Source organism: Aquarana catesbeiana, linkage group LG04, assembly GCF_042186555.1.
Source record: "Aquarana catesbeiana isolate 2022-GZ linkage group LG04, ASM4218655v1, whole genome shotgun sequence".
NCBI lineage: Eukaryota > Metazoa > Chordata > Amphibia > Anura > Ranidae > Aquarana > Aquarana catesbeiana.
Window position 1 is genome coordinate 350,921,221 of NC_133327.1, and position 72,089 is coordinate 350,993,309.

Sequence of the window (72,089 nt, forward strand, 5' to 3'; positions counted from 1 at the left end):
CAATCCATGTACTCACCCTATGGTCCATGCCAATGGACCTTACTTTGTACAGTAAACGTTTATGGGGAACTGTGTCATATGCTTTTGCAAAATCCAGATACACCACGTCTACTAGCCTTCCTTTATCTAGATGGCAACTCACCTCCTCATAGAAGGTTAATAGATTGGTTTGGCAGGAACAATTCTTCATGAATCCATGCTGATTATTGCTAATGATACCATTCTTATTACTAAAATCTTGTATATAGTCCTTTATCATCCCCTCCAAGAGTTTACATACTATGGATGTTAGGCTAACTGGTCTGTAATTCCCAGGGATGTATTTTTGTCCCTCTTTAAATATTGGTGCTACATTGGCTTTTCTCCAATCAGCTGGTACCATTCCAGTCAGTAGACTGGCAGTAAAAATTAGGAACAATGGTGTGGCAATTACTTGACTGAGTTCCCTATGTACCCTCGGTTGCAAGCCATCTGGTCCCGGTGATTTTTCCCAAGTCTAATTTTAATTTTGTCCTCTGTTAACCATGGAGGTGCTTCCTGTGTTGTGTCATGAGGATAAACACTGCAGTTTTGGTTACTGAAGCCCTCCCGATTCCTTCGTGAAGACTGAGGAGAAGAATAAATTCAATACCTTTGCCATCTCCCCATCCTTTGTAACCAGATGTCCCTCCTCATTCTTTATGGGGCCAATATGGTTCGTCATCCCTTTTTTACTGTTTACATACTTAAATCATTTTTTGGGATTTTTTTGCTCTCTCCGCTATGTGTCTTTCATGTTCTATCTTAGCCGTCCTTATTGCACCCTTACATTTCTTGTTGCATTCTTTATAAAGTCTGAATGCTGATGATAATCCCCCAACCTTGTATTTTTTGAAGGCCTTCTCCTTTGCTGTTATATGCATTTTTACATTGGAGTTAAGCCATCCAGGACTTTTGTTCGCTCTTTTAAATTTATTACGCAATGGGATCCACTGGCTAATGCCCTTATTTAATATGCTTTTAAAGCAAACCCATCTCTCCTCAGTGTTCTTTGTTCCTAAGATTTTATCCCAATTTATGCCTTCTAGCAAGGCTCATAGTTTAGGGAAGTTGACTCTTTTGAAATTCAGTGTCTTTGTATTCCCCCTATGTTTCCTATTTGTGTGATTTATACTGAAGCCAATTGACCTGTGATCGTTACCTAAATTGCCCCGTATTTCCACATCCGTGATCAGGTCTGTATTGTTGGTAATCAGTAGAACCAGTAACGCTTTATTTCTAGTTGGTGCGTCTACCATCTGACCCATAAAATTGTCCTGTAAGACATTTAGGAACTGACGAGCCTTAGATGAATGCGCGGTTCCCTCTGCCCAGTCTATGTTTGGATAGTTAAAATCCCCCATTATGATAACACTTCCCATCCTTGCTGCTAATCCAAATTGTGATAGAAGATCTGTCTCCCCTTCCTCCCTCAGTTTAGTGGGCCTACAGCATACTCCCAGTATTATTTTCCCTTTAGCTTCATCCCTTTGGAGCTCTACCCATAAGGATTCCACCTCCTCCCTAGCACCCTTAGTGATGTCATCTCTTACATTCACTAGTACATTATTCTTGATATGTAGGCATACCCCTCCCCCTTTTTTACCCTCTCTATCCTTGCGATAAAGGCTATACCCTTGAAGGTTTGCCAGCCAATCATGAGAGCTGTTGAACCAGGTCTCTGAAATTCCCACAAAATCCAAATCCTCCTACTTTAATTTCAATAAGTGTAAGTTAACATAACATAAGATGTTTTATGCAATAACATTGACAGTCATTTGAACTGAAGGAGCTTCATGGATAAAATTGAAGCATCTTCAACATTACAGAACAAGTCCAGTTGAATGAGATTAACTACCACTGGGTATTCTCACCACCTATTGCTTGATAAGTTTTCTGTTAGTCACTGAATGCTGCTGGATTCAATCTGCTACTTGTCAGTTCTCACGATAGCATAACTCATAGACCCTAAAGTAGAACTTTGGCCTTCCAATAAAAAAATGTGCTGCAGCAGTTATTTATAACTGAATCTGTACTTATAGTCTCCCTGAAAACTCCCACAAATACCTGTTCCGGGGCATTTGGCGCAGATTTTTGTAACTCTACGTATGCTTTAAACTGGTCCAGTGATAACATTCATTGAGTTCTGACCATTGAAGAGATGTGTTAGAGAATAAGCTGCAAAATGATACCTACATGTACTTAATTACTGAAATAAATAAATTCCAGGTAAAAGAGTTGTGTTCATTTTAGTAGAAAAGGTGATTAATTGCAGATAACTTTATGTGGATATTACATTATTATATATTTAGTGTCTCACGTCAGCATTTAAAACTGCAAAAAGAACATGTTGGGTTTGTTAGACACATTGTTCATTTTTGTGAACTGGAATTGTTCCAAGGGCATCTTTTCATCTCTGAAGCAGGTGCAGCTGAAGTTTTACAGAACCTTTGCTATTTTTTTAAAATATAATACATTTAATTAAATAGAATACATAAAACTGCAGCTCCAGGTAATAGACAATTATAACAATTATTTCAATGCAGCATGAAAAATAGCAATTTAGGACTTAAGATGTACAACATGGCAACAAATTGTAAACAAATTTCTTTGTCCCCTCAAGGTTTTTTTTTTTTTGCAGGATAATTAAAACAACGGAGTGTTGAAACAATGGTATAAAAACAAATCATAAAGTATTCTGTATACAAGAAGTACATTTGCATTTCCTTTACAAAGGCCTGTTGTAATCATTGCCAATAAAGATCAAAACAAGAATGTCCATGTGAAACTTATAATCAGGATTACAAAGTAATCTTACTGGAATTACACAGTTGTTTTATACTTTTGGATGCATCAAGGATTTTTACCTGATGGAACAATACTCTACTCATATGCAACTCTATAAATCTTTCAATGAAAGTGGAAGAATATTAGTTTCACCTTACAAAAATCACCCCTCAGTTCAAGTCTACAAATGAGTCTTCAGGGTTGCTTTACCAAAGGCAAATAGACTGTTCCCTTTTCAAGAGAATTAGCTTAGTAAATGTGGGGAAGCTCTACTGACTCCCATCATCCAATCATGTGCAAGGAAAATGTTGTTATTTTAATTTTTCTTGCACACAATTGAGTATTGTTTGCAAAACGAAATTTCACCACTTTGTCTCAGCACAGGGAAAAATTCTCCTACAAAGAGCAACTTACCTTTCAAAGTGAAAGGCCAATTGGCCCTTGCTAAATCAACCCCTTTATGTTGCACCCAAATTTTATGACTAATTGTATTTAGTCATTCTTTACAAAGCTTTAAAACATTTTTTTTTTTTTAGGTTTAAAACCGCATAATGCCTGTCCAAATATTCTTTAAGTAATGAATAGGTAAAAGGGTAGTATTTGAGGCCAACACTTATGGAAATTAAATGAGCCAGGAATCTTATGTTCCAATAGATCTATATGATCCAACAAGGGTTATAATAACAGTAATAATAAACTTAATTTTATATAGCGCTTTTAAAGGTTGCTCCGCAAAGCGCTTTTTAAAGGAAAACACAAAAAATACACAGGATAACATAATAGAAGGGGAAAAAGGGACAATTAAGTGAAAGCTTGTCTAAAGAAAAAATTTTTTAGATTTGATTTGAAAGAGTTTAGAGAAGATGACTCTCTGATTTTTCTTGGGAAGTGAATTCCAGAGTTTTGGAGCATGGAAGGAGAAGGCTCTGTCCCCATTGAGTGTAGGTGAGTAGAGGTGACACACCGTAAACCAGAATTTAAGGAACAGAGGTCACAGGAGGGAGTAAGTTGAAAAAAGTTCAGAGAGATGTAGCACTGACCCCCTGAAGGAGCTGCTGATATTTGATTGGGCCTGTACTCTGCTCTTACACAGCTGTGGTGCAGTTTTAATGTGAAGTGAAACAACAAAAGACAATCCCACAATAACAATGTACCAATGCCGTACCTTTACCTGGGTATCCGTTGCTCCACCTGTAGGGTAATGGACAACACTTCACACCAATTGCAATTAACCAGAATATGATTTTACTGAAACTGGTAGAAAAGATAATTACAATAACTATACTGCCACACTAACGTAATGTGACAGTGTGATAAGTATCCACAATTTGTTAACAATATATAACTCCCCTGCGTGACCCTTGCATGCGTATCTCCAAGTGGGACCAATGCTCAGTGTGACAAGACCTCAACTCTGGGCACCTTCCCACTTCCAGCATACCTAGAAAACCACAGGAATGCAAAGTTATCAGTACAGTGCAATGCAATTACTAGGGAGCTCCCCCTAATTTATGATGCAGTCCGTCTTAATACTCATGGGATGCAAGGCCTTGCAATAAGAGATGCAGTCTTTAGTCTTCTGTCTTCTGCTAGCTATTTGTGTTGTAGTCATTGTAATCCACACAGTTGAACAACAAGAATCATTGCAGGGTGAGTGTTAAAACTGTAATTGCCATGCAGCACACTTACAACTGCCTTTGGTGTAATTGGTTCTGAACTGCACAGTGTCAGTACTCAATGGAGTGCAGGCTTGAGGCCTGTTTAAACTCAGTCCTTTAGATAAGATCTCCTCTGTGGGACTACAGGTCCCAGCAACACTGTGTTTAGAGTCTAACTGTGAAAAAGGTGCGTTAATAACCATGGGCGGCAGCCCTCTCACTCAAACAGGCCTGAAAAGCTGGATGCCTCCGCTCTACAAGATCTCAGTCTATTTGTTGTGGCCATGCCGTCATGCTGCTCAGTTCCCCCAGATGACCGGGAGTCCTCAGTTACCTCCGTCAAGGGCCTCTGGGTTCCTCCCGATCCAACCACACTGCTGCTCCAGCACGCTGTGGTGTAAGACAGAGTCAGTGTTCATTCCGCTCTGCACGATGTAGGCCGCACTCTCTGGAGACCTCCTCACAGATCCTCACAGGCAGGCCACGTGTCCAGAAGAGACCCAAGATGGCCGCCCAGGGTCCTTTTATAACTTACCCAGCATGCAGTTCAGCGCTGAGTGTTCTTGGGTAGGTTACTTGGCATTGTGGGTAGGTCAGTTCTTGTATCATGTAAACAAAGTCACTTCCTGTAACATTTCTCCATGTTCTTGAAAAAGAAAAATAAATGAAGTCCATTTCTTGTTTAAGCCACTAGATGGTGCCAAATACCCATTTATAACACTGTCTATTGTTTTGCATTATATGGCATTAGGAAACAAAGCCAAGCCATGTAGGTGAACAAGAGAATCTTAAAGTCTGTGTGAAACCTGATGGGTAGCCAGTGCAAGGACTCCAGGATAGGGGTGATATGATCACTTGTACCAGACCCACAATCCCCTGATGAAGTCACGTGTGTTGTGACGTCACGCGTAGGGACGGGAAAGGCTTTACATGCTGTGACAGAGATACGAGCTCGCTGCTCGTCGGAGATACGAACACTGTCTTTTATGTATATGTGAGTACCCTTGTTTTTACTTAATAAAGCTGCTGGTTAAAACGATATTACACTATTGGGGTTCCCCGTGTTTTTTATTTCCCTATACCACCGAGGGAATTATCCCCTGAAACTACTACCGTGAGGTTAGTTTGCTACATCCATAGGAGGACCCCCTCAAAGCTACTTGGTCAGAAGTGCTTGCCCTATTGCCTTAAGGAGGACCCTTTGAGAGATCTGTGGTTATATGCGCTTGCCCTATTGCCTTAGGGTAAGGGGCCATCCCCCACATGAGTGTTGAAACACGAAGATGAGCACCGTGTGATTTACTTTAAACACCTCAGAGCATGCTGTTGCATGTTGAGACGCTATTGCACTTTTAATGAATAAGGACTTCCCTTTATTGTCACACCTGGTGCATGCCAATTTATTTAAGTCACATTATTTATTACAGAGTACATGTCATAGAATTTGACAATCCCTGGATATTTCACCTATTGACTTTTAATCATTTTTGCCACTATTGCACCATGTCACTTTATTTGTGCGTTTTATTTTGAGTTACTTGGATTTTATGATACACTATTATTTGATGAGTGGTTACACTTATGTTTATCCATATATGCACATGGTTACAAAGATGAATTGTTTTGTTAATTTGATTTTTATTCATCCATGCTGGGTTATTTATTTTTACCTTTAGACCTTATTAATTTTAGCACCCAGACGATTTATTATTTCACAAGTGAGATTACTTTATGGCTGGTGCCAACACTTTTTCATTTTTTATATCACTGTTTATGTAGTTACTATCACTCTCAGTTACTCATTAAGGAGGCCCAGGATTAGCGCAGCACCACCTATTACTATATTGATGTTCATTTAAGGTCTGGTTTACACCTGTTTCGGTGCATGCAGCTTCTCCTAGTACTGTTTATTGGATTCGATACCTGTTAGCGCGGGAATAATTCTTTTAATTTAGATTTTATAGCCTGCTCTCAAACTTTATGTGTCGGATTCCGATGGAAAAAGTCCGATGGAGCCCACACACGGTCGGAATTTCCGACAACAAGCTCCGATCGCACATATTCCGTCGGAAAGTCCGACCGTGTGTACAGGGCATTAGCTTGGCTTACATACAGTAGCAAACCCTAATCTGATTGGGGTGCTGCTGACAAAAAAATTTCAGGTAGTTTTGGTTGCCTTTTTATCCAGCGGTAATAGGTTTCAATTGAATATTAGGAGTAGAAGCCACAATAGTTCTAAAAGCTATAGGAATAAATCTAAAGCCCTCAACTTTGTACAAACTGGCCAGAGGCAAAACAGTTTTATAATATAGTTTGTAAGCTTTTTTTTTCACAGTACCAGATTGCATTTTCTAATGTGTAATAAAATGTGTAATAAAATGTCAAAACAAAGCACACAAAAACATCCCCCAAACCCATAATATACAATTCCTTTCCCATCCCCAAATCCCCAATTATTCTCAAAATATTTAAAACTTAAGGTACAGTATATGTTTGCATCAGGACAGTATGCAAGTAAATAGAAAGAGAGGAGCCAGGGGAAGGGCAGACAGCAGCAATGGCTTGGGCATGTTCCACAATAACATTTTTCTGCTAAAATTTGCTTTTTTATTTTCTTTATACAGTATTTACAGATTTACTTTTTTATTATTTTCATTTTTTTTTAGTTATTGTTTATGTATTTTTTAAGGCAATTCTTGTACTGGCTAAGCAAACATTGACAGGAATGCAATGCTATAATTAAATGGTTACAAGTGGTCATATCTATAGACTTCCAGGTGTCAAGGGTGTACCACTGGCAGGAGGTGGCCCAATTTGTGCTTGGCCTGCCCTACTGCACTTGTCATATCTAAGAGGGTCTTCAGAGCAGTGGGGAGATCTGTGACTGCAAAGTTATCTTTTAATAAAATGAATAAGACCTAGAATCGAACAACTAAAGTCTCATATAAGCTTTGACATGATAATATCACTTGAAACACCTATCTTTAGTTTATTCAGCCTATTTTCATATAAAAAAGCAGCTGGTAATACTGATATAAATAATATAAGGGTCATTGTTTTGGCACTTTGTGTTTTAGGGTAACAACACTCTGCACGTGTCTCCTACAGTCTCCTGCCTGTCAAGTGCTTTTCCAAAGGAAACTAAAAGCTCGGGTAATTTCCACAGTAGTCACCAAGTCCCCCCCACACCTCAAAGTCAAATCAACGTGCAACCAATTTAAAAATAAGCTGTTGCTAAAAAAAAATAAAAATAAATACTCAGCTCCAGCTTTTGACACTTTAAGAAGTAAGAGAACGAGAATGCAATCCAGTCATTTTGGGGGGCATATTCTTGCATGACTTTGAGCATACAGTTATCCCAGGAAGCAGTGGTAAAGTACAGTGACGGCACCAGTACTAAACAGAAGAAAAATCCAAATCAAATCAATATTTGGTGTGACCACTGATTTGCCTTCAAAACAGGTTCAGAACTTCTAGGTACACTTGCAGACAGTTTTTGAAGGAACTCGGCAGGTAGTTTGTTTCAAACATCTTGGAGAACTAACCGAAGTTCTTCTGTGGATGTAGGCTGTTGAGGTCAGGTCTCTGTGAGGGCCAAGCCATCGCTTCCAGGACTTCTCGTTCTTCTTTACGCTGAAGATAGTGCTTAAGGACAGTAGCCATATGTTTGGGGTCATTGTCCTGCTACAGAATACTTTTGGGGCCAATCACATGCCTCCCTGATGGCATGGCATGATGAATACATATCTACCTGTATATCTCAGCATTGAGGACACCATTTATCCTGACAAAATCTCCAACTCCATTTGCAGAAATGCAGCTCCAAACTTGCAAGGAACCTCAAGTTGGTTGCAGACACTCATTATTGTACCGCTTTCCAGCCCTTCGGCAAACAAACTGCCTTTTGCTACAGAAAAATATTTCAAATTTTGACTCATCAGTCTAAACCAGTGATTGCGAACCTCGGCACCCCAGATGTTTTGGAACTACATTTCCCATGATGCTCATGCACTCTGCAGTGTAGTTGAGCATCATGGGAAATGTAGTTCCAAAACATCTGAGGTGCCAAGGTTCGCCATCACTGGTCTAGAGCACCTGCTGCCATTTTTTTGCATCCCAGTTCCTATATATTTGTGCATAGTTGAGTCGCTTAGCCTTATTTCCATATCACAGGTATGGCTTTTTGGCTGTAATTCTTCCATTAAAACCACTTCTGGCCAGACTTCTCCGGACAGTAGATGGGAGTACCTGGGTCCCACTGTTTTCCACCAGCTCTGTGCTGATGGCACTGTTGGACATCTTCTGATGTCAAAGGGAAGTAAGCGTGATGTGTCTTTCATCTGTTGCATTTTTTGCTGCAAGTTTCCTTGGCCGTCCACTAAGTCTATATGGCGCCTCCATCCATCATCTTCACATCCGATGTCAGTGTGTTACTGATGTCAGACTTGATGAGGATGTACACGTTGGGAGCATGTGTGCGCAGATCACGCCCGCCATCAAGCAGCACACAATATCATGTAATACCGTATTTGCCTTCAGTTGGAGATGCAGGCAAACTTTAAATTACAGCTACTGGTGAACGTCACATAGGGTTATGCAGGACAGAGGTCGCAAACCCTTGGGTTACTTTGCAAGGCTCAGAAGCTTATCAATTTTAATGTATACTTTAGATATGGATTTCATAATTATTTTGTTAAAGTGTCTCCACTGTATATTGTAACGCAGGCCGAGGTCTAATGCAGAAGTCTAAAAGTGACAAATTCCTATACCAATGGTAGTGACATCTATCTATCTATCTATCTATCTATCTATCTATCTATCTATCTATCTATCTATCTATCTATCTATCTATCTATCTATCTATCTGTCTGTCTGTCTGTCTGTCTGTCTGTCTGTCTGTCTGTCTGTCTGTCTGTCTGTCTGTCTATCTATCTATCTATCTATCTATCTATCTATCTATCTATCTATCTATCTATCTATCTAATATCTCCTAAAACACAAAGTTAGTGGTATACATTTTGAGCACAAATTATCTTAATGTAGCTTTTTCATTTAGACTAAAGCACCAGGGTCATGAAGTCACTTTTCCACTATCTGGAAAGCCCTACTTATGACAACAATACAAAACTGCAGGTCAATACCTAAATTAACCTCTGAGACCTCTATTAGTCGCCCACAGTACCTTCTTCATGGAGATCAAGGCTGTATTATAGAAGGGCAAAGTTTTTGTTGAAATTATTTTAATGATTATATCTCTTCTATAATGATTGAAGGAGATTGCTGTAGAAGGTTGCTTTCAATACCAAGATAGTGGCAGTAAGTGTATATAAGATGAAATGAAGCTTTTGTCTTGAACTACATTAGAAATAGTCTTAAACTCCTCCTCACTTATTTAACAAATGGCCTGTCATGATGAAATCTCTAAGCCCTTTTTCAAGAACAATAATTATAGCTTGTTAGGTGAAAGCTCATTTGAAGTCTCAATTTTCTTGAGTATGGAGCCCTTGTTGGGAGAGCCAGGTGTGCGGTAAAGGTTGCAGCTAGTGCCTGTAGTGTGAGGTTGAAACTCAACTGGCATGTTGCAAGTCTTTGATTCTTCTTTTGCTTAAGAGGTAGCAGTTGTCTTGACAGTAGAAATAAAGCTTCATCATAGCACTTTGATGCACATAATGGCTAAAGGAAATTCAAAGCAGTATAGCAAAATGATATGTGTTTAAAATTATGAACAAAGTGTAGACTGTCATCTTTTGGTCCTGTAAAAGCATTTCACAATGATTATGGCATACTAACGCTATATCTATCTATGTATAAAGAGAGAAAGAAAGAGAGAGAGTGAAAAGGACAGAGAGAAAACGATGCTGCAACATGTTTAATTACTTTCACATTGTGAATACATCAGTAACAGAAATAAAGAAATTATTTAGAATTCACTCCTTGAAATGTTGTGCAAATTGCTTTTGTTATTTTTTTTTTGTCTTTACCTTTTGTTATTGTCTTTGTGCTGAAAATTAAAATGAAAAATACGTATATAAAATTCAACTGTTATATATGACTCTATCCTACTTTATTATATGTTCAATTAATCAATGTAACCTTTTGAAGTATTTTTTCTATGTTCTACTCCATGTCTTGTACTCTGATTGGTTAAGCAGTTTATTTGTTTAATGGAAACTTTTCCTATAAGTGAATGAATGTAATGGGCATGGTTCTCAGAATCCCAGTGTCCAGTGCTCTGTGGAATTTCAGTTAAGATTTTTTAAAGGTTTGGTTAAAGCTTAAGTTCAGACATGGCTTTTTTGCGTAGTAACATTTGTCCACTAATGTAAGTAATAGCATGTACCATACCTGCCCAATCTCTGTGGAAGCCGGAAATCAGTATAGTAGGCACTGCTACTACATTGATTACTGCTGGCTCTTGGGCGTTGTGCTGAGCAGCTGCCCTACTGCATAGTGAACACAGGGGGTTGGTTGTTCATTCAGCACAGGCAACTTTCACAGAATTCCTGTCTCCACCTCATCCAATCAGAGTAGGCTTTGAGAGGGAGACCCAGAAGCTAATGGCAATCACTGTACTAGTGGTGCCTACTATAATATTTTCCAGCTTCCATAGAGATTGGCCAGGTATGGGACATGCATATTTACATTGGTCCAAGCTGGACAAATGTTACTATTAGAGATGAGCCGAACACCCCCCAGTTCGGTTCACGCCAGAACCTGCGAACGGACCAAAAAATCACATGAACATTAGAACCCCATTGAAGTCTATGGGACTCGAACGTTCAAAATCAAAAGTGGTAATTTTAAAGGCTAATTTGCATGATATTGTCCTAAAAAGGGTTTGGGGACTTGGGTCCTGCCCCAGGGGACATGTATCAATGCAAAAAAAAGTTTTAAAAACGGCCGTTTTTTCAGGAGCAGTGATTTTAATGATGCTTAAAGTGAAAAAAAAAGTGAAATATTCCTTTAAATATCGTACCTGGGGGGTGTCTATAGTATGCCTGTAAAGTGGCGTGTGTTTCCCATGCTTAGAACAGTCCCTGCACAAAATGACATTTTTAAAGGAATAAAAGTCATTTAAAACTGCTTACGGCTTTAATGTAATGTCCGGTCCCGGTAATATGGATAAAAATCAGTGAGACAAAAGGCATGGTTACTCCCCCCCCCAGTCCATTACCAGGCCCTTTGGGTCTTGTATGGATATTAAGCGGAACCCCGCACCCAAATTAAAAAAGGAAAGGCATGGGGCCCCAGGCCCTCTGAACAGCAGTACACAGGCGGTGCAAACAAGACAGAGACTGTAGGTTTGTTGTTAAGTAGAATCTGTTTGTAATTTTGAACTGGTACATTTTTAAAGTGTAGCTCCAGCCAAAAAAGCTATTTTTAAGCTTCTTGGAAAACATAGGGAAGGGTTATCACCCCTGTGACATTTGTTTTGCTGTCTGTGCACCTCTTCAGAAGATTTTACCTCACTTTCTGTCCCAATGACAAATGTTTTTTGACAATTTGGGGTTTTTAGTGAAACAAGGATTGGTGATAAAGCATCAGTGGAAAGGAGACACGTTTTTCCCATATTAACTCTTACAGGGGAGAATTTCCCTTCCTAGGGGTAGATTTCATCTCACTTCCTGTTGTCTCCTTCCGTTTGCAAGTAGGAGTCGTTTGTAAGTTGGATGTTTGAAAGTAGGGGCCTGCCCTATATACTCTGCAGAAATTGGGGCCTTAGGTGTTGGTGTTGCCACAACACTGTAAGCCCTCACAGTTACTCTTGGTGGGTGCAGGAACGGGCTCTGCTGTGAAATATTAGATCAAGAATTGTAATTACATGCCCCTGTTGAACAGGGTCAGAAAAATTGGGCCTTTGGTGGTGGTGGTGCTGGTGCCACAACACTGTAAGTCCTTACAGTTACTCTTGGTGGGCGCAGAAAGTGGCCCTGCTGTGAAATATTAGATCAAGAATTGTAATTACATGTCCATGTTGAACAGGGGCAGAAAAATTGGGCCTTAGGCACTGGTGCCACAACACTGCAACCCCTCACAGATACTCTAGTTGGAGCGCAGGAATGAGCCCTCCTGTAAAATATTGCATCAAAAATTGTAATTACATGCCCCTGCTAAACAGGGGCTGAAAAATTGGGCCTAAGCCACTGGTGGCGGCGCCCAGAACCAAAAATATTCTTACAAGCTATCAGCATGATCATTGAGGAGGAAGAGGATAGTCACTCAACATAACAGGATAGTCACTCAGCATCAGCATAGGCAGTCCTGAAGGGATCTGACATTTCAAAAAAAATATTCGGTTACATCAGTATCAGGTGCTTGGTAGCTGGTGGTGATCCAAGACTGATTCATTTTTATGAAGGTCAGTCAATCGACTGAGTCAGTGGACAGGCGCACCCTGTGATCGGTTACAAAACCTCCAGCAGCACTGAATGTGCATTCCGAAAGAACGCTGGATGCAGGACAGGCCAGTAGCTCAATTGCATACTGTGCAAGCTCTGGCCAGTGATCCATCCTCAAGACCCAGTAACTCAGAGGATTTTCGGTGGGAAAGGTGTCTAAGTCAGATCTTGCCCCTAGGTATTCCTGCACCATGTAAAACATACGCTGGTGATGGTTGCTGGAACTGACCATACCTTTGGGCTGCGGACTAAAAAATTGTCTGAACGCATCGGTCAGACGGCCACCTTCTCCACCACTCCTTCTTTGACTGACCGAAGCCTCAGCAACACATTGTCCAGGAACAGGAGTTTGTAACCTCCCAGTCTCTGGGAACGCGTTACACAGACCTTTCTGCAAGGCCTCCCGAAGATGTTTCATCCTCTGCTCTCTCTGCAACGGAAATATAAGGTCTGCTAGCTTACCCTTGTAACGTGGATCAAGGAGGGTTGCCAGCCAGTATTGATCACTCTCCTTGATACCACGAATACGAGGATCCTTCTGCAGGCATTGCAGGATCAGGGAAGCCATGCAGCGTAGGTTTGCTGAGGCATTCAGTCCAGAGTCCTCTGGGTCACTAAGGAAGACATGATCCGCAGCCACGTACAAGTCCATGGGTTTCTTGGGACTGTAAATGATTCCTTAAAGACTGCTGCTGATGCTGAGTGCCAGGCTCCACCTCCATGCTGACACAATCCTCCTCTTCCTCCTCCGCCTCCTCTTCCTGTGTGATCGGCGGGCACGCAGGAACACTGTCTGGATAAAGGGGGCCTTGAGAGCTAAGGATGTCCTCCTCTTCCTGCCTCTGTTCTGCCTCAAGTGCCCTGTCCATTATTCCATGCAGCGTGTGCTCCAACAGGTGGACAAGGGGGACAGTGTCACTGATGCATGCACTGTCACTGCTCACCATCCTCGTGGCCTCCTCAAATGGTGACAGGACAGTGCATGCATCCCTGATCATGGCCCACTGGCGTGGGAAAAAAAAACAAGCTCTCCGGACCCTGTCCTGGTGCCATAGTCACACAGGTACTCATTGATGGCCCTCTGCTGCGTGTGCAGCCACTGCAGCATGGCCAACGTTGAGTTCCACCTGGTGGGCATGTCACAGATTAGGCAGTTCTTGGGCAGGTTAAATTCCTTTTGTAGGTCAGCCAGCCAAGCACTGCCATTATATGACCAGCGGACATGCACACAGACTTTCCTGGCCTGCATCAGGACATCCTGTAAGCCCGGTACCTGCCCAAGAACCGCTGCAGCACCAAGTTAAGGACATGAGCCAAACAGGGCACATGGGTCATTTGTCCCTGTCGGAGGGCGGAGAGGAGATTGGTGCCATTGTCACAAACCACCATTCCTGCCTTAAGTTGGGCTGACAGAACCTCTGCCCCAGTGTGGCTTCTGTCCCCCAAGCACACCAGCTCAAGCCCCTTGAACACCTACGGAGCACCGCTGGTTCCGAGGACAAAGCACAGGAAGAGGCCATGGAGAAAGAAGAAGAGGAGGGGGTGGAGGAGAGAGGTGTGTCAGAATCACCAGTAGTAGCATTTTGGAGGCGTGGTGGCTTAACAACCTCCAACACTACTGCACCTTGTTCTGCATCCTTCCCAGCTGCCAGCAGAGTCACCCAATGCGCTGTGAAACTTAGGTAATGTCCCTTTCCATGCCTGCTGGACCAGGAGTCAGCCGTAATATTCACCTTACCGCTGACTGCCCTGTCCAGCGAGGCATGGACATTGCCTTTCACATGCCGGTAGAGAGCCGGAATCGCCTTCCGTGAGAAAAAGTAGCGTTTGGGTACCTGCCACTGAGGAACCGCACATTCCACAAACTCACGGAAGGGGGCAGAGTCTACCAACTGAAAAGGTAGCAGTTGAAGTGCTAGCAATTTTGCAAAGCTAGCATTCAACCGCTGGGCATGTGGATGGCTGGGAGCGAACTTCTTTCGGCGGTGCAGTAGCTGGGGCACGGAAATTTGCCTGGTACAATCTGACGTCGGTGTACCGATATCAGATTGCCCACAAGTACTTGGCTGTGACACACCTAATTCTACACCTTCATTCCTCTCAGTACAGGTCTCAGAGAGGACTGAAGGTATAGTGGGGTTGGAGATCTCAGCTGATGAGGAGCAAGGAGAGGTCCTCTTTGTTCTTCGGTGTGGGTCTTTTAGGTACGCTTGCCAACAAACTGCATGGCAGGTCAACATATGTCTGGTCAAGCATGTGGTGCCCAAGCGGGAGATGATACGCTTGAGACATATGTTGCAAATAGCAGCGGTGCGATCTGATGCACTCGTCTCAAAAAAGGCCCACACCAAAGAACTTTTGGAATAACACGCAGAGACAGCAGCGCCCTGCACATGCGGAGCTTTGGGGTGTGATGCAGTCAGTGTGCTGCCCTTAAGCTGGCCCCTGGAGGGCATCCTTCCTCGTTGGTGATGTGCCCTCTCCTCCTCCTCTCTCCTATCAGGCACCCACGTGGAGTCAGTGACCTCATCATCCCCTCCCTCCTTATCACTGGAGCAAACCTGGCAGCATACTGCAGCAGGGGCAACATGACTGCCAGATTGCTGTCCTTCTTGGGCTCCCCCTCTGTCTGGGCTCGCGTTACTGCCTTCCTCTAGCTAAGTACCATCATTGGAGCCTTCAAAACGCTGGGCATCCTCCTGGAGCATGTACCCAACACTGTGGTCAAACAGTTCGGGAGACTCCTCAGGAGGACATGGTGGGGCTAGGGAAGGAGTGACCGATTCCATTGAGCCGAGGGAAGAGGCCGGGTTGGCAGCTGCTTTGGCAGACAAAGTACCCTGAGCATGAGTGAGAGAGGATGAGGAGGATGAGGACGGCTTGGTCATCCACTCGACCAAGTCTTCCGCATGTCTTCCATGACCAGCACTGTTGCCTCTAAACACAGAGCCTGCTTGCCCTCTTTTTTTATTGGTTTGTGACTGTCTGCCTCTCTTTGCTGGCCTTCCAGACATACTAATGGCCTGCAGTGAGATGTAGCTGCACTAAGCTGGGATATATATATGGATATATATATATATATATATATATATATATATATATATATATATATACAGTGGGGACGGAAGGTATTCAGACGCCCTTAAACTTTTCACTCTTTGTTATATTGCAGCCATTTGCTAAAATCATTTAAGTTCATTTTTTTTCCTCATTAATGTACACACAGCACCCCATATTGACAGAAAAACACAGAATTGTTGACATTTTTGCAGATTTTAAACAAAAGAAAAACTGAAATATCACATGGTCCTAAGTATTCAGACCCTTTGCTGTGACATTCATATATTAACTCAGGTGCTTTCCATTTCTTCTGATCATCCTTGAGATGGTTCTACACCTTCATTTGAGTCCAGCTGTGTTTGATTATACTGTTCGGACTTGATTAGGAAAGCCACACACCTGTCTATATAAGACCTTACAGCTCACAGTGCATGTCAGAGCAAATGAGAATCATGAGGTCAAAGGAACTACCTGAAGAGCTCAGAGACAGAATTGTGGCAAGCACGGATCTGGCCAAGGTTACAAAAAATTTCTGCTGCACTTAAGGTTCCTAAGAGCACAGTGGCCTCCATAATCCTTAAATGGAAGACATTTGGGACGACCAGAACCCTTCCTAGAGCTGGCCATCCGGTCAAACTGAGCTATCAGGGAGGAAGAGCCTTGGTGAGAGAGGTAAAGAAGAACCCAGAGATCACTGTGGCTGACCTCCTGAGATGCAGTCGGGAGATGGGAGAAAGTTGTAGAAAGTCAACCATCACTGCAGCCCTCCACCAGTCAGGGCTCTATGGCAGAGTGGCCCAACGGAAGCCTCTCTTCAGTGCAAGACACATCAAAGCCTGCATGGAGTTTGCTAAAAAACACCTGAAGGATGCCAAGATGGTGAGAAATAAGATTCTCTGGTCTGATTAGACCAAGATATAACTTTTTGGCCTTAATTCTAAGCGGTATGTGTGGAGAAAACCAGGCACTGCTCATCACCTGTCCAATACAGTCCCAACAGTGAAGCATGGTGGTGGCAGCATCATGCTGTGGGGGTGTTTTTCAGCTGCAGGGACAGGACGACTGGTTGCAATCGAGGGAAAGATGAATGCGGCCAAGTACAGGGATATCCAGGATGAAAACCTTCTTCAGAGTGCTCAGGACCTCAGACTGGGCCGAAGGTTTACCTTCCAACAAGACAATGACCCTAAGCACACAGCTAAAATAACGAAGGAGTGGCTTCACAACAACTCCGTGACTGTTCTTGAATGGCCCAGCCAGAGCCCTGACTTAAACCCAATTGAGCATCTCTGGAGAGACCTAAACGTGGCTGTCCACCAATGTTTACCATCCAACCTGACAGAACTGGAGAGGATCTGCAAGGAGCAATGGCAGAGGATCCCCAAATCCAGGTGTGAAAAACTTGTTGCATCTTTCCCAAAAAGACTCATGGCTGTATTAGATCAAAAGGGTGCTTCTACTAAATACTGAGCAAAGGGTCTGAATACTTAGGACCATGTGATATTTCAGTTTTTCTTTTTCAATATATCTGCAAAAATTTCAACAATTCTGTTTTTCTGTCAATATGGGGTGCTGTGTGTACATTCATGAGGAAAAAAATGAACTTAGATGTTTTTAACAAATGGCTGGAATATAACAAAGATTGAAAAAAGGGGGTCTGAATACTTTCCGTCCCCACTGTGTATATATATATATATATATATATATATATATATATATATATATATATATATATCCTGATACTGCAGCTAGCAAAATCAACTGCCTGCCTGTAGTATTATTAGTATGAGAACACCACCAATCTGCTACAGGTAGCTTTAGCTGAACACTGTGCTGAGGTCGCACGACACTAACTTGTAGCTATAGCAGAACACTGTGCAGAGGACGCACTACACTAACGTTTAAATAATGTAGCTGCCTGCGGTAGTGATAGGATCAGGAAAACACCACCAACCTTCTACAGGTAGCTTTAGCAGAACACTGAGCAGAGGACGCACTACACTAACGTTTAAATAATGTAGCTGCCTGCGGTAGTGATAGGATCAGGAAAACACCACCAACCTTCTACAGGTAGCTTTAGCTGAAGACTGTGCAGAGGACGCACTACACTAACGTTTAAATAATGTAGCTGCCTGCAGTAGTGATAGGATCAGGAAAACACCACCAACCTTCTACAGGTAGCTTTAGCTAAACACTGTGCAGGGGACGCACTACACTAACGTTTAAAAAATGTAGCTGCCTGCGGTAGTGATAGGATCAGGAAAACACCACCAACCTTCTACAGGTAGCTTTAGCTGAACACAGTGCAGAGGACGCACTACACTAATGTTTAAATAATGTAGCTGCCTGCGGTAGTGATAGGATCAGGAAAACACCACCAACCTTCTACAGGTAGCTTTAGCTGAACACTCTGCAGAGGATGCACTACACTAAGCTTAAAAATAATGTAGCAGAGGTCGCACTACACTAACTTGTAAATAATGTAGCTGCCTGCGGTAGTGATAGGATCAGGAAAACACCACCAACCTTCTACAGGTAGCTTTAGCTGAACACTGTGCAGAGGTCGCACTACACTAACGTGTAAATAATGTAGTTGCCTGCGGTAGTGATAGGATCAGGAAAACACCAACAACCTTCTACAGATAGCTTTAGCTGAACACTCTGCAGAGGATGCACTACACTAACGTTTAAATAATGTAGCTGCCTGTGGTAGTAATAGCATCAGGAAACACCATCGACCTTCTACAGGTAGGTTTAGCTGAACACTCTGCAGAGGACGCACTACACTAACGTTTAAATAATGTAGCTGCCTGTGGTAGTGATAGGATCAGGAAAACACCACCAACCTTCTACAGGTAGCTTTAGCTGAACACTGTGCAGAGGACGCACTACACTAACTTGTAAATAATGTAGCTGCCTGCGGTAGTGATAGGATCAGGAAAACACCACGAACCTTCTACAGGTAGCTTTAGCTGAACACTGTGCAGATGTTGCACTACACTAACGTGTAAATAATGTAGCTGCCTGCGGTAGTGATTGGATCAGAAAAACACCACCGATCTTCTACAGGTAGCTTTAGCTGAACACTGTGCAGAGGTCGCACTACACTAACTTGTAGCTTTAGCTGAACACTGTGCAGAGGACGCACTACACTAACGTTTAAATAATGTAGCTGCCTGCGGTAGTGATAGGATCAGGAAAACAACATCAACCTTCTACAGGTAGCTTTAGCTTGAACACTGTGCAGAGGTCGCACTGCACTAACTTGTACCTTTAGCTGAACACTGTGCAGAGGTCGCACTACACTAACTTGTAGCTTTAGCTGAACACTGTGCAGAGGTCACACTACACTCATTTGTAGCTTTAGCCGAACACTGTGCAGAGGTCGCACTACACTAACTTGTAGCTTTAGCTGAACACTGTGCAGAGGTCACACTACACTAACTTGTAAATAATGTAGCTGCCTGCGGTAGTGATAGGATCAGGAAAACACCATCAACTTTCTACAGGTAGCTTTAGCTTGAACACTGTGCAGAGGTCGCACTACACAAACTTGTAGCTTTAGCTGAAAACTGTGCAGAGGTCGCACTACACTAACTTGTAGCTTTAGCTGAACACTGTGCAGAGGTCGCACTACACTAACTTGTAAATAACGTAGCTGCCTGAGGCAGTGATAGGATCAGGAAAACACCACCAACCTTCTACAGGTAGCTTTAGCTGAACACTGTGCAGAGGTCGCACTACATTAACGTGTAAATAATGTAGCTGCCTGCGGTAGTGATAGGATAGGAAAAACACCACCAATCTTCTACAGGTAGCTTTAGCTGAACACTGTGCAGAGATCGCACTACACTAACTTGCAGCTTTAGCTGAACACTGTGCAGAGGTCGCACTACACTAACTTGTAGCTTTAGCTGAACACTGTGCAGAGGACGCACTACACTTACGTTTAAATAATGTAGCTGCCTGCGGTAGTGATAGGATCAGAAAAACACCACCAACCTTCTACAGGTAGCTTTAGCTGAACACTCTGCAGAGGATGCACTACACTAACATTAAAAATAATGTAGCTGCCTGCGGTAGTGATAGCATCAGGAAACACCACCAACCTTCTACAGGTAGCTTTAGCTGAACACTCTGCAGAGGACGCACTACACTAACGTTTAAATAATGTAGCTGCCTGTGGTAGTGATAGGATCAGGAAAACACCACCAACCTTCTACAGGTAGCTTTAGCTGAACACTGTGCAGAGGACGCACTACACTAACTTGTAAATAATGTAGCTGCCTGCGGTAGTGATAGGATCAGGAAAACACCACCAACCTTCTACAGGTAGCTTTAGCTGAACACTGTGCAGAGGTCGCACTACACTAACGTGTAAATAATGTAGCTTCCTGCGGTAGTGATTGGATCAGAAAAACACCACCAATCTTCTACAGGTAGCTTTAGCTGAACACTGTGCAGAGGTCGCACTACACTAACTTGTAGCTTTAGCTGAACACTGTGCAGAGGACGCACTACACTAACGTTTAAATAATGTAGCTGCCTGCGGTAGTGATAGGATCAGGAAAACAACATCAACCTTCTACAGGTAGCTTTAGCTTGAACACTGTGCAGAGGTCGCACTGCACTAACTTGTACCTTTAGCTGAACACTGTGCAGAGGTCGCACTACACTAACTTGTAGCTTTAGCTGAACACTGTGCAGAGGTCACACTACACTCATTTGTAGCTTTAGCCGAACACTGCAGAGGTCGCACTACACTAACTTGTAGCTTTAGCTGAACACTGTGCAGAGGTCACACTACACTAACTTGTAAATAATGTAGCTGCCTGCGGTAGTGATAGGATCAGGAAAACACCATCAACTTTCTACAGGTAGCTTTAGCTTGAACACTGTGCAGAGGTTGCACTACACAAACTTGTAGCTTTAGCTGAACACTGTGCAGAGGTCGCACTACACTAACTTGTAGCTTTAGCTGAACACTGTGCAGAGGTCGCACTACACTAACTTGTAAATAACGTAGCTGCCTGCGGCAGTGATAGGATCAGGAAAACACCACCAACCTTCTACAGGTAGCTTTAGCTGAACACTGTGCAGAGGTTGCACTACACTAACGTGTAAATAATGTAGCTGCCTGCGGTAGTGATAGGATAGGAAAAACACCACCAATCTTCTACAGGTAGCTTTAGCTGAACACTGTGCAGAGATCGCACTACACTAACTTGTAGCTTTAGCTGAACACTGTGCAGAGGTCGCACTACACTAACTTGTAGCTTTAGCTGAACACTGTGCAGAGGACGCACTACACTTACGTTTAAATAATGTAGCTGCCTGCGGTAGTGATAGGATCAGAAAAACACCACCAACCTTCTACAGGTAGCTTTAGCTGAACACTCTGCAGAGGATGCACTACACTAACGTTAAAAATAATGTAGCTACCTGCGGTAGTGATAGCATCAGGAAACACCACCAACCTTCTACAGGTAGCTTTAGCTGAACACTCTGCAAAGGACACACTACACTAACGTTTAAATAATGTAGCTGCCTGTGGTAGTGATAGGATCAGGAAAACACCACCAACCTTCTACAGGTAGCTTTAGCTGAACACTGTGCAGAGGACGCTCTACACTAACTTGTAAATAATGTAGCTGCCTGCGGTAGTGATAGGATCAGGAAAACATTACCAACCTTCTACAGGTAGCTTTAGCTGAACACTGTGCAGAGGTCGCACTACACTAACGTGTAAATAATGTAGCTGCCTGCGGTAGTGATAGGATCAGAAAAACACCACCAATCTTCTACAGGTAGCTTTAGCTGAACACTGTGCAGAGGTCGCACTACACTAACTTGTAGCTTTATCTTAACACTGTGCAGAGGACACACTACACTAACGTTTAAATAATGTAGCTGCCTGCTGTAGTGATAGGATCAGGAAAACAACATCAACTTTCTACAGGTAGATTTAGCTTGAACACTGTGCAGAGGTCGCACTACACTAACTTGTAGCTTTAGCTGAACACTGTGCAGGGGTCGCACTACACTAACTTGTAGCTTTAGCTGAACACTGTGCAGAGGTCACACTACACTAACTTGTAGCTTTAGCTGAACATTGTACAGAGGTTGCACTACACTAACTTGTAAATAATGTAGCTGCCTGTGATAGTGATAGGATCAGGAAAACACCACCAACCTTCTACTACAGGTAGCTTTAGCTGAACACTGTGCAGAGGTCGCACTACACTAACGTGTAAATAATGTAGCTGCCTGCGGCAGTGATAGGATCCTGAAAACACCACCAACCTTCTACAGATAGCTTTAGCTGAACACTCTGCAGAGGATGCACTACACTAACGTTTAAATAATGTAGCTGCCTGCGGTAGTAATAGCATCAGGAAACACCACCAACCTTCTACAGGTAGCTTTAGCTGAACACTGTGCAGAGGACGCACTACACTAACTTGTAAATAATGTAGCTGCCTGCGGTAGTGATAGGATCAGGAAAACACCACCAACCTTCCACAGGTAGCTTTAGCTGAACACTGTGCAGAGGTTGCACTACACTAACGTGTAAATAATGTAGCTGCCTGCGGTAGTTATGGGATCAGAAAAACACCACCAACATTCTACAGGTAGCTTTAGCTGAACACTGTGCAGAGATCGCACTACACTAACGTGTAAATAATGTAGCTGCCTGCGGTAGTGATAGGATCAGAAAAACACCACCAATCTTCTACAGGTAGCTTTAGCTGAACACTGTGCAGAGGTCACACTACACTAACTTGTAGCTTTAGCTGAACACTGTACAGAGGTCGCACTACACTAACTTGTAGCTTTAGCTGAACACTGTGCAGAGGTTGCACTACACTAACTTGTAAATAATGTAGCTACCTGCGGTAGTGATAGGATCAGGAAAACACCAATAACCTTCTAAGGGTAGCTTTAGCTTGAACACTGTGCAGAGGTCGCACTACACTAACTTGTAAATAATGTAGCTGCCTGCGGTAGTGATAGGATCAGGAAAACACCACCAACCTTCTACAGGTAGCTTTAGCTGAACACTGTGCAGAGGTCGCACTACACTAACGTGTAAATAATGTAGCTGCCTGCGGTAGTGATAGGATAGGAAAAACACCACCAATCCTCTACAGGTAGCTTTAGCTGAACACTGTGCAGAGATCGCACTACACTAACTTGTAGCTTTAGCTGAACACTGTGCAGAGGTCGCACTACACTAACTTGTAGCTTTAGCTGAACACTGTGCAGAGGTCACACTACACTAACTTGTAGCTTTAGCTGAACACTGTGCAGAGGTCACACTACACTAACTTGTAAATAATGTAGCTGCCTGCGGTAGTGATAGGATCAGGAAAACACCACCAACCTTCTACTACAGGTAGCTTTAGCTGAACACTGTGCAGAGGTCGCACTACACTAACGTGTAAATAATGTAGCTGCCTGCGGTAGTGATAGGATCCTGAAAACACCACCAACCTTCTACAGATAGCTTTAGCTGAACACTCTGCAGAGGATGCACTACACTAACATTTAAATAATGTAGCTGCCTGCGGTAGTAATAGCATCAGGAAACACCACCAACCTTCTACAGGTAGCTTTAGCTGAACACTCTGCAGAGGATGCACTACACTAATGTTTAAATAATGTAGCTGCCTGTGGTAGTGATAGGATCAGGAAAACACCACCAACCTTCTAAAGGTAGCTTTAGCTGAACACTGTGCAGAGGACGCACTACACTAACTTGTAAATAATGTAGCTGCCTGCGGTAGTGATAGGATCAGGAAAACACCACCAACCTTCTACAGGTAGCTTTAGCTGAACACTGCAGAGGTCGCACTACACTAACGTGTAAATAATGTAGCTGCCTGCGGTAGTTATGGGATCAGAAAAACACCACCAACCTTCTACAGGTAGCTTTAGCTGAACACTGTGCAGAGGTCGCACTACACTAACGTGTAAATAATGTAGCTGCCTGCGGTAGTGATAGGATCAGAAAAACACCACCAATCTTCTACAGGTAGCTTTAGCTGAACACTGTGCAGAGGTCACACTACACTAACTTGTAGCTTTAGCTGAACACTGTGCAGAGGTCGCACTACACTAACTTGTAGCTTTAGCTGAACACTGTGCAGAGGTTGCACTACACTAACTTGTAAATAATGTAGCTGCCTGCGGTAGTGATAGGATCAGGAAAACACCAATAACCTTCTACGGGTAGCTTTAGCTTGAACACTGTGCAGAGGTCGCACTACACTAACTTGTAGCTTTAGCTGAACACTGTGCAGAGGTCGCACTACACTAACTTGTAAATAATGTAGCTGCCTGCGGTAGTGATAGGATCAGGAAAACACCACCAACCTTCTACAGGTAGCTTTAGCTGAACACTGTTCAGAGGTCGCACTACACTAACGTGTAAATAATGTAGCTGCCTGCGGTAGTGTTAGGATAGGAAAAACACCACCAATCTTCTACAGGTAGCTTTAGCTGAACACTGTGCAGAGATCGCACTACACTAACTTGTAGCTTTAGCTGAACACTGTGCAGAGGTCGCACTACACTAACTTGTAGCTTTAGCTGAACACTGTGCAGAGGTCACACTACACTAACTTGTAGCTTTAGCTGAACACTGTGCAGAGGTCGCACTACACTAACTTGTAAATAATGTAGCTGCCTGCGGTAGTGATAGGATCAGGAAAACACCACCAACCTTCTACTACAGGTAGCTTTAGCTGAACACTGTGCAGAGGTCACACTACACTAATGTGTAAATAATGTAGCTGTCTGCGGTAGTGATAGGATCCTGAAAACACCACCAACCTTCTACAGATAGCTTTAGCTGAACACTCTGCAGAGGATGCACTACACTAACGTTTAAATAATGTAGCTGCCTGTGGTAGTGATAAGATCAGGAAAACACCACCAACCTTCTACAGGTAGCTTTAGCTGAACACTGTACAGTGTTCAGCTAAAGCTACCTGTAGAAGATTGGTTGTGTTTTTCTGATTCTATCACTACCGCAGGCAGCTACATTATTTACACGTTAGTGTAGTGCGACCTCTGCACAGTGTTCAGCTAAAGCTACAAGTTAGTGTAGTGCGACCTCTGTACAGTGTTCAAGCTAAAGCTAGCTGTAGAAGGTTGGTGGTGTTTTCCTGATCCTATCACTACCGCAGGCAGCTACATTATTTACACGTTAGTGTAGTGCGTCCTCTGCACAGTGTTCAGCTAAAGCTACAAATTAGTGTAGTGCGACCTCTGCACAGTGTTCAGCTAAAGCTACAAGTTAGTGTAGTGCGATCTCTGCACAGTGTTCAGCTAAGCTACCTGTAGAAGATTAGTGGTGTTTTTCCTATCCTATCACTACCGCAGGCAGCTACATTATTTACACGTTAGTGTAGTGCGACCTCTGCACAGTGTTCAGCTAAAGCTACCTGTAGAAGGTTGGTGGTGTTTTCTTGATCCTATCACTACTGCAGGCAGCTACATTATTTACACGTTAGTGTAGTGCGACCTCTGCACAGTGTTCAGCTAAAGCTACCTGTAGAAGGTTGGTGGTGTTTTCCTGATCCTATCACTACCGCAGGCAGCTACATTATTTACAAGTTAGTGTAGTGCGACCTCTGCACAGGGTTCAGCTAAAGCTACAAGTTAGTGTAGTGCGATCTCTGCACAGTGTTCAAGCTAAAGCTACCTGTAGAAGGTTGATGGTGTTTTCCTGATCCTATCACTACTGCAGGCAGCTACATTATTTACAAGTTAGTGTAGTGCGACCTCTGCACAGTGTTCAGCTAAAGCTACAAGTTAGTGTAGTGTGACCTCTGCACAGTGTTCAGCTAAAGTTACAAGTTAGTGTAGTGCGACCTCTGCAGTGTTCAAGCTAAAGCTACCTGTAGAAGGTTGATGTTGTTTTCCTGATCCTATCACTACCACAGGCAGCTACATTATTTAAACGTTAGTGTAGTGTGTCCTCTGCACAGTGTTCAGCTAAAGCTACAAGTTAGTGTAGTGTGTCCTCTGCACAGTGTTCAGCTAAAGCTACCTGTAGAAGATTGGTGGTGTTTTTCTGATCCTATCACTACCGCAGGCAGCTACATTATTTACACGTTAGTGTAGTGCGACCTCTGCACAGTGTTCAGCTAAAGCTACCTGTAGAATGTTGGTGGTGTTTTCCTGATCCTATCACTACCGCAGGCAGCTACATTATTTACAAGTTAGTGTAGTGCGTCCTCTAACGTGTAAATAATGTAGCTGCCTGCGGTAGTGATAGGATCAGAAAAACACCACCAATCTTCTACAATTAGCTTTAGCTGAACACTGTGCAGAGGTCGCACTACACTAACTTGTAGCTTTAGCTGAACACTGTGCAGAGGTCGCACTACACTAAATTGTAGCTTTAGCTGAACATTGTGCAAAGGTCACACTACACTAACTTGTAAATAATGTAGCTGCCTTCGGTAGTGATAGGATCAGAAAAACACCACCAATCTTCTACAGGTAGCTTTAGCTGAATACTTTGCAGAGGACGCACTACACTAACTGTAAATACTGTAGCTGCCTGACTGTGGTACTAATAGGATCAGAAGAGCACAAGCAATTTTCTTCAGGTAGCTGTAAATACTGTAACAACACCTGTCTGCCTGTCGGTAGGAAGAGAATAACAAGAACAGATCTAGCTACACTGAATACAGTGTATATACATATATACACACACAACACCTGGGATGCATATATATATATATACACACAATACACTGTAAGTACAGCTAACTTACTGACTGTCCTGCCTAATCTATCTAACTTAAATCAAATGACACTGTCTCTCTGTCTCTGTCTCTCAACGCCGGAACACACTACACAGGGCTGACGTGCAGGTGGCCTTATATAGTGTGGGGCGTGTACTAAACCCCCTGAGCCATAATTGGCCAAAGCCACCCTGGCTTTGGCCAATTACAGCTCTCTGTACAGATGGCGCTGTGATTGGCCAAGCATGCGGGTCATAGTTCATGCTTGGCCAATCATCATTGCGATGCCGCAGTGAAATATGGGCCGTGACGCGCCACTCAAATTTGGCGCGTACGGCCCACATCGTTCGCAATTCGGCGAACCACTGTACAGACGATGTTCGAGTTGAACATGGGTACAACTCGAACACGAAGCTCATCCCTAGTCACTATGCAAACAAGCCACTCTTGGAATTCAGCATTCAAACTAAAACTATGAACTCTTAAGAAAATGTGCTACTTCACATAAGATCAGACACCCCCCCATCTCCACCCCACACTTTCCAGAGACTTAAATTAGAAAATAGCCACTCTGCAAATTAATTTGTCCCTCAGGTAATCAACAAACTAAATAACACTTGTATTCTCCAAAGTTTAAATAATCTGACACTATGATCTATCAATTCTTTATTAAGTAAGTATAAACGCACACACAAAACAGACCTACAATAGTATAGCACAATTTTCCTGCTACAAATCCACTTACTTAAAGACTTTCAATTAAAGCATAACATTTACATAAGCAAACACTACACTACATGCCGCATGCACCATCCGAACTCTGCTTGATGAAGTTTGGTATTGGCTGACTTCATCAGGGGCTGCACACTTTTTTTTTCGGAAAGAGTAAGGGAAGGTATTTTTTTGCAATTTGTGTCTCATTAAGGCGATCTCCATTCACTTCCTATCCTGTAGACACAAAAGTCAGTGAGAGGTTATCTTTCTAATGTGAGGGAAATACTGTCCTAGGCAGTTGTGATGGGAATGGGTGTCCCCTCTATTCATGTTCTGAAAGCAATTCAAAATTTTGGATTTACTCTTACTTATATTCCCATTATATATTATAATTATAACATTTGTGATCAGGACAATTAAGTAGAGAAGACAATTAAAGAGAGCGAATGTCCCTAATGAGCACATAGATAGAAATTAAAACCTGAAAGTTATTTTAATCCCTTACCATTCTAGTCAAATTTAAAAAAAATGTTTTGCCTTTAGTTATACTTTTAAAGTAGGACTTTAGCCTATAGAAATAAAATTGGCAGACAGGCAGGAATTTTTTAATGCATTAGCGACATGCTTTGTCTCTTCTGCATTAAGGCTAATTACCTGCCTGTCTGCCCTTGTACAGTGAGCCATGCACGCACAGCTCACTGGACAAATTCGGCAACGCCAAATCTAACTGAACTCCACTGCCTGACCAATGGCAGGCTCTAGGATGCCATATCACTGTAGCAGAGGTGAGTATTGTTCCACTTTAAGCTTAATTATTCTTTCAGTTTCAGATAAATACATTTTAGGTGCATCAAAACAAAATGTATTGAAAGGATTACAGTTCATTTTGTTTAGAACACAGCCATAGTCAGAGCTAGAGCTCTTACATCAGCAAAGCTGATGTTATGTGCTGATTGGGGAGCTCTGGCTCTGTAAAGAGACCGCTGCTTTCACACAGAGCGCAAAGGCCCTCCTCTGCAGCATGTTGGCAGGAGACAGGCCTTTCTACTCGGGCTGTGGCTGTTTTCTAAAGAAAACAAATTGTGAGACTTTGCACACCTTTTGTTTTGATACACCTGGAATGTATTTACACACCCCATTCCCAAGGTGCCACCTGGTAGAGAGGAGGGATATCAGTGCACAGACGTGGAAAACATGCACTCCATTACATTCACTGGAGGACAAGTGAAGCATCAGGAGTCTTATCCCTTATCTCTCATTAAAGAGAACCTGTTGCCAAAAAATTGCATCACATAGGGGACCTTAGTTTAGTAAAAAAAAAAAAAAAAAAGGAAAATGTGTTAAAAATTAATGTCACACTTTAAACCCGCCCCCCCCCAATTTTTAGAGTCCTCCCCACCCCACATACACAGATGTACAAATGTAAATACATGCATCAGGGGAGGCTACATGTGAAAATTGCACTACAGATATTTATATAGTTACATATCGCAGTGCACGTCAGAGTAAAATCAATAATTCATTCTAGACCCATTATTCATAGTTAAATCTGAACTGATGACCTTTAGGGGCTTTTTTTTAAAGTGCTGCCAATAGAAAATATGGGGTACTGAAGTTTGGCGCTCTTTCACGGTGCATGCAATTATAAGGTTTGACAAATTGGGTAACTATTTACTTGGCACAATTTACCAAAAAAATTGAATCATTTATTGTGTTTGTTTTCCCTACAATTTAACTTTAGTGTTTTTTTGCTGAAATTTTGTGTTTCCCAAACCGTTGCACTAATATGTGACAAAATTGGATTACCACTGGCTAGGATGTCTGCTTTCAGAAAACATACACTGATCCGCCATAACCACTGATATGTTAAGTGAATAACCTTGACTATATTGTTACAATGGCATCTGAATGTAAATAAAATATATTAGGCAGCAAGGGAATATGTTGCTCATGAGGTTGCTCCTCAGGTGATGACTAATTGCTAGGAACTGCTGGCTGCTGAGAGACACCCACTGGTGGACACCAGAACTACACCCTACAGTTCTGGGAGCCACAGTGCCACCAGCAAGTGAACCCATTACTAACACCTTCTGTGCCATCAGGAGACAACTGTACCACCTGAAACCCCCCAGTAAGAGTCTGGCTAAGAATCTTTGATAGCATCATAACCTCAATCCTTCTTTATGGCAGTGAAGTCTGGGGTCCTGTGACCAGGGCACCCATCATAAATTTGGGGGCCCAAAGTGAGCAAAGCAGCTTGTTGTGTATGGGGCTGCATAGTTGCAAACCAGTCAGGGTGGCCCTGCTGACCTGTGTCCACAGCCAAAAGTGTCTACAATGGGCATGATCAAAGAAGGGGGTACCATCCAGTTATGTCACAAGAGTTGCCGCCATCCCTGACGTAAGGAGAAAAAAGGAATAACCCCTCAGGAAATGGTGGGACTTTAAAGGCAACGGAGTAATAAAAGCAATTTTATTGGTACAAATATACATAAATATACATTTAGGAAAAATATACTACAATCACATTAAATAATCAATAAACAATAAAATCAGGAATATACTAATATGAGGACCGAATGTGTATTCGTGTAGTCTTCCACCTGAGCCTACGCGTTTCGGGACTGCCTAAGGAGTCCCTTCATCAAGGGCAAATTGTAGGAGGATTTTACACCAAGTATATTCAGGAAAGGAGGCTGACTGTCAGAGTAAATCTCGGGGGTAAGTACGCACAAGCACCAACACCAGACACGATCCTGCATTTTAGGAAGCTGGTATCTTTTACAACTCTTGGAGCTGCTCGTGCTTTTAAAGGACCTCCGTTCCCCCACTCGCACATTGGGGGCATCTACTTACATCTAATTACTATATCCCTCACAAACCAGCACTAGGATAAATCCCCCCTCTGGCTCTTCGCTTTTTGGACCCCTCCGGGATAGTGTTGTCACTCTTGAGTTTCCTCTCTTGGGGTGGCACATTGGGACCAGTGTGGATAAGGCGGGGCCAGACATACGCATGTTTCCTATTCTGGATTCTTGTGGCGTCTTGTGCGTACTTACCCCCGAGATTTACTCTGACAGTCAGCCTCCTTTCCTGAATATACTTGGTGTAAAATCCTCTTATAATTTGCCCTTGATGAAGGGACTCCTTAGGCAGTTCCGAAACGCGTAGGCTCAGGTGGAAGACTACACGAATACACATTCGGTCCTCATATCAGTATATTCCTGATTTTATTGTTTATTGATTATTTAATGTGATTGTAGTATATTTTTCCTAAATGTATATTTATGTATATTTGTACCAATAAAATTGCTTTTATTACTCCGTTGCCTTTAAAGTCCCACCATTTCCTGAGGGGTTATTCCTTTTTTCTCCTTACAATGGGCATGAGAGCATTAGAACTGGAGAAGAGAGCAAAGGAAGAAGGTGTCCTGGTATGAGGAATCACATTTTCTTTTACATCATGTAGATTATTATTATTATACAGGTTTTATATAGCGCCAACAGTTTGTGCAGCGTTTAACAAAATAAAGGCAGGCATTACAGTTATAATAGGTGATCTGGGAGTAAAGATGGCGCTGCCCTATTATACACAAATTAATTAGTGGTGGGTATGAATTTCATAAACTGCAAGCTGTGTTCAATGGAGTATATACATATAGGAGCTACAACCACTGTGTGCCTTAATATGGTCAAAACCAGAACAATGACCATATATGTGAAAAACCGAAAGGTAAGTGAAAACTCATTTAAGATGAAACTCCTATCAGCCCAGTGAAAAAGGTGCCTCATGTTATTCAAAATTTCATAAATAATGTGAGAGTGAAACGTGATTCTATAAAAATATTAAATTAAATTAAAATTATCCCCAGAGTTCTAAAGTATTGTGACAATATGGCGCCCTCTAGGGGGCAAAAACTTCCTTTTAAGTAAAAAACATATGTATAATAAATATAAAGTGTCAGTGCCAAAAACCTATATATAGCTCCCAGAGATATTAATCAGTATGTCAGTGGTATGATCTCTATTGAAATTCCAATAAATACAATAAATAACAGATCACATGAAAATCATAAATGGAAAAATATTTTCAGTCTATTGCATATATCAGCAGGTAATAGTAACCCTCTTAAAATATGTTATCCATTTAAAACCAGAGAGTTGCTCTAGCCGGATGGTGTAAAGAGCAAAGTTCAATATATATGCAGTTTTTCAACCTCAGGAATATAAAGCAGTGACTTCTGTGTATATTTCAAACGGTGACTTGAAGGGCTCGCCCCCCCAGTGCTCCCCCACTCACCAGAGACAATCACCCCCACAGGGGTACCGAGCGACAGAGTGGGTGCCTTGGGATGGGTATTAATCGATTCGATCCTGCTGCTGTTCCTCTATTCTGTGTGACCCCTTCAATGGTTCCAGGATAAGCTGTGTGTTCCAAATAGACCAGGCTCCTCCACCGCTTCCCACCTTGTATCTGTTAAACTCTCCACAGTGCCCAGAGAAAGAAAAACAGGGGGCTTCCTTCATGAAGTATGTCCAGTTTATTGGTGCACACAAACAATACAAAAGTCCATACGTGTAAGCTAAAATGATGATAAATGTATTGGCAGGCACCGCTGTATGCAAGGATGGGACCAGGAACGAGATATGAGCGTGCGTCCCACTTTGCGTTCCAGCCTGCACTTCCGGGTATGACGTGTGAGCGTGACTCCGCATTACGCGTTTCGTCATAGGACGTTTCCAAAGATGGTGTCGACGCCTCATGCTTCACACAGTATTATAGTCGTACGGCTCACACCTCTCCTCCCCTAATTATGGTAATATCGCTCAGGGGGTGGGGATGTGATAGAGCCGCTAAACTATCCATGTACACAGCAGTGTTAGACATACAGCCTTTACAATACTAGACGATTTCTAACCTATTACACTCTCTTAATTACTAATTTCTACTCCAAGTATTCACTATTGGTGCAGCCACATGTTTAAGGTCTATTGCACCCAGAACTTGTTATTAATTAGTAGACATTATGTCTAGACTTCTAGTTATGTGATAACATTGGAGATAAAATTACACATATCTTATATGTAATAGAAAAAGATAGTAATAAAATAATTATAAATATGAAATTTAATAGGTTAGATACAAATTAGAAATTAATTAAAAATTAAAATGAAAAAATAAATAAAAATGTTGCAATTTATTATGAAAAATATGCGTATAAAAATTAAAAATATATTAAAAATATATATATGGAAATTTAAAAATTTTTTATTATTAAAAATGTATTAAAAATATTCAGTAACATTTTAAGTTTTAAATTGTGTGTGTGAATAATTCCCATATACCCATAGCAGACTAAGGGGGAATGTATTATTGTATTCGAGGGTAGGATAAATTAGTAAGATAGTAGTGTTTCTGATATCATGTACAGTTACACATCCTCTTTACCAGTAGAGGCAAAATTTTGTACAAATGAGAGGGGCCTCACAGGTTAATACCAGGTGGTCACTTTATGCAATATAATAATAAATTATAATAAATTATAATAACACCTCTTGTATCAAGGAGGTAGGTAAGTGACCATATGGGAGGTCTGGATTAACCTCCCACTGTGTAAACCATATTAACCAGCTTAGAAGCCTCAAATGGGTAATTAATAAAAAATAGGAAACGAGAAATAGGGAATAAGAAATAGGAAAACCCCAGGGGGGTACTGGATGTGAGATGAAGGGTCAAAAGAATAGAAGGAGACCATATACTTAGGGTTGACAGTCAATCACCTAGATTGGTGCCTCTACAATGGAAAGATAACAATTTCCTCATTATAAAACCCAGAGAGAGAGAAAGCTGGGCTCAGGAACAGAAGGTATTTGGAACATCCGTTATCAATGTGTATATAGCTTAATTAAACCCCTCCGTCTGTATCTTGTGGCTATTTAGGGGTTGGCTATATAGCAATTTAAATTTATGTCCAAGTTAAGTCCTTTCGGAGCAAGGGAACCTAGCCGGTAAATCCAGCTGGTTTCATTCCTGGAGATTGAGGTTTCTCTATTCCCTCCACGCCAATGTTCCTGTACTGAGTCGATCCCATAAAAGGTAAGTACACTGGGATCCCTATGGTGGACCTCGTCGAAATGTCTGGATAAACTATGATTGGGGAACCCCTTTCTGATATTTTTAATATGTTCCCTGATCCGGACAAAGAGGGGACGTGTGGTTCTCCCCACATATTGGAGATGGCAGGGACATTCCACAATGTACGTGACATGTGTGCTTCGGCAAGTGATTAGTTGATTGATCTGGTACTCTTTATGGTCAGTACACGATTTGAATGCAGTCTTCTTTCTTGGTTGCCTTTTAGCTACTTTACATGGTAGACATCTCTGACACCTAAAAAATCCTTTCAATTCTGGACAGATTTTGATTAAATTTGGGGGATCTATAACATTTTTCACTAGATGGTTTCTTAGGTTGGGTGCCTTCCTGTATATAAATTTTGGTTTAGCAGGTAGAAGTTTTGATAAGGTAAGATCTTCCTTAAGTATTGGCCAGTACTTTTTTATTATTTTTTCAAAATCTCTGAATTGACTGTTGAACCCTGTAATGAATGCTATGTCAGATTCCTTCTCAGCGTTTTTGTTCTTGTGGAGAAGCAGGGAGGTTCTATCTAGCTTCATAATGTTTGCTTTTAATTTTAGAAGTCTTTCCTTATCATATCCCTTTTCCTGGAATTTTTCAATTAAGATGTCGGCCTGTTTGTTAAAATCCTCAGCTAAAGCACAGTTGCGTCGTATACGTAATAGCTGTCCTTTAGGGACATTGGATTTCCATCGCGGGTGGTGACAACTGGAGGTGGGGATGTACCCGTTCCGGTCTGTCGGTTTAAAAAATGTACGTGTTGATAGCTTATCCCCTGTTTTAAAAATGTCTAAGTCTAGATAGTCAATTGTCTCAAAACTCCACTTCCCAGTAAACGTGATACCATATTTGTTGGTGTTTAGGTTCTCAAGGAATTTTGTAAGACTATCCGATGTTCCGTCCCATAAAATAATCAGGTCATCTATATACCTTTTATACATCTTAATCTGGGGTATATTTTTACTGTAAATATATTTTTCCTCCCACAGGTCCATGAATAAATTAGCTACGCTGGGAGCATAGCGTGCTCCCATTGCGACACCCTTCGTTTATACATAATATTTTTTGTCGTACCAAAAATAGTTACATTCCATGGCCATTTTTAAACCCTCTAGAATATAGCCAATCTGTTCCTGCTTCATACTTGTATTTCTGTGCAAGGCTCTTTCCACACCCCGTAAACAGTCCTTCTGTTCAATACTGGTGTACAGGGAATTGACATCTACTGCCACCAGCAACCATTGTTCTGCTCCCTTTATCTCTTGCAGTTCTTGTATCAGTTGCATACTGTCTTGTAAGTATGATTTCCCCTCTTTCACTAGGGGTTTGAGAAATTTGTCCAGGTACTCTCCCAGCCTAGAGAAGATGGAGTTAATCCCACTGACAATGGGCCTACCTGGTGGTTTTTCCAACCTTTTATGAATTTTAGGTGTGTGGTATATCACAGGTGTTTTGGTTGAATTAGATATCAAATATTCTGCCTCTTTACAATTTAGAATGCTTTTAGTTTTCCCTTTCTCCACATAGGTTTTGAGCTTCTTTTCATATTTCTTCTTCGGGTTCCCTTTAAGCTTTTTGTACATATTTTCTATATTCAGAAGGTTATTCATCTCGTCCTGATAGTCCTTTTTATTTAGAATAACCAGGCCTCCCCCTTTATCAGCGGGCCTGATTACTACCTCATGTTTTTTGCCTATACCTTTGATGGTATTCCAGATGTTATTAGATCTCTTTTTACTGTTCCCCATTAATTTGATGACTTCTTCCACCATTTTTTTAAAAGCATTGATACATTGGTTCCCTGGGGTTTTCGGATTAAATATTGAGTTATTTTTGAGGTTCGTTTGTACAAATTCTGAATCTACTCTTGTTATTTCTCCTGGGTTCATAGCGAAGTGTTTTTTTATGTTCAACTTTCTTAAAGTTTCTTATATATAAGAAACAGAGAGATAGATTTGGGTGTCATCAGCATATAAATGGTAGTGGAAGCCATGGGAGGCTATCAGCTGACCCAGGGAAGACGTGTATATTGAGAATAGTAGAGGTCCAAGGACAGAACCTTGGGGGGCCCCAATGGTAAGAGGAGTGGGAGAGGAGGAAGTGGAGTTGTAAGTGACACTTAAGGTGCGATGAGATAGGTAAGATTCAAACCAACGGAGAGTGCAGCCATGGAGACCAAGCACATTGAGTTTTTTGAGGAGGAGGGGGTGGTTAACTATATCAAAGGCAGTGGAAAGGTTCAAGAGTAAGAGTATGGAATAATGACCGTTGGTTTTGGCTGTTAGTAAGCCATTTGTGAGTTTTAGGAGGGCAGTTTCTTTGGAGTGCTGTGGGCGAAATCCAGACTGAAGGGGATCAAGAAGGTTATTCTCAATGAGGTGGTTGTAGAATAAACTTTCAAGGAGTTTGGAGGCAAAAGGGAGTAAAGAGATGGGTCTTAGATTGTTAAGATTGGTGGGGTCTAGTGAGGCTTTTTTTGGTATGGGAGTGACTAGCGCATGTTTTAGAGGGTTGGGGAAGATACCAGTAGAGAGTGAGAGGTTAAAGATATGAGTTAAAGAGTGTAGGATAGAGTCAGATGGTGACCGTAGTATTTGAGAAGGAACAGGGTCCAGGGGGCAGGAGGTTAGGTAGGCTTTAGAAAAAAGTTTAGTGACTTCCTCTATAGTACCTGGGTTAAAAGAGGGAAGTATTGATTGTGCAGGAGGACAAGGAGTGTAAAGTGATGGAGATATCTGTAGAGCAGAGATCTCAAAACAAATTGTCTCAATCTTATTTTTGAAGTGATTAGCAGTCTCCTGGGCAGTGAGTAAGTTAGTGGGTGGAGTTAATGGAGGTCGAAGTAGAGTGGTAAAGGTAGAAAAGAGTTGATGGGGACGGCGTGAGAGGGTGTTAATGAGAGTGATAAAGTAGGTCTGTTTGGCAGTGTGGAGGCAGTAATGGTATTTTTGGAGGGCAGATTTATATTGGCTGAAATCTTGCTGTGACTTGGGGGGTTATTTACGAAAGGCCAATCCACTTTGCACTACAAGTGCACTGCACCCCTCAGATTTACAGCGACTGGAAGTGCAGTCGCTGTAAATCTGAGGGGTAGATCTGAAATGAGGGGAAGCACTGCTGATTTTATTATCCAATCATGTGCAAGCTAAAATGCTGTTTTTTATTTTCCTTGCATGTCCCCCTCAGATTTACAGTGACTGCACTTCCATAAATAACCCCCTTAGTCTTACACCACAGATGCTCAAGAGAGCAGCTACATTTTTTTGAGGCTTCTGGTACTGCTATTGTCTGTCTGCCAGGGTTGTAGAGGTCGGGGCCTGATTCTGTGGGGGGGGGGGGGGGGTAGCCAGGGTGGATGACAGTGAACTGTTGTAGACAGAAGTGGCCAAGTTGGGGCAGGATAAGGATGAGATTTTGTCATAGAGACAATATGTAGCAGAAAAAAGAAGAGAAGGTTTAAGATGGCGAAGCTTTCTACGGGTAATAGTTTGGTAGTTGGAAGGCAAGGAGGAGGCAGACAAGGAGAGAGTGAAACTAATAAGGTGGTGATCAGAGAGAGGAAAAGGAATATTGGAGAGGTTGTGCGGAGTGCATAGGTAGGAGAATATGAGGTCAAGGCAGTTGCCAACAGAGTGAGTAGAAGCGTGTGTCCATTGTTTTAGGTCAAAAGAGGAGGTTAGGCTCAGCAGCTTAGTAGTAGCGGGAGTGTTAAGGTTAACAAGGATGTTGAGGTCACCAAGAATGATTGTTGGAATTTCAGAAGAGAGAAAGTAGGGTAGTCAGGCAGAATAGTCGTCAGGGAAGTTTGATACTGGTCCAGGGGGGAGATAGATCACAGCAATTCTCAATGAAACTGGAGAAAATAGATGAATACAGTGAGCTTCAAACGAGGAGAGGGATAGAGAGGGGGGTGGATGAAGAACCTGAAAAGTGCTGTGAGGGGATAGGAGGATTCCAACACCGCCTCCTTTCCGTCCACTAGGCCTGGGAGAGTGAGTCCAGAGGAGGCCACCATAGGAGAGAGTAGCAGGAGAAGGAAGGTCAGATTCTTGAATCCAGGCCTCAGTAATTGTAAGTAGGTTCAGGAAATTTGTGATAAATAGGTCATGAATGGTGGTGAGTTTGTTACAAACAGAGCAGGCATTCCAAAGGGCACAGGAGAAGGGGAGGCTGGTTCTAGGCTGCAGAGGAATAGAAATGAGATTGTGTGGATTGCGGCTGCTATCAGAGCATGGGGGGTGCTGGGTATGTTGGCCGAAGGTAAATGATGGCGGTCCAGAATCTGGGGAAATATCTCCAGAAGTTAGGAGAAGCAGAAGGGTGGGAGAGGTGATATGGGAGTGTGACTTATGTGGGGGGACATGTGTCCTGCAGGTTTTATTGGTATATGGGTTCAGAATTAGCAGGAGCTGATATGTGCAGTAATAAGGTGAAGACAGGAGTGAGGGTGATATATATATAAGCTGTGGGGTGGAGAAGATGGGTGAAGGAGAGAGAATTTAAGGAGAGAGGATGCAACTGTGAGAAGGAAAAGTAGGGCGTGCATGATACAGAGTGGTGAGATTGAGAGGAAGCCTGGATGAGAGATGAAAAAGTTTGATGGAGAATCAGGTCACCTGTAGTCTGTTTAGTGCTCTGCAGAAGTCTGTTGTGGATTTTCGCTTTGTGCATTCGCTGAAGTGCTTAGCCGAAGTGTATTACTTAATCCAATATGAATACTTTATCCAAGATGATAGTTGCCAATGCAATCCCTGCCTGTGCAAACCCCTGGCTGTGCATTCCCTAGAGAAGGCCTACATTTATACAGAGTTTGGGTGGGGGTATTGCCAATTAATTAGTCAGGGTTGCGTAGGAAGAACACATGGCTAATGAACTTCTCACACCAATGGCTGACTACAAGACACAGCAAGAGAGCAGAAGGGTCACGGTCACAAAGATAAGAACAGCTCATAATTTAGGTATAGACAATAAGAAAGCAAAATAAACATCACAGTGATATGGACAGAGGTAAAGAATTTGAAGGCAGCATAGATCACCAAAAGCAAATTAAAGGTGGAAGATAGTGCTCAGCCGAAGTGTAATACTTAATCCAATATGAATAATTTATCCAAGATGATAGTTGCTAATGCAATCCCTGCCTGTGCAAACCCCTGGCTATGTAGATGTGTTGTTGAGCGTAGCGACGCAGGGGGTGGAACCGGCGGCAAATTCAAAATGTATAAAGCACAAACACACTGACACATTGTAATCCTATTGGATTACATTACAAAATATAATAAATATTAAAAAATTGACCTCAGATTGCCCCCCAGTGCTTTGTCCAGTGCCCCTGCCTGCAGTTTTACTGTACTTTGTGTCTGGAAACTGCAGAGCGACCATGGCATCCAAAAAGCGCGCTTCAACATCAAAAGCGACATATGACCTGCTGGAAAACAGCGACAGCGAGACAGAATCGCTTGCAGATGTGAGTGATAGCGAATCATGGGGAAGTTCGTCATCAGGCACGGAAAGCGATTTCAGCGATGATCCTGCGACTTTGCCCAGCGATGTGCGGACTTGGTGCTCGATTGATTGCGGTACAGAGCACGCAGCGCCCCCAAGATTCCCGTTTACCGGAGCGCCTGGTATAAAAGTGGAGGTTGAAGATGACAGCCCCTTGGGATACCTCCAACTCTTTTTGACTGATGAGGTCATAGAAATAATTGTTACAGAGACCAATCGGTACCAGGAACAACAAGCTGCTATACCGCAGAGGTTTTCAAGGAGCAGAAAATGGGAACCAGTGACCAAGGAGGACATCTGGAAGTTTCTGGGCCTAATTATTCTCCAGGGAGTGGTGGGCAAACCCCTGCAAAAGTGGTACTGGACAACCAACAAAATATTAGCCACTCCTTTTTTTGGCACCATAATGTCGGAATACAAATTTTCACTCATAATGAAATATCTGCATTTTCAAAATAATGACGAATTTGATGAGACTTCTCATCCAGCTCCAAAACTGAAAAAAATTTGGGACTTATATCAAATTATTCAGAAAAATTTCCAGCAGACCTATATACCAGACAGAGACGTCAGTATCGACGAAAGTCTTATGGCCTACAAAGGAAGACTTAGCTGGATACAGTACATCGCGTCTAAGAGAGCGCGATTCGGCATAAAATCATTTATGCTCTGTGAAGCCAGCACTGGTTATATATGGAATTCGGTCCTTTACACCGGGAAAGGGACGAAATTCAACGACAGATTCAGTCAATATGGAATGGCAACCGCTTCTGTTCTCACTTTGATTGAGCCATTGTTGAATCAGGGGTACTGTGTAACCACAGATAATTTTTATACTTCTCCAGAACTCTATGAGTTCCTTCTACAACACAAGACAGATGCTTACGGGACTGTTAGAGCTAACCGGCGTGACATGCCGCCAACCTTTGCCAAAAAAAAGCTCACTGCAGGAGAAATAGTTGCCTGGCAAAAAGGCAAAATGATGGCACTAAGATGGCGAGATAAAAAAGATGTGTGCCTAATGAGTACCATTCACAACACCTCTACTGTCATGGTACGTACAAAAGTTGGAAAAGATGTTATGAAACCTCAAGTCGTAATGGACTACAACAACACAATGGGAGGTGTTGACAGAGCTGACCAGGCCATGACTTTTTACCCTGCTATGAGAAAGCAACAAAAAAAATATTATAAAAAAATCTTCAGGCATCTTCTTGAACAGTGCCTGTGGAACGCTTTCATTCTTCTAAAAAAAAAGAGTGACAGGCCTGTGATTCATGCAGACTTCGTTTGGAAAGTTGCAGAACTCATATTTCTGAAGCACCAAACACCAACCACTGTAAATAGATCTGGACGTCGTGCTGCTGGCGTTGTGAACCCGGAACGTCTGACAGGTCGACACTTTGTGGACCACATTCCACCAACAGAAAAGAAGGCAGCACCCACAAGGATGTGTGTGGTTTGCTGCTCTAAACGTGACGACACAGGAAGGAAAGTCAGAAAAGAAACCCGGTTCTACTGTCCTGACTGTGACGTCGGACTTTGCGCTGTACCCTGTTTTAAAATTTACCATACCCGAGACGTTTACTAAAAGCAATATGACTACTAATATTGCACTCTTGTTTGGACAAAAAAATGTCAGTGTTTTTGATTTATATTATTTACTAAAATTTATTGAATAAAAAGTATTATTACTATTATATTATTATTTGTTATTATTTATAGTTATTTATTATATTATAATTTATGATTTTGTGTTTCAAACTTTATCATACCCAGGATGTCTACTAGACTCTTGTTTGGACAGATTTCAGTGAGTTATTCCTAAGAATTACAGGCCTACAATATAAAACGCCAAATTTCCATGCAAAATAATGGTACCGCTTTCAGCACCTAAAATCTGAAATAATCATACCGCCAGGGAGGTTAAAAGATTGATTTTTTTAAATCTTATTTGATGTTCAATATATGGATCCTCACTTGTAAATAAAATACATTCTGCAAAAACAGTAATATAGTTGATGCCATTTATGATCTCTGTAAAAATCACAGGTAGAGTTTAACCCTTACTGCTTAAGATTCAGAAACCACAACCACCCTAAAGTCTTCATATGGCATTACATTTTGTGTATATTAAAAGAGAAATATGGGATTTTTTTTTTTTTTTTTTTAGAAACATACTTATCTAGGTGGATGCAGCATCGGTCCAATAATGCATCTATTCCATGCTGGCTTTAGAAGCGAGTGATCAAACACTGCTGATCGCTCGGCTCTCAGAGCTCCCTAAGCAGAGAGCTGGTGACTATCAGTCACCACTGTCTGCTCTGCCCCCCCATGGTCACTGGAGTGCTGAGCAGTGGAGGGGCAGGAGTGGCTGTCTCTGGTTCTCAGCAGCTCCCTTAGAGGCTGAGCCAGCTGCCAGTCCAGAGTTGTGGGCAGATCCCAACCATATTGTTGCGATATTTGGACCGGCCCGGCTCTGCGACATCAGCCAACAGCGGGCTTCAGACCCCTGTCTGCTGAAAGCGGGTCACAGGAGTGCAGAACGTTTTCTTTAAGTGTATATGAATTATAATATGGCAACATGTTTTACAGTACTATGGAGCTTATTTAATAAATTGCGCAAGAAGCAAGGTGCAAAGTGCAGAACCCATAGAAAGCAGAATCCATCTTGTACTGGTCTAATCTAGGTAAAATGAATTCTCATTAACCACTTGCCGACCGCCTCACGCATATATACGTGAGCAGAGCGGCACGGGCAGGCAAAATCACGTACCTGGTACGTGATTGCCTTCCCGCGGGCGGGGGGTCCGATCGGACCCCCCCCCGGTGCCATCGGCGGTCGGCGTTTGGCTGGGAGAGTTGAGAGACGAGGGGGAGACCATCCGATCGTGGCCCCCCCCTCGCGATCGCTCCCAGCCAATGAGAAACATCCCCTGCCTCTGTATAGTACACAGAGGCAGAGGATGTGATGTCATCTCTCCTCGGCTGGCCAGTTTCCGTTCCAGCACCGAGGAGAGAAGACATGTAAGTGCACCAACACTCACACAACACAGTAGAACATGCCAGGCACACTAAACACCCCCGATCGCCCCCCGATCCCCCCCAATCACCCCCCCCCCTGTCACAAACTGACACCAAGCAGGTTTTTTTGTTTTGTTTTGTTTTTTTCCTGATTACTGCATGGTGTCAGTTTGTGACAGTTAGCAGTGGTAGGACAGTTAGTATTAGCCCCCTGTAGGTCTAGGGTACCCCCCTAACCCCCCCTAATAAAGTTTTAACCCCTTGATCACCCCCTGTCACCAGTGTCGCTAAGCGATCATTTTTCTGATCGCTGTATTAGTGTCGCTGGTGACGCTAGTTAGGAACGTAAATATTTAGGTTCGCTGTCAGCGTTTTATAGCGACAGGGACCCCCATATACTACCGAATAAATGTTTTAACCCCTTGATTGCCCCCTAGTTAACCCTTTCACCACTGATCACCGTATAACCGTTACGGGTGACGCAGGTTAGTTCGTTTATTTTTTTTAGTGTCAGGGCACCCGCCGTTTATTACCGAATAAAGGTTTAGCCCCCTGATCGCCCGGCGGTGATATGCGTCGCCCCAGGCAGCGTCAGATTAGCGCCAGTACCGCGAACACCCACGCACGCACCGTACACGCACCGTACACCTCCCTTAGTGGTATAGTATCTGAACACATCAATATCTGATCCGATCAGATCTATACTAGCGTCCCCAGCAGTTTAGGGTTCCCAAAAACGCAGTGTTAGCGGGATCAGCCCAGATACCTGCTAGCACCTGCGTTTTGCCCCTCCGCCCAGCCCACCCAAGTGCAGTATCGATCGATCACTGTCACTTACAAAACACTAAACGCATAACTGCAGCGTTCGCAGAGTCAGGCCTGATCCCTGCGATCGCTAACAGTTTTTTTGGTAGCATTTTGGTGAACTGGCAAGCACCAGCCCCAAGCAGCGTCAGATTAGCGCCAGTACCACTAACACCCACGCACGCACCGTACACCTCCCTTAGTGGTATAGTATCTGATCGGATCAATATCTGATCCGATCAGATCTATACTAGCGTCCCCAGCAGTTTAGGGTTCCCAAAAACGCAGTGTTAGTGGGATCAGCCCAGATACCTGCTAGCACCTGCGTTTTGCCCCTCCGCCCGGCCCAGCCCAGCCCACCCAAGTGCAGTATCGATCGATCACTGTCACTTTTTTTTGTAGCGTTTTGGTGAACTGGCAAGCGCCAGCGGCCTAGTACACCCCGGTCGTAGTCATACCAGCACTGCAGTAACACTTGGTGACGTGGCGAGTCCCATAAGTGCAGTTCAAGCTGGTGAGGTGGCAAGCACAAGTAGTGTCCCGCTGCCACCAAAAAGACAAACATAGGCCTGTCATGCCCATAATGCCCTTCCTGCTGCATTCGCCAATCCTAATTGGGAACCCACCACTTCTGCAGCGCCCGTACTTCCCCCATTCACATCCCCAACCAAATGCAGTCGGCTGCATGAGAGGCATTTATATGTCCTCCCGAGTACCCCTACCCAACGAACCCCCCCAAAAAAGATGTGTCTGCAGCAAGCGCGTATATAGACGTGACACCCGCTATTATTGTCCCTCCTGTCCTGATAATCCTGGTCTTTGCATTGGTGAATGTTTTGAACGCTACCATTCACTAGTTGAGTATTAGCGTAGGGTACAGCATTGCACAGACTAGGCACACTTTCACAGGGTCTCCCAAGATGCCATCGCATTTTGAGAGACCCGAACCTGGAACCGGTTACAGTTATAAAAGTTACAGTTACAAAAAAAAAGTGTAAAAAAAAAAAAAAAAACACAAACAAAAATAAAAAAAAATAGTTGTCGTTTTATTGTTCTCTCTCTCTCTATTCTCTCTCTGGTGTTCTGCTCTTTTTTTACTGTATTCTATTCTGCAATGTTTTATTGTTATTATGTTTTATCATGTTTGCTTTTCAGGTATGCAATTTTTTATACTTAACCGTTTACTGTGCTTTATTGTTAACCATTTTTTTGTCTTCAGGTACGCCATTCACGACTTTGAGTGGTTATACCAGAATGATGCCTGCAGGTTTAGGTATCATCTTGGTATCATTCTTTTCAGCCAGCGGTCGGCTTTCATGTAAAAGCAATCCTAGTGGCTAATTAGCCTCTAGACTGCTTTTACAAGCAGTGGGAGGGAATGCCCCCCCCCCCCACCGTCTTCCGTGTTTTTCTCTGGCTCTCCTGTCTCAACAGGGAACCTGAGAATGCAGCCGGTGATTCAGCCAGCTGACCATAGAGCTGATCAGAGACCAGAGTGGCTCCAAACATCTCTATGGCCTAAGAAACCGGAAGCTACGAGCATTTTAGGACTTAGATTTCGCCGGATGTAAACAGCGCCATTGGGAAATTGGGAAAGCATTTTATCACACCGATCTTGGTGTGGTCAGATGCTTTGAGGGCAGAGGAGAAATCTAGGGTCTAATAGACCCCAATTTTTTCAAAAAAGAGTACCTGTCACTACCTATTGCTATCATAGGGGATATTTACATTCCCTGAGATAACAATAAAAATGATTTAAAAAAAAATATGAAAGGAACAGTTTAAAAATAAGATAAAAAAGCAAAAAAATAATAAAGAAAAAAAAAAAAAAAAAAAAAAAAAAGCACCCCTGTCCCCCCTGCTCTCGCGCTAAGGCGAACGCAAGCGTCGGTCTGGCGTCAAATGTAAACAGCAATTGCACCATGCATGTGAGGTATCACCGCGAAGGTCAGATCGAGGGCAGTAATTTTAGCAGTAGACCTCCTCTGTAAATCTAAAGTGGTAACCTGTAAAGGCTTTTAAAGGCTTTTAAAAATGTATTAATTTTGTTGCCACTGCACGTTTGTGCGCAATTGTAAAGCATGTCATGTTTGGTATCCATGTACTCGGCCTAAGATCATCTTTTTTATTTCATCAAACATTTGGGCAATATAGTGTGTTTTAGTGCATTAAAATTTAAAAAAGTGTGTTTTTTCCACAAAAAATGCGTTTGAAAAATCGCTGCGCAATTACTGTGTGAAAAAAAAAAATGAAACACCCACCATTTTAATCTGTAGGGCATTTGCTTTAAAATAATATATAATGTTTGGGGGTTCAAAGTAATTTTCTTGCAAAAAAAAATAATTTTTTCATGTAATCAAAAAGTGTCAGAAAGGGCTTTGTCTTCAAGTGGTTAGAAGAGTGGGTGATGTGTGACATAAGCTTCTAAATGTTGTGCATAAAATGCCAGGACAGTTCAAACCCCCCCAAATGACCCCATTTTGGAAAGTAGACACCCCAAGCTATTTGCTGAGAGGCATGTCGAGTCCATGGAATATTTTATATTGTGACACAAGTTGCGGGAAAGAGACAAATTTTTTTTTTTTTTTTTTTTTTTTGCACAAAGTTGTCACTAAATGTTATATTGCTCAAACACGCCATGGGGATTTGTGAAATTACACCCCAAAATAAATTCTGTTGCTTCTCCTGAGTACGGGGATACCACATGTGTGGGACTTTTTGGGAGCCTAGCCGCGTACGGGACCCCGAAAACCAAGAACCGCCTTCAGGCTTTCTAAGGCCGTAAATTTTTGATTTCACTCTTCAATGCCTATCACAGTTTCGGAGGCCATGGAAAGCCCAGGTGGCACAAAACCCCCCCAAATGACCCCATTTTGGAAAGTAGACACCCCAAGCTATTTGCTGAGAGGTATAGTGAGTATTTTGCAGACCTCACTTTTTGTCACAAGGTTTTGAAAATTGAAAAAAGAAAAAAAAAAAATTTTTTTTCTGGTCTTTCTTCATTTTCAAAAACAAATGAGAGCTGCAAAATACTCACCATGCCTCTCAGCAAATAGCTTGGGGTGTCTACTTTCCAAAATGGGGTCATTTGGGGGGGGGTTGTGCCATCTTGGCATTTTATGGCCTTCAAAACTGTGATAGGTAGTGAGGAGTGAAATCAAAAATTTATGCCCTTAGAAATCCTGAAGGTGGTGCTGGGTTTTCGGGGCCCCGTACGTGGCTAGGCTCCCAAAAAGTGCCACACATGTGGTATCCCCGTACTCAGGAGAAGCAGCTGAATGTATTTTGGGGTGCAATTCCACATATGCCCATGGCCTATGTGAGCAATATATCATTTAGTGACAACTTTTTGTAAATTTTTTTTTTTTTTTTTTTTTTTTGTCATTATTCAATCACTTGGGACAAAAAAAATAAATATTCAATGGGCTCAACATGCCTCTCAGCAATTTCCTTGGGGTGTCTACTTTCCAAAATGGGGTCATTTGGGGGGGGTTTGTACTGCCCTGCCATTTTAGCACCTCAAGAAATGACATAGGCAGTCATAAACTAAAAGCTGTGTAAATTCCAGAAAATGTACCCTAGTTTGTAGACGCTATAACTTTTGCGCAAACCAATAAATATACGCTTATTGACATTTTTTTTACCAAAGACATGTGGCCGAATACATTTTGGCCTAAATGTATGACTAAAATTTAGTTTATTGGATTTTTTTTATAACAAAAAGTAGAAAATATCATTTTTTTTCAAAATTTTCAGTCTTTTTCCGTTTATAGCGCAAAAAATAAAAACGGCAGAGGTGATCAAATACCATCAAAAGAAAGCTCTATTTGTGGGAAGAAAAGGACGCAAATTTCGTTTGGGTAGAGCATTGCATGATCGCGCAATTAGCAGTTAAAGCGACGCAGTGCCGAATTGTAAAAAGTGCTCTGGTCAGGAAGGGGGTAAATCCTTCCGGGGCTGAAGTGGTTAATTGATTATCACAATTTGCTCTTAAAGTGAAAAAAAAAAAAAGAAAAAAATGATAAATGAAAAACAATGTGATCTGTAGGATTAATAACGATCAGCAGTAGAGAGCATTTGAGCCTAGTTCGACAACTGTCTGATCTCCCTGTCAGTAGCAATCCACCCTGGTGTTCTGAGCAGAGCAAAGCCAGCCCTCCCCTTCCATGTTGATTGACAGGCTGTGGGAAGAGATCTGCTCCATCCTTCCCGTTCAGCTGTGAGAAAGTGGTATGTTCCTGCTGCTCTGTGTGTCTATGTAGAAGATGTGATGGGGCCTCCACTTTGTCATTTATGGAGTACTTGTGGAGAGCAAGAGGGGGAGACCAAATGACACAGAAAGAGACAGAGAGAGGGATACAGGAAGAGAAAGACAAAGACAAAAGGAGAGAGCCGGAGAATGACAGAAAGAGACGGCGAAAGACAGATAAAGAGAAAGAGAGAGAGAGAGAAAGAGAGAGAAAGAGAGAGAGAGTGGGAGAGACAGACAGAAAGAAACAGAGAAAGAGAGAGACAGAAAGAGAGAGAGAGACAGACAGAAAGAGAGAGGGGGAAAGAGACAAAGAGCAGAGAGAGAGAGAGAGAGAACGAGACCGAAAGAGAGACAGAAAGCAGAGGGATAGAGAGAGAAAAAGAAAAAAGAGAGAGAGACAGAGAGAGAGAGAGAGAGAGAGAAAGGGAGAAAGGGGGAGAGAGAGAGAGAGAGAGAGAGTGAGAGAATGTGTGTGAGAGAGAGAGAGGGAGAGAGAGACAGAGAGATAGGGTTGCCATCTGGACAGTCCGGGTTTATAATCGTGTGTCTGGGCTTAGAATCTTTGATAGCCTCATAACCTCAATCCTTCTTTATGGCAGTGAAGTCTGGGGTCCTGTCACCAGGGCACCCATCAGAAATTTTGGGACCCCTTACACAGCTTTAGGCCTGGGCCCACTCAGGTCTGACCACCAACATTTCCCAGGGCCCTCCCACTGGCCATCCCACCGCATTTGACAGCTCCATATATTCAGTAAAGAGACATCCCCATATAATCAACAAAGAGACAGCCCAATTAGGATGAGACATCCCCATATATTCAGTAGACAGCCCAATCTAGCAAAGAGACATCCCTATATAGCAAAGAGACAGCCCAATCCAGAAAAGAGACATCTCTATCCATCAAAGAGACAGCCTCATATATTCAGCAAAGACACATCCTAATCCAGCAAAGAGACACCCCCATATAAGCAAAGAGACATCACAATCCAGCAAAGAAACATCCCCATATAGCAATGAGACATCCCCATATAGCAAAGAGACAGCCCAATCCAGCAAAGAGACATCCAGCAAAGGGACGTCCTTACCCAAAGAAACAGCCCAATCCAACAAAGAGACAGTCACAGCCCAATCCAACAAAGAGTCAGTCACAGCACAGGCCCACATTCAGGAACATTGTCAATTATTTTCCCAAAAATGTGATGTCTAACAATTTGTCTAGAATTCACAGTGAGCAGCCAGTCAGGCAGGCTACATGCAGCACAGCTCTTCCATATGGCTGAGCTGTGACTGGGGACCAAACCAACATCCGGGCTACAGGGAGTGGCGTAGTGCAGATCATATCACTCTGCCTTCCCCTCTCTCCGGCTGCAGCCGAAACTAAGTAAGCTGCGCCAGCTTACTCCACGGCCACCCTGCTAAAACAATAGTATAAAGAGAGTGCTTCTCCCTCATTGTCTCTGGGGGAGGTGCTGGAAAACCGTCCCAACACAGCACGCAAGAAAAAATGCCCTGGCTGTTACTATACAGTAAGTTGACAACTCATTGGTTTGGGGACCCTGGTTCATATTAACGAGTTGTACTTGCTCATAAATAGCAGCAACAACTTGTTGGTTTGGGCCTAGGATGCCTGGGCCCCCTACATGTGTATGGGCTGCCCCCCCCTGATGGCAACCCTGCCTGTCACCTACCCAGACCAATCCAAATAGAACTCCAGCCACAACAGACATATTTTATCTGGAATTCTGCAAGGACCTCCTCCAAGTCTAACTAACTAGGATGGTACAGACAGATCTACAAGCCCAGGGAAAGTAAACTGTGCCAGCAATGTGACCAGGCTGTCCTGGAGGATGAGGACCACTTCCTGCTATGGTGCCCCAAGTACTTATCAGTGAAGGACACTCACTTCCAGAGATTCTCCGCTCTCATCCTGGACTTCAATTCTATAGAAAAGTAGAGGAAACTTCACATTCTACTGGGAGAAGAGGAGCCAATGGTGAAAATAGCTGCACAATATGTGATAACAGACTGAGAGAGACATAAAAAACGAAAAATCCTTTACACGGACTCACCCCATTCCCCTTTATAATACCCCCCCCCCCATTCCCATACAAACTCAACTGCTTTGGCAATGCTAAAATATATTTGGTTCTACCAATAAAACTCATTTGAATTTAAATTTGAGAGAGAGAGAGAGAGAGAGAGAGAGAGAGAGAGAGAGAGAGAGAGAGAGAGAGAGAGAGAGACAGAGAGAGAGACAGAGAGAGACAGAAAGAGAGAGAGATAGAGAGATAGAGAGATAGAGACAGAAAGAGACAGACAGAGAAAGAGAGAGAGACAGACAGATGGAATGAGAGAGAGAGAAAGAGAGTGTGAGAGCAAGAGAAAGAGAGAGTGTGAGAGCAAGAGAAAGAGAGAGTGCAAGAGCGAGAGACAGGGAGAGTGAGAGAGAAAGAGAGAGGCAGAAAGAGAGAGTTAAAGACAAAAAGAGAGGCAGAGAGAGAGACAGGGGAGAGACAAAAAAAGAGAGACAAAAAGAGAGAGAGAGAGAGAGAGAGAGACAGAAATAGAGGGAGAGAGAGACAGAAAGAGGGTGACAAAAGAGACAGAGAGAGAGACAGAAAGAGACCGAATGAAACTGAAAGAGAGACAAAGAGAGAGACAGAAAGAGACAGAGAGAGGCAGAAAAATACAGAAAGAGACAGAGTGAGAGACAGAGAGATAGATAGAGAGAGAGAGAGAGCGAGAGAGAGAGAGACGTAAAGCGATAGAGATGGAGAGAGAGAGATATAGACAGAAAGAGACAGAAAGCGAAAGAGACAGAAAGCAAGGGAGACAGAAAGAGACAGTGAGAGACATAAAGAGAGAGGCAGAGAGAGAGGCAGAGAGAGAGAGAGCAAATGAGACAGAGAGAAAATCTGTGTATAGGTGGGAGGGGCATAGTGTGATGTAAGGTCTCCCCCCTAAACTTCAGTGCTATGCCATGCCTACAGATTTATGAGGACTACAACCGAGTGGAGATTTTTCACAGGTACACACAATGCTATTTAGGTTATAACAGTATTATCTTCTTAATTGTGCAAAATGGTGTTGTTTGGAGTCTTTGATTTTACAATTACTTTAAGGGCCTTATTAACATTTAGGGCCAAAATGAAAACAAAATGTCCACCAGAAGATTGTTGCACTGCCATTGGTAAGGAGAAAATGTGGAAGCTCTCAAGAAGGGTATTTCACCCCTCTCAGACCCTGGGACTTATTTATGGATGGGGAGAGGTTGTTGAGGACAGTGTTTTCCTCTGTGACACCAAGGCCTCGGGGGTTTTTGCTGCACACAGTTTGTGGCAAATGGAGTCTTTTGTGCTCAAATTTCTAGTAAGGAATACAGAATACAGTAATCAAAGACAGGGCCACCTATTGGGTGGCCACCTTATTAGATGCCCTATACAAGAGTAAAATGACTGATTTGCTTGACCGATCAGCTACCACCACTCCAAAGGGTGCCCAAAATAAAGCTCTTTAAGAAGGTAGTGTGTAGCAACCTCTTTGTCACATTTCTTCTTTTCAGAGTTTATTTAAACTACAGATGCCAGACCAAGCTGCAAGGAACACTCACAGGCAGCCCCTGAACCACATGATTATTGAGTAAATTGGGTCCACAACTGATGTGAACTCTGGACTAGCTCACTTTCAATAAATTAACCAGACTTGGAATACCAATGACTACAAAACCCCTACTCCTGATCAGTGGCGACTGGTCCAGAAAGGACGCAGGGGCAGCCCCTCTATCCATGTGCCCAGCCCCTAATCTACATGAAGGGCGCCGGACGCATGTTTTTTCTTTTTCTTTTCTTAAAAAGCACATGATTAGAGCCAGATGCTTTAATTGGCTTCAAAACACAGTGGGCAGAGCACTGGCCATGATCTAGATGGGGTAAGTGTAGGGCTGGTGGACTGATGATCGAGTGAGCGACCGACCGACCTGCCTACTGATTGCGGGGGGGGGGAGGGGGTTGCTGTGGTGCTAGGTTTTGCCGCCCCCCAAATAAATGGAGCACCCACCACCACTTCTCCTGATACTGCAGAATAAACTTTTCATCCTCCTTCCCAAATAAAATGATAATTGCCACTATTACTAGCTCCTTCCAACCCTCTTGGTTTATTCCAGTGCTCCATCACTGTAAAGGTGCTGCACAATGTTTCTGCAGCTGGACTTCAGCTTCCACATTTCTAATATTTTCTGCAGAGTAAATCTTGTGTTGCGCCTGAAAGTTTGCACTCTGTTTAGGTACTCTGACACTGTAAAGGTGCTCCACAAGGTTTTTGCAACTGCACCTCAGCTGCCAAATAGGTAATGTTTGCTGTAGCGTAAATCTTGCATTTTGCATTGAAGTTTTTAAGCCTAATCTTGTGCTCTGGCAATGTAAAGGTACACATAAGCTTTTTGCAGGTAGACCTCAGCTGTCAAATTTTTCATGTTTGCTTCAGGGTAAATTTTGCTTCACAAAGTTTGAAAAATATTGTGGCTATTGTATCGCAGATAATACATGTGATTGTTTATTTCAAGACAAAACCTGCCCTGTTTTTGCTTCTTATATGGTGGCCCTACCAAGCTGCTTACCTATTGTTCAGCCATTGTATAATATTTGTGACTATTGTCTCTCAAATAATATACTCTAATTACTACAGTATTTCAAAGTAAAACTTGCTTAGTTTTACATTGAGGTCTATATTATGGCACATTGCTTTTTCACCACCCATTTTCAGCACCCTATTCATAATAAGTTCATATGCTAAGATGCTTGGTACACGTGACACTCACTGGTTTTTCACCCCACAACATTTCAGCCATATATGTGCAACCTGAAAGAAAAAATCTTAATGAGCTACACCTCCATATAAAGATGTGGGGGGAATTACTTCCAATCAAACCCACAGCTGTGGCACCCGTCTACGTTCAGTTAAGAACTATAACTCCTCTAGACTAAAGGCAACATATAATAAAAGAAGGACAAAAGATTCCTCAAGAGATTCATCAATGAGGAGTAAAATGGGTTTATGAAAAGATACAATTTGCTTTATTAAATAAACATGCATAAAACCATAATAACCTTCACTATCATAATAAAATTATTGACAACGTTGTCAGTAACAGACTTGCAGCCACCATGCTCATGCCTACATGCTCACACATACACACACACAATCACACATCAAGTACCCTATAAGCAGTAGTGTATTTAGGTTTTGTGCTGCCCTAGGCCTGACTAAACTCGTGCACCCTCTAATTTAGATATGACCCACCCCTTCCTATCAAGGCCACACCCCTTGCTGTTTAAGACCCACCCTGAAATTTTCGAGTGGGGACACTAGTTCTAAGCGGCCTGGGGGGGCAATAGATTCCGTTAATTTGCATAGATTTCCTCTCACTTCCTGTTTGGCTATGGGGCAGGAAATTAAGGGAAATCTCTGCAATAGGACAGGGAAAAAATAAACTGTCAGGGGCTATAACCCTCCCTTATTCTATCCAAATAAAAAAAAAATAGTTGCCTATAGTTCTACTTTAAGCACAAATGTGTGAAAATTTTATGGTGAGGACTAAGAAGATATAACCATGCCAATGGTGCAGCAGAAAACATATAGCACAGTGAGGAAGGTTTGTGGTCCTGGATGATAGGGCAGTCAAAATTAGAAGTGGCGCCCCCCCCACAATTTTATCCTGGTGCCACAAAAATCCATCTTGGTTTCTCAGTGAGGACACTTCTGATCCAGAGCACAGGGTTGAGGCTTGCTTGATTAAGGTCTTTAAGTCAGGTTGAATAAGCAAAAAATTCTGGGTGGATAGAATCGTACTTGGCTCTGTCGTTTCAGGGGTGTCCGGAAAGATTCGGGAGAGTGCATCTGCTTTCCCATTCTTGGAACCTGGCCGGTATGTAAGATGGAAATTGAACCTGGAGAAGAACAGAGCCCAACGGGCTTGCCGGGGTCTTAAACGTTTGGCTGTCCTGAGGTACTCCAGGTTCTTCTGGTCTGTAAAAATCATAATGGGATGAGCGGCACCCTCCAATAAGTACCTCCATTCTTCTAAGGCAGATTTAATGGCCAGAAGTTCTCTATCTCCCACATCATAATTTCTTTCTGGTGGGCTCATCTTTCGAGAGAAAAAGGCTACGGGGTGAAGAAGAGCCTTAGGCCCCTGCCGTTGGGACAGGATTGCCCCTGTAGCTACTTCAGAGGCGTCCACTTCCAACACATAAGGCAGGGTCGGATCTGGGTGCCGTAGGATTGGTGCGGAAGTGAACAGATTCTTTAATTTGTCAAAGGCTGTCTGGGCTTCTGGAGACCACTGGAACCGGACCTTCTGGTGGGTCAACTGAGTGATGGGTGCTATGGTGGTGGAGAAATCCTTCACAAACCTCCTGTAGAAGTTGGAGAACCCCACGAAATGCTGAACACCTTTCTTGTCCGAAGGAACTGGCCAGTCTAGTATTGCTTCCACCTTCTTTGGGTCCATTGCAATTCCTTCTGTGGAGATGATGAGACCCAGGAATTGAATAGATGTTTTTTTCAAATTCACATTTGTCTGCCTTGACATATAGTCCATGTTTTCTCAAGGTTGAGAGCACCTTTTTTACGTGAATTCGATGAAGCTCCAAAGAGGCAGAAAAGATGAGACTATCATCCAGGTATACGATTACAAAGTAATCAAGGAACTCCCGAAAAATGTCATTCACTAGATGCTGGAACATGGCTGGGGCGTTGCATAACCCTAATGGCATCACAAGGTATTCGAAGTTGCCAAACCGCGTCCGAAATGCTGTTTTCCACTCATCACCCTGGCGTATGCGTACAAGGTTATAAGTGACCCTCAGATCCAATTTAGTGAAAATCCAGGCGGTTTGGAACCTTTGAAAGAGTTCAGGAATGAGAGGCAGTGGGTATCTGTTCTTTACAGTGATTTTATTGATTTCTCTGTAATCTACACATGGCTGCAATGTGCCATCCTTCTTCTCCACGAAGAATATACCCGCCCCAGCAGGAGAAGAAGAGGGTCGGATAAACCCCTTTTCAAGGTTCTCGTGAATATATACTCGTAGGGTCTCCATCTCATTTTCAGATAGGGGGAAGATTCGTCCAAACGGGATCTCGGCCCCCGGGAGCAGTTCAATTGGACAGTCATAAGGCCGGTGAGGTGGGAGGACATCGGCCTTTTTCTTGTCGAAGATGTCTATAAACTCATGATAAGCTGGAGGAACATGCTGGAGATTACTGAGAGCAGGTTGCACTGCCAGACAGCTAACAGGCTTACTGGAGCTGGGAGTAAAGCAATGCTGCAGACAGTATACTGAAGAAAGAGAGATTTCCTTCTTGGCCCAGTTGATTTGCGGGTTATGTGCCTGCAGCCATGGAATTCCCAGGATGATGGGAAACATGGGGGAACATAGGACGTCAAAGCGGACAAATTCTTGATGGCCAGAATCTGTAGTAGTGAAGATGGGCATGGTTTCCTGGGTGACAAGTCCAGAACTGGGCAGGGAACCATCAGCCAAAAGAACCTCAAGTCTTTGCTTTTTTCCATAGAGGGGCACACCAAGTTTTTTAGCCATAAGTCCATAAAACAGCTACATGCCCCGGAATCAATGATTGCTTGTAGCCGGATCTCCCTTTCTGCCACTTGTAAGGAGATGGGAAGAACAAGGTAAGAATGGCAGGATCCAGAGACTTGGAGATATGTGGAACTTGGTGGGTAGACCTTACTGGGTCTTATTGGGCAGCTGCGTAAAAAATGTCCGGCCCCTCCGCAGTATAGGCAGAGATTGGCCTACTGGCGGCGTTTTCTCTCCTCAAGCGTAAAGGAGGAATGGGCCAGGCCAACTTGCTTTGGTTCCCTTTCTGGGATTGCAGGGCAAACAGACGTGGGTGCAACAGCAGGAGAAAACTTGGGTAGCATCCGTGTAGGCTGGAAGGTTTGAGCACGTTCCGACTGCCGCTCCCGCAGACGCCTGTCAAGCTGAATGGTTAGGTGATCAAGTCCGTCAAGAGTGTCGGGAATAGCAGCTCGAGCCAGTTCATCCTTAAGGACCTCAGACAGTCCTTGGCGGTACTGGAACCTGAGGGCTGCCTCATTCCAGCTTGTGTCGGTTGACCACCTGCGGAAATCCATGGTATAATCTTCCACTGGGCGTTTTCCTTGCCGTAGGGCAACTAAGGCAGATTCAGCGGAGGCCACATGCTGAGGGTCATCATACAACAGAGTCATGGCCTCAAAGAAAGTGTCCATAGTATTCAAAGCAGAGTCTTTTTGTTCCAGCAGGTTATGAGCCCAGGCTTGCGGTTCCTCAGATAATAAAGAAGTGATAAATCCTACTTTCACAAACTCGGAAGCAAAAGTTCTAGGTTGGAGGGCCAGGTACAGTAGGCAGGCATTCTTGAAGGACCTGAACTTTTTCCGGTCACCGGAGAATCGTTCGGGTGTAGGTACCCGTGGTTCAGGAGGAGGCAAGGACACTGGAGCCGTGTTAGAGGAGGAAGAAATGGAGTCCACAAAGGCTGGAGCAACAAGCAAATGCTGCAGCCGATCCTCCAACCGGAAGTAGCCATCCTGGAGCTTCTGAATGGCTTGCGTAAGGGTGGTGACTTGTTGACACATCATCTTGAGCGGGGAAGCACCTCCGTCGGCCTCGGTCATGGCTGGTTTGTACTGTCACGTACCTGGTTGGAGGCCGAAATGCTGAGAGGGCTCCCCTTGCGGCTGAGTGCAGTACACCCCTGAAGTTGGGTACAGAGGGTGTAGTGCCCAGAGAAGCACAGGTTGCCAGATGGATTCCAGGGAGAAGAGCTGGTGGGCACCAAAAGGACACCGGGTAATACAGGAAACACAGCTGGGCTAAAGTCTATAAGAATCCTCGGTAATACTTGGCAAGGTGTGCACCAGGAACAGTAGTGGAAGCCAGGCCAGGGGTCAAACACAGTAGATTCGGCAAAAGGAAGAGGCAGGTTGCAGAAACAGGGACAAGCCAAAGGTCTGGTATCAGGAAGCATACAGGAACAGGTATGCCCCGTACACACGGTCGGATTTTCCGATGGACATTGTCCGATCGAAGCGTGTTGTCGGAAATTCCGACCGTGTGTGGGCTCCATCGGACATTTTCCATCGGATTTTCCGACACACAAAGTTGGTGGAGCAGGAGATAAAATTTTCCGACAACAAAATCCGATCGCGTCAATTTCGACCGTGTGTGGCCTGTTCCGACGCACAAAGTGCCATGCATGCTCAGAAGAAATTCCGACACGGGACAGCTCGTTCTGGTAAACTAATGGGGCGTACACACGGTCGGACTTTTCAGCTACAAAAGTCCGACAGCCTGTCCGACAGACTTTCGACGGACTTTCGACGGACTTTCTAACGAACAGACTTGCCTACACACGATCACACAAAAGTCCGTCGGACTAAAATAAGGAAGTTGATAGCCAGTAGCCAATAGCTGCCCTAGCGTGGGTTTTTGTCCGTCAGACTAGCATACAGACGAGCGGATTTTTCGACCGGACTCGAGTCTGTCGGAAAGATTTGAAGCATGTTTCAAATCTAAAGTCCGTCGGATTTGAGGCTGAAAAAGTCCGTTGAAAGTCCGGAGAAGCCCACACACGATCGGATTACCAGCCAGCTTTAGTCCGTCAGCGTCCGTTGGACTTTTGTAGACGAAAAGTCCGACCGTGTGTACGCGGCATTAGCGTTCGCAATTGATACAGCATTTTTGTCACGCTGCAATGTTAAAAATGGTTTAATACAGCGCACTCTCTTCTTCTTTATAATGTGACAAGAATTAAGTCATTTTGCTGCTTATATTCACACACACTTCTCACAAACTTTTATTTGTGTTTTTTTAGTGGGATTCCTGAATATATTGTTATTAGTTGTCACATCTGACAGTTTTATATTTTTTAATTTTTTTTTATTTTGGATTTTAAGCCTTTTTTTTTCTTTAATGTTTGTATTTTTTCCAAGGCTGATCTTTGTTCAATGTTATTTTTATTTTTACTCCCGAATATTTTTGTGTGTGTTTTGTGTGTCAAGTTACCCCAACACCATTGATATCTTTTATTATTTAATCTCCAGGAGATTGTTTGTTGTTGGTGTCCCTTGTTCATTTCACATTGTATATTTGAAATGTACCTGAATCCTCACAAACAAACTGTCATTTTTGAAGTAAAACACATAGGAGAGTATAATTCAAAACAAAAATCCTTTATTAAGGGATCAGAACCAAACAAAGAGGAAGGCAACACTGGATCAACATGAGAAATTAGCGAAGCCTGGGACCCCCACGGCAGACATCAATTCTTCAACATCAAAATTGGTGGCCTGAGGAGTCCATATGTAAGGGAGTGCAGTCTGGTCCGGGATTCACAGAGACTCGGATAGCAGCAGATGACATCTGTGTCCCCAGGCTGTGGTACCACAAGAGGCTGCATTTTTTGGCCGACCAGACTGAACCCAGGGCAATCACTGTCTGGTCTTCCTTCCACACTTCCTTCTGGGCTGTGGCTGTGCAGTTGGAGATGTGGCAGGAGGAGGAGTAGGACCTGGAGGAGGAGGAGGAGGAGGACCTGCAGGAGGAGGAGGACTGGGAGGACCTGGAGGAGGACTGGGAGGACCTGGAGGAGAGGGAGGAGGAGGACCTGCAGGAGGAGGAGGAGGACCATCCCAAAGAAGGGCCTCACACATTACTTTTTGGCCCTCCTCCATCCTCTGCATTTTATATGCTATGAAGGCAGCAATGTTCTCCTGCATGGTGTGGGGTGCTCCCAGGACCTCTGTAGCCCTCCAAAAGAATGCTATAGCCGCCTCCTCTAGGGTACTCGTCCTACTGCCACTTTCTCTTTTCAGGGGGGGTGGAGGGACCTTGATATCAGCCAGCCGGCTCGGCCCGGCCACCTCCTGGCTGAGACTTCCCTGTGTATGAAAAAGGGACATAGTTTTAGTTTTTGCTTCATCAATCACAATCCTAAATTAGTACTCCCAACTAACATCTAGTTAACATCATTGATTGGACAAGCAGAAATATTTAGAGGAATGCTATACCTGGCTCAATCTGGGCTCCTCCACATGTGGCCTGGAAGGCCCAGGTTGGGCGTCAGAAGCCTCAGCCGGGGGGGAAGGAAGCGTGGAAGGAAGACTGGAGAGGGATGGCCTGGGTTCAGTCTGGCCTGCCAGAAAGTGCAGCCTGTCGTAGTACAACATCCTGGGGACATAGATGTCATCTGCTGCTCCGGATCTCTGTGAATCCAGGACCTTCTTGCGCTCCCTTAGATATGTGCTCCTCAGGCCACCAATGAAAATCTTTAAATAAGTGATGTCTGCCGTGGGGATCACCTGCTTCACAATTTCACACAATTGCTCCAGTGCTGCCTTCCTCTTTGCTTGGTTCTTGAAATGGGGGTGGGTAATCTCCCACAGACAGGGCAGCTCACTTAGCATATCTATGAATACTGACATGAAGTCATTATCTTTCATTAAGATATCCATGTTCACTGCAAGACACAACACAAGACAAAGCCTAATGTCAGACAAAACTCTCCTAATCTTGTTACAATATAGGCCTCAATCTAGAAGCAGTATAGGCACAAGTTTGTCTCTTACCTTCGTTCTTACGATCGGCACGTCCAATGCTCCTTCCTCTGCTCACAGATTGTACGTAATACGCACGTGTGTTACGCTTTATACACACTGCGCATGCGTGTAACTCCGCCCGCCCCTGACGTTCTTTCTAGTGTATTCCCCGCCCCTTTTCGTTCGGCGCAGTGGGTGAAGAGCACATGGCGGAGTTACAGCAGGTGTGTGCTAATTCTAGCAACGAGGAGGAGGAAAGCCCGGATCCAGGCACGTCCCGATCCAGAAGGAGACGTTTTAAGGCCACAAATATGTCGTTTGGGGAGATGTTGGAGATGGTCGACATCATGAAGAAGTCCGACTATGACGGAAAATATGGGCCTTACCCCAACCCCAACATCCGAAAGGCCAAGATCATGACGAAAGTGGTCAGGAGTCTTGAGAGGAATTTCGGGGTACGAAGATCAAAAGATCAGCTCAGGAAGCGGTGGTCGGATCTGAAGTTGAGAGAGCCAGAGCAGTACCGAAAGATCCGGAGAGTGCTGCAAAAAAGTAAGTAGTTGTGCTGTGTTCCTATTCTTTCTGTCTTTATTCCGTTCGTTCTGCTCCATGTGCTTTTATTAATTGTAACGTTTAAAAAGGTCAACTTTAATGTTCATGGGCCCATTATTCGTTTTTATTAGGGGGGGCACACAGGTGCTCCAGTGTATACTATAGGGGGGTCTCCATCTGTGAAGCTTGTACCAAACAGGTAAAGTATTGCAGCTTGACAAAGGACACTAAAAAAGATACATCTTGGAACTCGGCTAAAATAGACAATTGTACCCCACTTCCAAGCAATGTTTCCTATTTCTAGTTCTGCCATCAAATATCTGTGTGCTAAGTATATCATTTTTGTTTTACATAGGGGAGAAAAGACTCGGAGGACACCCCTCATCCCAGGAGACCAGAGACCCCCCCCCCTGGAAGAAGGGGAAATACCAACCCAAGAAGCTGAGCAGGAGGAAGAAGAAGATGTGGTGGAGATTGGCACCACAACAGGTGAGTGTCTGCGACCACAGGCTCAGGTAAAAGAGATGGATGTTGGCAGATTTTTGAGACCTTTTTTTTTGTTCTTTATCTCTTTTTAGGTGATCGTGATCCAGGACGCTTTACATCTGAAAGTGCCCAGATACTCATCGGGGAGATCATGGGGTGTAATCTCCAATTGCAAAACATCCAGCAACAAATCAGTGATGTTATAAAAAAAAATAATAACATCATTGATGTTTTGGGGCGAATTTAAACCCCACAAAATCACCTGTTTTATCTTACGAACATTTTTACAATGTTTAGAAAAGCCAAATTTGGAGGATGCACACAGTGTGCCAACATGTGCTATCTGCCATCACGGGAGATCAATGGACGCGTTTTGGGGGTGTAACCCCTTCCTCAATTATAAAGTCGCATTGAGGAAGGGCTTGCTCCCCCAAAACACGTCCCTTGATCCCCCCTGATGGCAGATAGCACATGTTGACATTCGTAAATTGGTGTGCATCTTCCAAATTTGGCTTTTCCAGGGGTGATTTCCCCCCATCTGAACGCTATATCAAACACAGTTCCTAAATACTCATGTCTGATATAGCCTTCAGGTTTTACCATATGTGAACTTTGTAAGTTCAAGTTTTTTGGCTTTCTTGTTGGTTTTACACAGGCCTGTTTTATCTGAAATGGATATTTCGATTTTTGAGAATGCTACTGCAAACATTGTTATACAACAAACATGTTGGTTTGTTTTAAAAACCTTTGGGAAATGCACATGTGATTGTGCAGGTATAAAAAAGTGCCTTACTCAAGAATGTGTGGATTATTGTCTCAACACTACAACACTTTTGGGGTGATGTAATTGCTGTTTTATGCAAAAATGGGGGTTATTTCCTAAGGGCAAATACACTTTGCACTACAAGTGCAGGTTCAGTGCAGTTGCAAGTGCACTTGTAGTGAAATGTGTTTTGGCATTTAGGAAGTACCAGCCAACACTGTTTTTTATAAGGTTACCCAATCACGACATTTTCTGCACTCAACACATTTCTGTCAGGGTCAGCTAAAACAAACACAAGCAGTAAATGTCCACAAAGAATTTCTTTTGGTTGTTTTTTATTTGAAAAAGGTGTCACAGATTGTCTGGCATATTGATAGCCCCCCTACCCGCAAAGAACTCCAGGTAGCGTAACCGGACATCACGGGCATTCAGGGAGGGCAAGCCAGGACGGCCACTTTCAAGCGCCGTCAGTGTTGATGGATTAGGGATTCCGGCCTCAGGCCCAACTGAGCCAGCATAGTTGGCTGAATGTTTTCTTAAAAAATTATGGAGAACACAGCAGGCAAGTATTATATGGTTCAGTTTATACTCCGCCATATGGATGGGTGTCAGAAATAATCGGAACCGGCTGGCCAGGATTCCAAATGTGTTCTCCACCACTCTTCGGGCTCTGGCCAGCCGGTAATTAAAAACCCTCTGTTCCGGGGTGAGGGTCCTCATCGGGAATGGCCGCTTTAGGTGGTCCCCCAGCGCAAATGCTTCATCAGCAACGAACACAAATGGGAGATCTTCAACATTGTCCTCTGGAGGTGGCAAGTCCAAGCTGCCATTCTGGAGACGCCTGTAGAACTCCGTCTGGGCGAACACTCCACCATCGGACATCCGGCCATTCTTCCCCACGTCCACATACAAGAACTCGTAATTAGCCGACACCACTGCCAACATCACTATACTATTAAACCCTTTGTAATTATAATAGTACGACCCCGAGTTGGGTGGTGGGACGATGTGGACATGTTTCCCATCAATTGCCCCTCCGCAGTTAGGAAAGTCCCACCGCTGGGCAAAGTGGGAGGCCACAGTCTGCCATTCCTGTGGCGTTGAAGGAAACTGTTGAGGAAAAAACAATAAACATTACTATTTTTTCAAAGATACATGGCAAGCAGATTAGACACAAACATTATGGGGCAACCTCCAGATAGCATTTACTAAGGGGAATTTAACAAGGCCAAAGTATAAGGTACACCTATCATATTCCCCCTCCCCCCCTCTCATGGGCCATTTCTAACATTATGGGGGGGGGAACTCTTGGACAGGTAACCCTCTTCACTTCATTGAGAGATGAAAGCCTAAATACAGGGTATTACTTGTAACAGACCCTCCTTAGTTACACTATTGGCAGCCCACTGGACAGGTAAGAAGTGTCATAATACAAAGATATAAATACACACAGTACACATTTGAGGACATTTGGACATTCTGCTATTACCTATCAAGATAATAATAGAATAACAAAACTTTAAACAGTACCATTGGAAAGTATACAGGCAGGCCCTTGCACTACATGCTTTGGGGAATTCATCCATACATCTGACCAGTAAAGAGATGGGTATAGTGTGTATGGGTTTGGCAAAGTCAGCAGATAGATGATTGAGGATAGAGAATTGGGATCAGCTGACTTAGCAGTTGGGGGAGGGAGGGTTAAAAAAAATTGGGGACACCACAAAAAAAGCCCTCTGGCACTCTGCCTGAATTGAAATCAAAAATCACATTTCCAAACATTTTAGGGGGTGTTTGGGGTAAAGCACTACTATAGAGCTGATAAAATACATTGTTAAGTGACTACATGAGGTGAATATAGGGCAGGAGACACCATGCTGGAGAGGTTATTGAAGGGCAAATATATATGAAGGACCTAACATAATAATTACATAACAATCCAGCATGCATGAGGACAAAGGGGACATTCACAGCATATTACAATCATGGTAATTAGGGAATGAGGGAAGAAATACAATATATTATCAAACATTCAATACAATAAAATGTGATATAAAAGGATAAAAATCTTACCTTCATATACTCCTTCTGCAGGACCTGAATGATGGCAGAACAGGTCTCTGGGATTATGATCCCCAGAGCCTGGGGGGAGATGCCTGTCGAGAACTTTAAGTCCTGCAGACTTCTCCCTGTGGCCAAATACCGCAAGGTAGCGACCAACCTCTGCTCCGGAGTGATGGCTTGCCTCATGCAGGTATCTTGCCTGCTGATATAGGGGGTCAGCGAAGCCAACAGACGGTGAAACACGGGGTCCGTCATCATGAGAAAGTTCCTGAAATCATCAGGATTATTCTCACGGATCTCACGGAGCAAAGGCATATGAGAGAACTGGTCACGCTGAAGCAACCAATTCTTGGTCCATGAACTCCTCCCCACCCTGTTCATGGACTGGACTTGTGTCAAGGTCAGGACCCCAACACCAAGCCCCCGCACAGCACGAACTCTACGAGGAGTACGCATACGAAACATGGCTAGAAAACGGTCGGCTGCTCAGAACGAAGTAACAGAACGCACTGAAGAACAGCAAGGCCTGTGAAGAGCGACCTGAAAAACAGCAACGAGCGGGCAAGATCGCACAGAAAACTCCGATACGAACTGACTGCACGCACTGAAGAGCAGATACAAACCCACAAGCACAAACTGAACGGCAGAAAACGATCTGAAAGCCACGAGTCTGAAAAAGCGCGAATTGTCTCTCACCAAACTTTTACTAACACGAGATTAGCAAAAGGAGCCCAAAGGGTGCCGCGCTTGGTTCTGAACCGGCCTTTTCTAGTCTCGTCGTACGTGGTGTACGTCACCGCGTTGTTGGCGATCGGAAATTCCGACAACTTTGTGCGACCGTGTGTAGGCAAAACAAGTTTGAGCCAACATCCGTCGGAAAAAATCCTAGGATTTTGTTGTCGGAATGTCCGAACAAAGTCCGACCGTGTGTACGGGGCAGTACTGTAGCAAAGTCCGTAATACAAGCTGGGATCAGGTACTGGAGAGGACAAGTCGGTAAATCAAGCCAGGGGGTCAAACCAGGAGAGCAGATCAGACAGGTCAGGAACAAGCCGGGTCACAACAGGAATCCAAATAGTAATTGCACAGAGGCTCAGGAACACAGGAAGACTGACAAACCAGCAACTGCAGACACTAGCAGACTTCCTTATATAGGCCCATGTGACCTGCTGGTAAAGATACTGGGTCCTAAAGTCCTTCTCCTGCCAGAGATGCTGGGTCCTAAAGTCCTTCTCCTGCCATAAGTGCTGGTAGAGATGCTGGGTCCTAGAGCCTTTCTCCTGCTGTTGGTTCCTTGACAACTGTCACTATTGCCAGTTCTTCTACGGCCATTTCCCTGACAAGTGGAATCAATCAATTATCACCACAGTCACTCCCAAACCCAGCCTCAACAAACTTTCATCACCCAATAAAAACCTTGAGTGCTGCATAGTAAAAAGAGAAACAAAGTGTCCCATTTAGATATTAGGAAAATACACAACAAAAAAGAAAAAATGAGAAAGTGTAAACAAATCACAACATGACAAGGAGAGAATGTTAAAGAATTCACAGAGGATTCACTACACTGTAGCTAACTGTTTAAATGTATCAGAATCCAAACACAGAATTTATGATTCAGTCAGAGACACCATTACCTGATGTGTAGCTAGCAAGGGGAAGGGTCCTAAAATTATAGGCAATGGATCACCCATTATTATTCTAAGAATGCCGATAAATTACACTCAGTATTTAACCCTTTCGGAAAAAGGGTATCTAAACAATATATCCATATCTTTTCTTTTTAAACTGAGATCCTATCAAAATCACCCCACCTAGTGGGTAGATTCAAGCTCTAAATACCCTAACTTTTAGCCCTCTGGGATCCTTTTCATGATGTTGAGTAAAGTGCAGGGCAAGGGGTCATTCATCATCTTTTTTTTTTATACTTTAAATATGTTCAACTTGGCCCATCTGTAGGGTGTGGTTTCTGGAAGCCACTGAGTGAGGGAGTGTGAGTGGTGTGTAGATCACGGACCGTCCTGCATCTACCCCTGTGTTTACCCAGTATCTCCCTGGCTGTTCCCCGGATGTTCGTGCGAGCCTTTGCTTGAGCATCTACCCTGCTTCCCTGCATCTGCACCTATCCTGCGTCTGCCCAGCGTCCTCCCTGCATCCACCCTGCATTTAGCGTTTTCCTAGCTACCTGAGTGTGTCTCTGCCTGAGCTTGGGCGAGTGCAGGAGAGTGAAGGACCGCTGAGCAGGGAGTGTGAGAGGAGTGTGAAGTGGAGCAGAGAGTAAGCGGCGCCGTTGAGCACGTGGATCGTGGACTGTGGGCTGATGAGCATTTACCTGGCTTCTACCTGGTTCTCCCTGGTTGGCATCTCTTTAGCTGTGTGGCTGTGTGAAGGTGATGGTGCGATGCTCGATTAAGGACAGACAGATCACTGATCAAGGATTGTTCAGCATCAACCTGGTAACAACTTCCTTTTTTTTTTTTTTTCCTCTGACTATTTACAATTGCAATTGTTACCTGTTAACTATACAACGCTTACCTCCCTGCCCTATCCAGGACACAGGATCTCTCCCTTTTTTTAATTTTTGGTAAGACTTTAGCAGGACTTTTGTATTATAGCCATATACAGCCATATACAGCCATATATAGCCATATAGCCATATAACTATATACAGTTTAACAGACCACTTATAAGTTCAGACTTTTTATTTTTTTTTGGGGACCCTCCTAAAACGCCTGTCATGTCGACCCGATCTTCTTCTTCACGTTCGGCTGTCTCGTTATAGTCTATTTGTGAAAACATGGAGCTTAATTCCATGGATATATGGAAATATACACAACTATCCCATTTTGTGCATAAATTACCTCATCTGCTTTGATCATTGTCTGAATTGAACCATGTTGAAGCGATTATGCGGTCCAAGATCCATCTCCCGCACTGTATATCCTTATTCTATAGAGCTTTATTATCTTTCAGTGGTACTATTTATCCTGGTTATATAGCTAGTTGTGAAAAAGATTTACAATCCAATATCTCTGATGGACAAAAAGATTATGCAGTTAGCCTATGTGTCCTCTATTTCATCTAAAATGGAAGAAGTAAATCATAAACTTTTAATTCATTGGTATTTTACTCCAAACAAACTGCACGCAATGTCCTTCTCGACATTCTTGTTGGAGGGAATGCAGAAGTATTGGGACGCATGGTCATATTTGGTGGACTTGTCCACTTATTCAGAGATATTGGAAAGCAGTTGCTGATATAATTTCTATAATACAAAAAGATGAGATAAAACTTGAACCTTGATCCATGTTTTTTCACTGTTCAGCAGTATCAATAGGCAGATACAGGAGGTCAATTACTCCACATTTATTGAATGCTGCAAAATCTCTGATTCCTGTATATTGGAGACAACGCGCTATACCCACGATAGTCCAATGTTTATAAAAGGTAGATGATATATGTTTTTTAGAAGGGTTAATATACATGGCTAGAGATGCTACTGAGCAATATTTAAAAATATGGACATGCTGGTATGAGTTTAAAACTACATCCTTATATAGTAATACTGTTTTAGATATATAAGAGTTTTATTACAAATATTTATGTAAAGGAGTACATTAGATGATTAGATGATGAAGGGAAAGGAATACTCTTTGTAGTGTAATGTAATATAAAAGTTGTATTGGAATCAACAGCCAGATAAGCAAACCCCCTCCCCGCCCCCCTTTTTTCTGTTCTTTTTCTTTCTTTTTCTTTTATAATAATATAAAAATAATGTGTATTTCCAGGGATTTATTTGACTTGAAACTATATATGGTTTTATTTGAAGTTTTGCATGTTTATATTCCTTGTTGAAATACTCAATAAAAACGTATTAAACCAAATACGTTCACTGATTCGGATCTTAAGTTGCCTTTTAGCTTTACCCACATATGCTTTGCCACACGGGCAAATAAGCATATAGATAACACGGGTAGTCGAACAATTGATAAAGTGATGGATCTTAAACTTTTTTTCTCCGTCTGAACTCAAAAAGGAGTCAGTTATTTCCACATATTTTCAAATCATGCACTCCCCAGAAGGGTGCATGCCTCGTAAAGGTGGCAAATCAGTTAGCCAATTGCTACCGGGTGTTCTATGGTACTCAGAGTGGGTAAGATTGTCCTGTAAGTTTTTGGCCCAAAGAGCTGTAAATAACGGTCTTTCTCCCACAATTCTTCCCAGCACTGGAGATCTGGTAAGTATATGCCAGTGTTGATGCAAAATTGATTTAACCTGATTCCACTGTGATCCATACCGAGTAATAATTCTAGTGGGGTTATTTGTTTGGGATCTTTTTTAGGCTGCAGGAGATCCTGACATTTACACTCAATTGCTCTCTTTTTAGCCCTCCTGATGCAACTATGGGAATATCCCCCTTCTGTGAATCTTTGATACATGTCCTCTGCATCAACTCGGAAATCTTTTTCTACTGAATAATTTTGTTTAATTCTGAGGAACTGTCCCACTGGTATTCCACGAAATAGGCTTGAATCCATCAAATTTCCAGAGGGAGCACTATTGGTTGTTATCAACATTGAATCACTTTATAAGTCAATTCCACATGAATGGGGTTTACGGGGAGTGATGCATTTTTTGGAACAGAAATTTCCTGAACTGGGTGCCCACATTGAGTTTGTGGTTGAGACACTTGAATTCATGTTGGAAAATAATTGTTTCCAATTCTTGGGGGTTAACTACAAGCAACCCAGGGGCACCTCAATGCGTGCCCCTTGGGCTCTCTCCTATGCTTGCTTACATTTGGGCCGTGGGAGGTGGCTTCCTCAAGTTGCTGATTAACTTCATTCCAGATCCCTGGATTTTGATGTGATCATACTGACAGGTTTGCTGTCCTAGAGCTACATTGAACCTGGGACTGGCTGTTATTAATATTTCTTCATCTACCAGCAATATCCCCCTTATAGGGTAATTGATGTGTGACTGTGTGTTTGTGTGTGTAAACATGTAGGCATGAGCATGGTGGCTGCAAGTCTGTTACTGACAATGTTGTCAATAGATTTATTATGAAATTGTGAAGGTTATTATGGTTTTATGCATGTTTATTTAATAAAGCAAATTGTATCTTTTCATAAACCCACTTTACTCTAATTAATTAATCTCTCGAGGAATCTTTTGTCCTCCTTTTATTATATATGTGCAACCTGACCTTGAAGTCTATCTTTGTAACTTATTAAAACCCATTTCAAATGTATTAAAAAGAAAACTTGCCTCTCCCCCTCTTTTATTGCGACCATACCAAGCTGCTTACATATTGTCCAGTAAACTGTACAATATTTGTGGCTTTTGTCTTTAAATAAATACACTTTCATATGTATTTCAATATGAAACCTAGCTCATCTTTTCCTCTTATATTGTGGCATAACAAAGCTGCTTATATCGCACTAAAGCCAAAAAGTGTAAATATATACTTTACAAAACCCAACATTTTTTTATAAATGCTATAAAGTGTCTGTACTATATAATAGCTTTTTATAAGTGCATAATAAACATCAAAAAGTGCTATAGTTCTGTGCAAATATTCTTCAAAACGGTGTTGAAGATCTTCAGAAAAGTGTTTCGGTGAGCCACCACCACCACACCAGAGAATACACCAATTATACATGACCACCCTGTATAGGTAAGTCATGTAAAGCATGTTATCATCAGGAGGTCCACATCAACTCTGGAGCTTCACTGCGCCTGATATTAGCAGGGATTTACCCCTTTCCTCAGGGATTTTATCCACCACTACTCTCACAAGGATAGAGGTATATTCACAGATGTCACATACAGGAATCATATGGGAAACAAGGAGGATTCACCATACTATAAAACCTTAGCTTTTACTAAAATACACTAGGTAATCCTACTCACTTTCTATGGTGCTACACTTTGCAACAAGGAGTATTCACATGTTAAAACCTCTTAAATTCCTTTCAAATAAGTTCTAGCAATTCATTTATACCACTCTTGATAGTTACTTCCTGCTTGGTCCTGGGTGTACAGAGACGTATGTCCAGCCACTAAACAATATTTGTGGCTATTTTCTCTTAGATAATACACTCCCATGTGTATTTGAAGATAAAACCTTCCTTATCTCTTGTCTTTCTCTCTCTCTTAAATTGTGCATATACTTACAACGTTATATGTATGCTCATGTACCTTCCTGATGCTAGCCAATTTCTACAAACACATACCTAAAACATGTATTTTGACTATTGTGAGCATAATTGGGGATACAGGGAATGTGGGGTTGTGGTTATGAAGTGTTTTTGTGCACTCTATTTTGACTTTTTTTAAAACTTTTAAAACTATACTATTATTTTGCTGTGCAACTGGCCAAATTGTATAAAACTAAGGACTTTAGTTTTAGTTTTTTCTTTTACAAAAATTTTTATTATTGTTCAGTCAAACAAATAGAGCCAACAAATGTATAGTACAAAATGAATAGGTACAGGCTGGAAGAACATACATAACTAAGGCACAAAGCCTTATGCCCCGTACACACGGTCGGACTTTGTTCGGACATTCCGACAACAAAATCCTAGGATTTTTTCCGACGGATGTTGGCTCAAACTTGTTTTGCGTACACACGGTCGCACAAAGTTGTCGGAATTTCCGATCGCCAACAACGTGGTGACGTACACCACGTACGACGAGACTAGAAAAGGCCGGTTCAGAACCAAGCGCGGCACCCTTTGGGCTCCTTTTGCTAATCTCGTGTTAGTAAAAGTTTGGTGAGAGACGATTCGCGCTTTTTCAGACTCGTGGCTTTCAGATCGTTTTCTGCCGTTCAGTTTGTGCTTGTGGGTTTGTATCTGCTCTTCAGTGCGTGCAGTCAGTTCGTATCAGAGTTTTCTGTGTGATCTTGCCCGCTCGTTGCTGTTTTTCAGGTCGCTCTTCACAGGCCTTGCTGTTCTTCAGTGCGTTCTGTTACTTCGTTCTGAGCAGCCGACCGTTTTCTAGCCATGTTTCGTATGCGTACTCCTCGTACAGTTCGTGCTGTGCGGGGGCTTGGTGTTGGGGTCCTGACCTTGACACAAGTCCAGTCCATGAACAGGGTGGGGAGGAGTTCATGGACCAAGAATTGGTTGCTTCAGCGTCACCAGTTCTCTCATATGCCTTTGCTCCGTGAGATCCGTGAGAATAATCCTGATGATTTCAGGAACTTTCTCCGGATGACGGACCCCGTGTTTCACCGTTTGTTGGCTTTGCTGACCCCTTTTATTAGCAGGCAGGATACTTGCATGAGGCAAGCCATCACTCCGGAGCAGAGGTTGGTCGCTACCCTGCGGTATTTGGCCACAGGGAGAAGCCTGCAGGACCTCAAGTTCTCGACAGGCATCTCCCCCCAGGCTCTTCTTTGTGGACATTTACTGCTTGTGTTTGTTTGAGCTGACCCTGACAGAAATGTGTGGAGTCCAGAAAATGTCGTGATTGTGTAACCTTATACAAAGCACTGTTGGCTGTTATTTACTAAATGCAAAGACACTTTTCACTACAAGTGCACTTGCAACTGCACTGAAACTGCACTTGTAGTGCAAAGTGGATTTCCCCTTAGGAAATAACCCCCATTTTCTCATAAAACAACAATTACATCACCCTAAAAGTGTTGTAGCGTTGAGACAATAATCCACACATTCTTGATGAACAATCTTTTTAATACCTGCGCAATCACATGTGCATTTACCAAAGGTTTTTCTGACAAACCAACATGTTTGTTGTATAACAATTTTTGTGGTGTCATTATCCAAAATCAAAATGTGCATTTTATAGAAAACAGGCCTGTGTAAAACCAACAAGAAAGACACAAATCTTGATCTTACAAAGTTCACATTTGGTAGAACTGGAAGGCAATATCAGACATGAGTATTTAGGAACTGTGTTTGATATAGCGTTCAGATGGGGGGAAATCACCCCAGGAAAAGCCAAATTTGGAAGATGCACACAAATTTCCCAATGTCAACATGTGCTATCTGCCATCAGGGGGGATCAAGGGACGTGTTTTGGGGGAGAAAGCCCTTCCTCACCGCTACTTTATTATTGATGAAGGGGTTGCACCCCCAAAACGCATCCATTGATCTCCCGTGATGGCAGATAGCACATGATGACACACTGTGTGCATCCTCCAAATTTGGCTTTGGGAAAAATCACAAAAACATTTCGCACATTGTAGCACACAAAAGAAGAAAGTGATTTGGAGGGGTTTTAAACTCGCCCCAAAACATCAATGATGTTTTTATATTTTGGAATAACATCATTGATGTTTTGCTTGATGTTTTCCAATTGTAAATTACACCCCATGATCTCCCCGATCAGGATCTGGGCACTTTCGGATGTGAAATGATCTGGATCCACAACCTCACGATCACTTAAAAAGAGAGGAAACCCAAAATAAATTAAGTTTCAAAAAAATGCCGCAATCCATCTCTTATCTGAGCCTGTGGTCGCAGACACTCACCTGTTGTGGTAACTACTTCCACCACGTCTTCATCCTCCTGCTCATCTTGTGTTGGGGGGATTTCCCCTTCTTCCAGAGGGGGGGGGCTCTGGTCTCCTCGGATGAGGGGTGTCCTCCGAGTCTTTTCTCCCCTATGTAAAACAAAAATGGTATAATTAGCACACAGATATTTAATGTCAGAACTATAAAGATGAAACATTGCTTGGAAGTGGGGTAAAATTGTCTATTTTAGCCGAGTTCCAAGATGTAGCTTTTTTAGTGCCCTTTGTCAAGCTGCAATACTTTACCTGTTTGGTAAAAGCTTCACAGATGTAGCCCCCCTTATAGTATACACTGGGGCACCTGTGTGGCCCCCCTAATAAAAATGGTGTTCTTGTGTCCCACACTAGTGCTCCAGTGTCCAGATGTGAAAACAGCTGCTCAGTGTCCTCTCCTTACACACAATCTAGTTTGCATTTCATTCTAGTAACAAAGCCATCTACACAACCCAATTCTTTGAAGACAAGTATAGGGCGTCAAAATGGTGGCCAAATGCATATGGCCTAAACAATGGTATTTTATCGTCCGAAATAAAAATGTTTGATCCGAACGAATAATGTGCCCATGAACATGAAAGTTGCCATTTTAAACTGTACAACAGTTCCTAAAAGCACATGGAGCAGCACGAACGTCATAAACATAAAGAATAGGAACACAGCACAACTACTTACTTTTTTGCAGCACTCTCCGGATCTTTCTGTACTGCTCGTGTTCTCGTAATTTCAGGTCCGACCACCGCTTCCTGAGCTGATCTTTCGATCGTCGTACCCCGAATTTCCGGTGTAGACTCCTGACCACTTTCGCCATGATCTTGGCCTTGCGGACATTGGGGTTGGGGTAAGGCCCATACTTTCCATCATAGTCGGCCTTCTTCAGGATGTCCACCATCTCCAACATCTCCCCAAAGGACATATTTGAGTCCTTTAATCTCCTTCTGGATCAGGACGTTTCAGGCTCCAGCCTTTC